The 58,092-nt window shown below is 42.1% G+C and overlaps 2 protein-coding genes across 3 annotated transcripts; one reads left to right on the top strand and one right to left on the bottom strand.

Annotated features, from left to right (window-relative positions):
• Positions 1–6,134: 6,134 nt before the first annotated feature.
• On the bottom strand, positions 6,135–14,905 carry dld (deltaD). Its single transcript, XM_053421803.1, has 12 exons — positions 14,359–14,905; positions 13,916–14,218; positions 13,061–13,121; positions 11,965–12,222; positions 10,539–10,599; positions 10,285–10,415; positions 10,009–10,178; positions 9,679–9,895; positions 9,385–9,558; positions 8,540–9,269; positions 7,826–8,345; positions 6,135–7,709 (listed from the first exon to the last, which is right to left on the bottom strand). Exons 1-12 carry the CDS (start codon positions 14,410–14,412, stop codon positions 7,704–7,706), a joined length of 2,685 nt encoding a protein of 894 aa, XP_053277778.1. The 5' UTR covers positions 14,413–14,905; the 3' UTR covers positions 6,135–7,703.
• An 8,271-nt stretch (positions 14,906–23,176) lies between these two features.
• fam120b (family with sequence similarity 120B) lies at positions 23,177–37,821 on the top strand. Of its 2 annotated transcripts, XM_053423775.1 has the most exons (15): positions 23,177–23,460; positions 23,545–23,674; positions 24,199–24,389; positions 24,666–24,799; positions 25,240–25,362; positions 25,648–25,839; positions 26,185–26,455; positions 26,574–26,751; positions 27,128–27,229; positions 27,514–27,686; positions 29,669–29,761; positions 32,748–32,954; positions 33,179–33,332; positions 36,518–36,806; positions 36,887–37,821. In XM_053423775.1, exons 2-15 carry the CDS (start codon positions 23,551–23,553, stop codon positions 36,915–36,917), a joined length of 2,262 nt encoding a protein of 753 aa, XP_053279750.1. In that variant the 5' UTR covers positions 23,177–23,460; positions 23,545–23,550; the 3' UTR covers positions 36,918–37,821. The 2 variants fall into 2 exon arrangements, with proteins under 2 accessions (XP_053279750.1, XP_053279751.1); XM_053423776.1 differs by lacking the exon at positions 36,887–37,821 and having other exon boundaries at positions 32,748–32,982; positions 36,518–36,657.
• The last annotated feature ends 20,271 nt before the right edge of the window (positions 37,822–58,092 follow it).

Here is a 58,092-nt window from a genome sequence, read left to right as displayed (position 1 = left end):
AAATATCACACACGATTTCAACAGAGACTCGACACCAGTAGATGAATGAGAAAGTTTGACAAAGCTGCTGTTATCTGGACTACAGCCTATCGAACAAAGCAGCAGAAGCAGGTAAAACTGTCTTCTCTTCTCACCTGATGGTAAAGAGTTTAGTACAAATCAAGATAGAGAGAAAGACAGATAGAGACAGAGAAAGAGAGAGAGAGAGAGAGAGAGAGAGAGAGAGAGAGAGAGAGAGAGAGAGAGACATCTGCCATCTCTGTGTCACTCTCTCTCTCTCTTTCTCTCTCCCCTCCACGCTTGTCCTCTGTAGCAACATCTGCTTCCTCCTCAGCTCTTTCCCATCGTGTGGTGGGCGTGTCCTTTGTGTTAGCCCCCCAGTTTCATTGTTCTAGCCAATCATTGTCCTCGCCAAGCTGTTCCCACCATGCACCAGTAATGACCAGAAGGCACTGATGGGAGCTGGTGTCTCTGAAGGAATGGCTCTCTTTGCAAGTGCTATAACCCCCAGGGAGAAATGACAAAAAGCTAAATAAAAACAAAAACAATGCTCTCGAGGAGGAATGAGAAATATGGCTTGCTTTAACACCTTTGACTTGGAAACGCCATCCCCCGAAGTGGGGATTCAATCAGCCAGTATGTGTGCAATATCCATAGAAATGGCAAAAAAAATTGATAGAGTCATGTTTTTCATATTAACTGAGTCAGAAAAAAGGGACAATCAAAGAGAGAGAAAAGCCAGAGGGGCGAGAAGGAGTAAGTGAAAGAGAGAGATGGAGCACTGGGAAAAGATCTGAGCCAGGTCCCTGGGGAGCTGCGACAGATGAAGTAGCTGAATAAGCTGTCTGTCATTGTGCGACTCGGGCTGCTGTGGTCACGTCGTTTGTTCAAACTCAACAATGGAGGATGGCTGAGAGAGAAACCTGTGTTTTCCCACAAGATTCAGCCCCAAAAAAATCCCTCGTCACTAATGACCTGTTTGTGCGTGTGGGTATTAGTCCCACTGACAAATTGAAATGCTAATAAAGGACAGAGTTGAGAGAATAAAGTCAGTGAGTCTCTGTTATGATGCTGTTTGTTTTGCTCTGAATGAAACTCAACAAGAAGTCATGGAGACAATAAAGGCTTCAAATGTATCATCTGTAACCACACAAGCGACTTATTTTTTGGGGAACTTTACATAATGAGTTGTCAAGTGGCATTAAATTCAGTTTAAACATCAGTTGATAAAACTGAATTTAAATCATTTATTCAGAAACAGAAGAGTCTGTCTAGATGTTCAAAATCAAGTTTCCCACAGTAAAAAGGGGGCAGATAAGTAAAAAGAGCTCAAATGCATTTGTGCTTTTTATTGTGTTACATGTCTTAATCAAGATGACTTACTTGACATTTTTAGCAGTAGCTGCTGAGTCGTCACCCCGGCTGATGACGACTCTTCTCTAGTGTGATTTTTGCTTCTTTAATTATGCAACTGCTGTGGGTCCAGATGCAACAGGGTCCAGAACTGGGGGGAAAATGGTGGTGAAGTGAAAAAAACTTACAGGAAAGGTCCCCAGTTCAGCTCAAACCAGAGTCCTTGATCTACATGTCAACATGTTGTTTACAAAGTCGTCCCTATTTCCTCAGTCTTATAGGGGAACACATTTTCAACTTTAATCCTCCTTGGCCCTACTTCACCTTTGCAGGAAAAATGTGGAAAATGTCTTCATTTAGTTTGAAGCATGCAGTGCGTTTAAATTCGTTTAGATTAAATTGAATACATTTTTGTTAAGACCCCACATCTGTGTCCCAAATAAATCTGTGTTCATCATAAAGGTAAAGGTTACTGTTTGGAAAGCTGAGGTTAGTTTTGGAGTTGGATACATCTCCATGAGTTTGTGTGTGTATGTGCATGACTTTCTATAGATTTGAGGTCCAATTTCGACCGATTTATGAACATTTTGGTCCCTCCACACAAATTCAAATGGCCTTTTGAGCGTTAAGACTTGTTTTAGGGTTAGGATTAGTTTAGATTTAGAGTCCTCACAACTATAGGAAAGAAGAATGTGTGTGCATGTGTGTGTGTGTGTGTGTGTGTGTGTGACAGGTGACCATAGTATAGACAATACAAGGGTCACTGGCCAAGTGTGAGCTCCTTTCTTACCCTCTTGTTCTCCTTTTCCAAGCAGCCTCTTTCATAAACGCACACACACAGACACACACACACGGACACTGACATGCATGCTCACGCACATGATCACGCTGACACTCACACATACATTCAGACAGATCAGTGAGAGGAGGGTGTGAATGGACAGATTAATCAGATTATAGCAGAGACACACTTAAACAGCCTGTTCTCTGGATTAGATATGGTCCTGCCCACTCCCTGTCAGAATAAAACGTGTGTGTGAGGAGAGAGGGCGAGCGTGAAGGAGACAATATATCATCATTATATCCAACACATATTCTTATATTTGGGTGCCGATCTAGATCACGAGCAAGATGAAAGAATTATTTTTGTAAGATTTCGAGATAGGGAAGTTTTTCTACATTTTCTTCCTTTTTCATAGCATAATTTATGGATTTAGACTTTAAATCAGCCGTATTTAAAAGATTGATATCTATAATTGAACTTTGATGCAGCTTGATGGAATTTAAGCGGAATTTGGGATTGGAGATATGCGATCTGCTGGCTGCCATTCTAGTTTTTATTTGTATTTGTGACCCTATATTCATCATCCTAAACCTGTGTCAGTAGTAAATGGTGATGGTGCAAAACTTAAAAAGTGAACAACATGGAAACAAAATGTTGAATACTAGAGTGAAGCTAATCGTGGACACTCCCCTGTATAGTTTACCATGAAAAAGGTTTGATTCCCCCCCTCAGAAGTTCAAAGAGTGCTGTTCCTTATGGGCAACAGGGCAGCATATGGCAGCCAGTGTCCAGGGCTTTGTCTGACTATTGACACCAGAGAGATGCCGAGAGGGAGGATGCGAGAGTGAGCGACTGTTCAGTGGTCGGAGGACAGCCTAACAACAACAAAAGACCAGCTTTAAGCCTGTCTCCTGTGATTTTCCAACTCAGCGAAAAGCTATTGTGGCCCTGAAAAAAAGTTAAGTTAAAAAGCTTAGCATGGTATGCGCTAACAACTGCCCGCTGCTTGCGTAATACAAACAAATCGTTTCTGAGCAGTCACAGTTGCAGTCGTTGAAAGGGCAACTGTGCCTGTGTGTCCAACCAACGGGCAGGTCACGGCTACGATCTGTTGCTCTGCGAAGTCCGTTGAAATGTGGAGGAGACCTCATTGACTCAGTGTGCATCAAGTGGCAGTAGACCAAGTGTAGAGCGCATGCCACAGACACAGCCCGTGCTTCAAGCCTCCTTGAATTCAGTCAAGCTGTACAAGACTCCACACACTAAGAGATAGCACTCCAATTAATATGAATGATTTGCTCATGAATTGTTCGTTGGAAAATTGGAAAATATGTAAAAAAAAAGGCCCCATCTCACAATGTACTCACAATGAATATATGATCTTCACTTCACTTCTTTCCCTTTCCCCTCTGATCATGTGACCAACTTCAGTCTGTGTAGCCATGACCTGTGTGTGTGTGTGTGAGTGTGTTGCTACTGTGCTCAATGTTGACACTTAATGTACTTTTTCCTCTGTAATTGTCGTTAATTTCTTATCATCATTCATTCAATCTCACCATCTTTGGTGTGTTTATAGAGACTGTGAACCAGATGATTTTCTTTGATGACTATTTCTACACTCCCAGTGGTCACCAAATGACACAGACACACACACACAGACACGCACGCATGCACACATGCACACACGCACACACACACACACACACAAACACACACACACACACACAGAGTAGTCAGGCAGGGGCAACCGGGACTAAATCCAGACTGGTGGTTTCTCTCCCTAGCTATAAATACCCCTCTGCTTAAAAGAAGATCACACACACACACACAGACACACAGACACACACACACACACAGACACACACACACACACACACACACACACACACACACACACACACACACAAACACTTACACATACACACACAAACACACACTCACACACACAGGGAAAGGATAGAGAAAGAGAGAGGGAGAGTGAAAGAGAGAGAGAGAGGAATATACGATACGTTACAAGAAAAAAACATATCAAACAAGACACAGTAATACACTTGTATGTAGCCTTGCACATCTCTCTCTCTCTCTCACTCTCTCTCTCTCTCTCTCTCTCTCTCTCTCTCACTCAAACACACACACACAAAGAGATGGCTATGGCCTCAGAGCAGGCTAGCTAAGCAGTCTATGATTATGGGGTGTGTCTTTGTCTCATTTAGTGGTTCCACAAGGAGACAGTCTTCTGCTGTGTCAGACAAACTTACATACACACACGGGCATACACACACTCTCACACACATGCATGCACATATGCAAATACCAACACTCACTTATCGACAACAAATCGCTCAGCTTGGATTGTTAAATTGCCTTTTAGAGGAACTGCAAATGTAAAAATGGCCGTATAGAGATTATTTTGCCTAGCCATCTCTTGAGATGATGATGCAAACCTCGCTCTGTTTTTCCTAAATATAGCCAAAGCAATAGTTTTGCACACCAGATATAAATGAAGTTAGCTAGTTAACTTAGGTTCAGGAGCAGATTCAGGCCCCAACCCCACCTCTAATCACCTGTCAACATACCTGATCAACCCATCAAACTCTAATCTATGTACCTAATCAATCCATCACGCTCTGATCTATATCTGATCAATCCATCACACTCTGATCTATACCTGATCAACCCATCACGCTTTGATCTATACCTGATCAGCCCATCACATTCTGATCTATGTACCTGATCGATCCATCACGTTCTGATCTATACCTGATCAATCCATCACACTCTGATCTATACCTGATCAACCCATCATGCTTTGATCTATACCTGATCAATCCATCACACTGTGATTTATACCAGATCAACCCATCATGCTTTGATCTATGTACCTGATCAACCCATCACGCGTTGTTCTATACCTGATCAACCCATCATGCTTTGATCTATACCAGATCAACCCATCATGCTTTGATCTATGTACCGGATCAACCCATCACGCTTTGATCTATACCTGATCAACCCATCACGCTTTGATCTATACCTGATCAACCCATCACACTCTGATCTATACCTGATCAACCCATCATGCTTTGATCTATACCTGATCAATCCATCACACTGTGATCTATACCTGATCAAACCATCACGCTATGATTTATACCAGATCAACCCATCATGCTTTGATCTATGTACCTGATCAACCCATCACGCGTTGATCTATACCTGATCAACCCATCACGCTTTGATCTATACCAGATCAACTCATCATGCTTTGATCTATGTACCGGATCAACCCATCACGCTATGATCTGTACCTGATCAACCATCACGCTTTGATCTATACCTGATCAACCCATCACGCTTTGATCTATACCTGATCAACCCATCACACTCTGTTCTATACCTGATCAACCCATCACACTCTGATCTATACCCAGTCACCCATCACACTTTGATCTATACCCAGTCAACCCATCACACTCTGATCTATACCCAGTCAACCCATCCTTTCCCTTCCCTTCATCCATTAACCCTTACCTCATCCCTATCAACATCCCTTTATCTTCTTCTCCCTCATCCCTTCTTATTCAGTTGGGTGAACATCTCTCTCTTCATTGTAGGGGCCTACTGGGGGGGCCGTAAACAGCTCGGGTGCAATGATCCTGAGATGGAACCCACAAACTTAGTTTCCCTCCACCCAGTCATCAGTACACTCTCCCCGCACTTACACCGCTACCTCAACATCCATTCATCTATCCTCTACATCAACTCCAGTAACCACCTGTAAACTACAAATTGTTATGTTGTGGTGCTTGCTACTAAAACTCCCATTACTGTGAGATGAAGCCACTGCACAGAAGGAAATTGTAAAAACTTAATTTTCATGATTTGTCTACTTCTAATGTGCATGAGATGATAATTAAAACATGATCATATTTAAACAGTCAACAGCAGATGTTCTATATTTCATTCCTCTTTTATTTTGGAAAAATATTGCGTTGTTTTCCAGTAATAAAAATGACAGGCTCTGTACATACGACTTTTATCTTAAATACAACACAGTCACAGTGGTCTCAAGTGCCTAACACATACATGCATACATACAAACTTACATACATACATTATCTGCCAAAGAAAAACTGTCCAACTTAAATTATAAGAGATTTAACAAAAAACATCACAACAAAATGAAACACAAATAATTACATTATTAAATTAAAAGAATACGCCTTTCTTTAGATAACAAATAAAATAAAACAATTGATCCTAACCAATGGCAGGCAGGGTGATGGTGTCCTTCAATTGGCTAATAGTGGAAGACTGGGGGTGAGGGGAGCGGGATTGGGCAGTGCACACACCTGACACCAAACAAATGACATCACCTCCTCTGTACACACACTCATACACACACACCTCCATAGTGCAATGAGGTCTTGGCAGTTAAGATTAGTCCATCATAGCTCACTTGGAAACAGGACAGCATCATCAGAGGTCGGGACAATTATTACATTTTTAACAGTGAAACAATAATTTCACTTTATCCAGGATTTTTTGTAGCAGAACTGAAATAACAAATTAATTCATAACAAATTTTTGTTTGTTTTGCCTGATTTATTTCTCTTTGTTTGTCCTCCAATACTGAAAGTGTTTCCTGAGTCACTCTGCCCGAAACATTGCCCTGTGTATTAAAACCTTCAGGGGTCAGAGGCCAGTATGGCCCAACAGGATCCATGTTGGATCGATCTGCAGTCACTACTGGAATCTTCAGTTCGCTTATTTCTGCTGAGAACCAGCTCAGCCTACATCGTCTCTGTCAGTGCTGCAGAGTTAAAGATGTAAAGCTGGAGTTGCTGTTTAAAAAATGTTTTAATTCCAATTACATTTTTTTCATGAATTCTTAGCAGCTACAATTTGAAAACTTCTAATGTTGCTATAACTCCACCCTCAACTCTGCAGCACTGCACAGAACCGGAACTGTTCAATATCCACGACAGCTTTTACACTGAATTGTAAAACCACAACACATAACAGTACTACAAAAGTACTTCAAAAGTTCTGAGTACTCCAAAGGTACTAAACTGTTCAATCAGTACTCCACAGTACTACAATATTATTTGTCAAAATCCAAATCAATACTTCGCTGTTGACCAGCAGAGAGTGGTTCATCTTGGTACGAGCAGTAAATCATCCAGTACTGCAACAAGACATCAAACAAGCTCTTCATCAGTTCTCCAGCAGTTATCATTCAAACTGCATGATTACATGTTCAGAACGGTTTCTGTACAAAGTTTGTACAACTGCTAGCACTGTCTTTTAGTACTTTGTCCATAGTACTGTGTCAGCTTCCATCAAGGGTCAAAATTGTCTTGGATTCACACGTAGCACTAAAGTACTTAGGCCTTGATGAATACACTGCTGGCTCAGCAGCACCATGGCTCAAAAGTCCTCCGGAAAAATCCCAGGGAACAGCAGCAAACAGCAGGAGTAGAACCTCCCGGAGACAAGATGAGCTGTACTGCTCAGGGCTGGTGATTGTGTGGATCAACCACAACCAGAGGAAACTGGTCCGGTATCATACCTGTAATACAGAAAAAAAAACATCAGTGTCTTGTTTCTTTCTACAGACCGTGTTGAGGGGGATTGCATTAATATCATACAATTGCCAGGAGGATAAATATATTTCTGTGTCCTCACCTCTGTAGCGATGATACATTCATCCTTCTGGTCCGACATGACGTAAACAGACTGGTATTTGGTGTCAGTGGTACACTGGTATCTGCTGTCACTGGGACAGTGGTATTCAGCATCACTTGTTGATGGGTACATGACGTCACTGGTTGCAGGGTACTTGACATCAGTGGTTGACTGGTATTTGACGTCACTGGTTGATGGGTACTTGACATCACTGGTTGATGGGTACTTGACATCACTGGTTGATGGGTACTTGACGTCACTGGTTGATGGGTACTTGACATCACTGGTTGATGGGTACTTGACGTCACTGGTTGATGGGTACTTGACGTCACTGGTTGATCGGTACTTGACGTCACTGGTTGATGGGTACTTGACGTCACTGGTTGACTGGTATTTGACGTCGCTGGTTGACTGATATTTAAGATCACTTGCTGCATGATAGTTCAGTTCACTCGAGGACTGATAATTTGCTTCGTTGCAACTTGGTGACTCTTCATCGTATTTCTTTTCTGATGCCTCGCTGTGGGAAAGGAACGATAACAGTTTACAAACAGATTCAGAGATGCCACCCTCCAAACAACAAATGCTAAAGTCATTGAATAGACGATGTACATTTTAATACTCAAATTTTTAACAAGCTTAGTTTGAGGAATGCATGATTCTAAGTTTCAAAAGACTTTACCTATTTAAGTGTATATTTTGAAAATAACGTACCTCTTTTGTCTCTTCCTGTATCTTTCCTCTGAGTCAAACTCATCCAGCATTTCACAGTTGACCTCTGGCTCATCGTGCTCCTCATCTTTACACAGCAGCAGCTCCTCCTGCCGGACCTCATGCACCAGGTTGTACTCCACACTGGTATAGCGAGTCTTAAGGCCGTTCTTCTCTGATCCATTGAGCCCGCTGATTCCACTAAGACCACCCTGCGACCCAGCAAGGTCTGAACGGTAATCCACCTTCTTGTTGGTGTTTTTAATGGACGCCGTCATCAAAGCACCCACTTCCTTGTCAGTGCGGAGACAATTGTTCGTGGTCGTCAGGTTGTTCATGGTCTCGTGGCTGTCACTGTGGACACTGTCACTGTGGTGGCTTGGCCGATCTTGCAGTTTGACACGAATGTAGACAACCATCACTGAGCAGCCAATCAGGATTACCAGAACGAGGAAGACACCGGCACACACGGCCGTCCATGGGAATCCGCTATCGTCATCCTCCTCATATTCAACATTTCCTTTTTCCGGTGAAGAATATCGCCGATCCGGTCCGTCCACCACCGGCTGACCTTTAGGAACCTCTGGTAAGAGGAACTGGCAGTTGTGACCACCATAGCCGGGCACACAAGCACACACATAACGCCCGCCACGCTCGTGGCAGGTAGCTCCATTGTGGCAGGGGTTGTGAGAGCAGCGGGAGAGGGGGGAGCTGCAGTTTTTGCCAGTATAGCCTGTGGAAGAAATCAGAGATTATTAGTCTAGAACAAAACTAATCTAAAACTGTATAAAAAAGACAAAGTACATCAACATAATCCATCAAGAGAGATCTGTTTGAAGCTGCCATACCTGGCGGGCAGGTACAGGTGTAGCCGTTCACTCCCTCTTGACACGTCCCACCATTCTGACAGGGGAAGGATAGACAGTGTCCAGAGATGCTGCCGCTGTCCTCACAGTTAGGACCAGAAAATCCCTCAGGACACTGACAGTGGTAGGAGTTCACCAGATCCACACATTCTGCACCTGCAGAGGGGACAGGGATTGAGACAAAGACTGAATGTTAGTCCCAAAACATTAAGTTCCTGGTGTAGGTTTAATTGTAGGTTATTTATAGTTGATGTAAAAACATAGAAGACAAATTACCATTCAAACAAGGGTTGGAGGAGCAGTGGTCGATTTTCTTCTCGCAGTTGAAGCCGGCTTGTCCGAACGGGCACTGACAGAAGTAGCCCCCTTCAGGGTTGTTGACACAATGTCCGCCATTGAAGCAAGGCCCATCTGCACAGGTACTGGCACTCAACTCGCAGTTGTTTCCGTAGAAACCAGGCGGACAGGTGCACTTGTAGCCATTGTCGTTATCCTATGTTGGGAAGAATGTTAACAGTGGTTACATTAAGGCTTGTTGCCAGAATATATATATATATATATATATATATATATTTATTTTTTTTGTCTTCCTCTCGGGATACTCACAGTGCAGCTGCCTCCGTTGCGACAGGGGTTTCCAGAACATTCATTAACCTGGACCTCACAGCTGGCGCCCGAGAATCCAGGTGGACAGGAGCAAGTGTAGCTGCCCTGGCCAGTGTTGGTACAGGTGGCTCCATTAAGGCAGGGCTTATGGTGCGTACAGTAGTTCAGATCTGGAATCATCAACAATAAACAACATTAATGCACAGCACATTGTAAATTTGAAGGGGAAAAAATTGAGGGATTTTAACAAAGTAGTTAATCTTTCAGTGAACTCACCCTGGTTGCAGAAGAGCCCGCCCCATCCCTCCTGGCAGTTACATTGCCAGGGTTGTTGGCAGGTGCCATGGAGGCAGCCTGGGTAACGGATACAGTCATCACAGTAACGTCCACTGAAGCCCACACGACACCTGTTAACACACAACATTCAGTCAGTATTGCCCATAACAGAAGCAAGGATAATGATGATAATCTAAAATGTTACATTTAAATCCGGTGGGAAAAAATACTATATCCAGGGTTTCTGTACTTACTTGCACTCTCCTGGTTTTTCACAGAACCCATGTTCTTCATCACAGCCGGGAAGACAGATTGCTGCAGAGGGGAAAGAAAAGATGACAAGTGAATTATGGGAAATATGTTCGCCCTCCATAGGCGTTTTCAAACTGGGGCCTGTCAGGTTGTTGCCCCGACCTTCTGATCTGTTTGAGCCAGTATGTTTACATGCCCCATCTGTCTACTGCTACACTGCAACAGAGGCTTATGAAAACTTGTTTGGTGATTCACGTCACTTTGTAGCTGGAAGAGTATAAAATATTGAGGGTAATCGGGGTCATCGGGTCACTTCTGATTGCAGGCTCACACACTTTGGTTTCTTAAATTTTGAAAAACTTATATAAAACGTTGCCCCACAGCTATAGCATCCTTTGGGGGGCTTCAAGAGCTTTTGGTCACCAAAGTGGGGAACCAGCCAACAAGCCCCTTATTTAACATGGTTGCTCTCCGACACAAAAGCGGTGCACACAAAGCCTCCTTTCTCCCCTTGACTGTGGGTCAGAAGTCCCTTTTCTCACCCTTGCCACCCCCATCTCACCCCACCCTACCATCCCTCCTCCTTCTGATCCTCCTCTCTTCCTCTTCCATTCACCTATCCCCTCTCTTCTACTCCTCTCCTCTTGCTCTCCTTCCCCTCTTCTGCTCCTCCCGTCTCTCCTCACACTCCTCCTCCTCCCCCCCAAGGGCCAGCTGGTCTGTGTGGAGCTAACCACCAGACAGCTGCTCCATTGTCTCCTCTCACCGAGCAGCTGCCCCCTCCACAACAATACACAACCCTGCTTGGCCAATCAACAGCCCGGGCCGCAACAATGCAGGACCCCCACTTGGCCAATCGGGGAGGAGGTTTGGGGCAAAGGAGGCCGCAGTGGTCTAATGGAAGGCACGCGGCGTGTGAATTACTGAGGAGCCAGTGCGGCTCATTAGAATGGAGGCCTCTGGTGCTATGGGATAACTAACTGACGCCTGTTGCACACGGGCCCCGCATTAGGAGGTGGAATAAGTCCCTAAACAATAACGATCGGCAAGGGACCGTTGGGGGAAATTAACTTTGAAAAGTAGCTTAAGAAACTCTGTAGAAATTAAAAAGCACTCAAAGTTTTTACCTCATCACTGTCGATTTAGGGCTCTTTACAGTTTTGATGGTGAAATGTCTTTTTCTAACCTCATCATCCAGTTTAAGTCTAAATGTATAATTATTCCTTATGTACTGAGGAAGCATTCAGGGATCATACGCTCTATGGAAACATCAACATTGAGTGCTAATCACTGTGCTGCTCCTGAATCTCATCTCTCCCACTAGCATCTGTTAGTGAATTCAAAAATCACAACAACTGTTTCCTCTCAATATGTTGCACAAACCCCGTGAAAGACATACTTCTGGATTAATAAATCTAACCCACTTACGTTCAGTGCAGTAATGTCCCTTCCAGCCAGAGTTGCATATGATCTCCCCACGCTCGCCACAGGTGAAGTGGCCAAAGGCATCGTCTCGGGGCCGGCAGAAGACAGAACAGCCGTCGCCGTAGTAGTGCTCGTCACACAGGAAGCGATAGGAGTAACGTAGCTCCGTCCCGCCGGATGTCTGTATGTCCTTGAACCACTCATCTCCCACGGTGAGGTGACGCTGGGTGGTGACCCTGCTGATCAGATGCTCTGGGTTGTCTGCAGAAGAGAAGCGTGCAGCCTGTTATTGATCATATCTTGTTACTGCTGGATAAGTTATGAGTTATATTTCTTATTTTAATTTGCTAAACAATGCTTACATTTGTGAACTGTGCATTCTAATGAAAAAAACCTGGCTGATTAAAGTGAAAACTTAGGGCTCCACAGGGTATTTACATTTCTATCTTCACCACCCATACTCCCCCTGTCTTGTGCTGCTAGTTACTCATCATTAGTACAGTGATAAGCACAGGAGATAAAAGATAACAGCGGCAAATACCTCACCACTGGAACAAATCACAGCTAAAACTATGGGAGGCCTTTGCCGTGCATGTGTGATGTTAAACAAACCTGGTGCTTTAAAAAATAGAGGCTGTGTTTAAAACTACATATCATCATGGCCCACTGATCTACATTAGAAAATCAAGTAAGTTGTAACATAAGCAGGTTTTATTCACTAAGTGGATATTTACTTCCGGTTTTTTAGCATTTCACAGATGTTCAGTCAGAAATATCATCTAGATTATGCTTTAATATGTATAACTATTAGTCCTATCAGGATATAGCACAACTAAGTAGGCAAGGTAGATAATCTAACACATCATCTGTTTCTAAAGGAGGACCTGCATGTAGAAATTGAAGCACATAAGTGTCTCAAAAGCATAATAGGCCTAAAATAAAACAAAACCTACAACATTTATCAGACTTAGTGTGTCCTACTTATCACCAATGACTGAGCATTATGTGAAAAAAAGTGCTACTGAGAGAAACCAGGCCACTATCAGCCTTCTGGCACTGTCTTTGAGTTACAGTGCTGCCTTCTCTGGCTGCCACCCACCTGTTGCCAGGTCGTCCAGGGAGTCAGTGTGCAGGGCTTCAATGATCAGTGAAAACGTCCCCTGAGGAGAGACAGAGACACAGAGAGAGAGTCAACAGCTGCGGGGCCTGGAGGCCTCCCTCCCACAGCAGAGGGCCATTAGAGGAGGCCTCCCAATAAACTTCACAGCCTAATTCGCGTGTTGATTAGGGGCCTAATAAGGGCCACTACCTGCTCCCCTTTTCACACCCTGCCACTATCACACTCGCTCGCCGCCGTAAAACCAAACGAGGCGGAATTTCACGCTGCGCTGCCAATGATGTGCCAACTCAGAGGATGTTAAATTTCCCACCACGCCTGCATGCGTGGTCGGAGGAGAGAGGGAGCGTTTGGTGAAAACCCTCCCTCCGCTCCCCCCACCACACACACACACACACACACACACACACACACTCTCTCCTCCCCTCCCACCAAAGAGCACAGGAACACTACAATAGCCCCTCTCACACACTGCTGACAAAGACCCTCACAAGTGTTGAGTTTGGGAGCATCTGTTGCGTTTTGCACTCTTCAAAGCTAATGTGTCCCACTGGAATACGACCATAACAACTTCACTGTCTGTCTGCGCATGATTTTCATTGCTACTGCAAAATGTGACTCATGGTAATACAGTCATTCTGCATGTCAGAAATATTAGTGTTTAAATTAAATGCATATAGGGTTAATATGGAATATTACAGGGGATGGTGTTTTCTTTATGGTATAATGCCCAAAAAGTTATACATTACTTATGATCAATAAGTGTTGGGGAAGATGGATTAATACGGTGGCATAAATCATAAGCCACCCCTCGTCCATTGTCATTGAAACACTCACCGGCCATGTGAAGGCGAAGGGAAAGTGCACCGGGTTGGTGAAGCTGTCCGCATTGGTCTCCGGCACCTGGAAGGAATTGGAGCCAAGTACCGGAGTTACAGCCCCGCCGTAGGTGCAGGGAGGCTCGGGGGACACGTTGGTCTGGTAGTGCTTCAGACAGATCCGAAAGAAAGTCTTGCACTCGCAGTGCTGGTGTCCCTGCGGATGCGCGGAGCCTCCAGCGCAGCAGTTCGCGTTCCCCGTTATCCCTTTCTTGTTGAGGAACTCCTGCAGCTTCAGCTCAAACACCCCGGAACATGAAACCTATACACAAGCGGCAACACACACAAACACACATGTCAGCCCGGTGCGTTCCACAGAGTGTGGGAAATATGCGCATTTAAAATGTGAAAATCAGTGCAGAGATAAGAGAGAGTTGGATAATTCATCGTCAGTGGACCTACCTGGCAGGTGAGAAAGGACAGAGTGACAACCAGGAGCAGAGACAGACGTCCCATTGTGTTGACTGCCCTCAAACAAGCGGTGAAAGCTCCACAGGGTCCGAGCAGCCAAACTCAAACACACATGGAGAAAGTTTTCACTCACAGTCAAGGTGAAGCCTTGACGCACGGGAGGGAGGATGAGGAGAAAGTTTGTCCTGTGGCGCGCCTGTTCCCACAACGAGCCAGAAAAAGTTTTACAGAGTAAAAGTAATCCTCAGCGAAAAACGATGAAGAAGGATCCTCTCGGTGAATGAAATCCCCGTTGGAAATAGAAGAGAGTTAATTCCAGTCAACCCAGAGGCAGCTCTCGATGTGATGATGGCCTTGTTTATTTTCCCACTTGCTTCATAATGATATGCTGATCCTGAAACGCAGAAAACGAGTTTCTCTGTCTCTCTCGGTTTAAAAGTGTGTTTGTCTGATGGCTCTCCTGCCCCTGCACAGGGTTTTATACCGGGGCCAGCAGGCGATGGGTAATAAGATGCAAATGAGCCTCTCTGCTCCTCTTCTTCCCTCCCTCCATCCCACCACCACCGCCACCACAAGTCCGCCCCGGGGCCATCACAAAGAAAGAGCAGGGAGGAGGGGGGGCACACACACACACACACACACACACACACACACACACACACACACACACACACACACACACACACACACACACACACACACGCATACACACAACTTCTCTAAAAACCCGCCCCCACTCCTCTCTCTTTCTCTCAAAGGGGACAGACCAAATGGCTACTGAGCTGTTAAATGTGCAACAACCCCTCGCTTCCCCTGATGCCTCCCCCCTCCCTCCTCCACACTTACATTTACATTCCGATAAATTCTCCAACCTCTGCACGAAGTCCTGCACATCACACCATCAAGTGATTTATACATTTATAGAGGGCGGAGGGGGCAGGGTGCCAGGGTATGACTCCTCATATCTGGGTTTATGGTAAAGCCTCTATGCCCTGACCTGTTCCAGCCAGCCAGCCGTCCCAACTGCGTTACAACGACCATCTGCTCCGCCGCATTCCTATGGTGTTACCCCTGCAGTGGTCCTCGCATGTTCACACCCCCCATACAAGTCGATCTGTTCTTATTATCTTATCTTTAATGATTGGCTATACATGTCCTATACATCTCCACGTGCGCACTCACTAGACAGCTGCTCTTTTCCTCACGTATCCTGCATTATTTATGACTGCGGAGTCTTAATAATGAAACTCAATTTCCATTGGCCAGCACTTATACAAACAAGTTGAAAAGTATTTTATAAAAAATAAAAAAAAGTTTAAAACGTTTTGTTAGTGTAACCAACTGATTCAAATGCAATAAATAAAAATATCATAGAGGGCATTTGATCAGTGCTATTTCTCCACATAACCTATCATCTTAATGCCACATTTACAATTAGACCATCCCGTCCCAATTCACCCAATTCAATTTATTCCTAATGATATATGTTTAAAAACATTAAGCACGAAGGAAATTAGCCTCCTTGAAGGCGCAAGAAAATTTAAGCCACGCACACAAGAGTGGCTATACGGCAGCACGCCTTCTTCTTCCTCACTTCACCGCATGCCTGTGTATTTCCCCCTTACTTGCTTGGCTTTTTTTTGGTACATGCAGTAAAAAGAGACTTGGTAGCGTGTCACTCGCGTGGCTGTCATTAAGAGACTTTGTGAGGAGAAGGAGGGGGGGGGGGGCAGGAATGAGGGGCAGAAGGAGGGGAGGCATGGAGGGAGTAAAGTTTTTTTTTTCTTTGTGCTTTCAGCTGTATGGTAATTGGGCCGGCAGCACCTGCTCTCCCACAATAACACATCACCACCAGAGAGAGAGAGAGAGAGAGAGAGAGAGAGAGACAGAGAGAGAGAGAGAGAGAGAGAGAGAGAGAGAGAGAGAGAGAGAGAGAGAGAGAGAGAATGAGAAGAAAAGAGAAGAGAGAGAGAGAGCATAAACAATCATCTTACAATATGTTTGACAGTAAATTATCCCCTTTTCCTGAACGTGAGATACAACACTACACAGTATACCCTGTGTTTTATGTGACATAACACTGACTGTGTTATTAACATGTGGGTGTGTAAGCAGAAACATGTGGGGGAGAGCTGACCCTTGTCAACACGATAATGTTATTATGATCTATCTATCTATCTATCTATCTATATGTATATATATATTTATCTATCTATCTATCTATCTATCTATCTATCTATCTATCTATCTATCTATCTATCTATCTATCTATCTATCTATCTATCTATCTATCCATCCATCCATCCACCCATCCATCCATCCATCCATCCATCCATCCATCCATCAAAATAATGAAATGGGGGGAGCTGCTGATTGGGGTTTCCCTGTCACACTTATCCTTCAGCTCATTCTGCACAACACAGCAGCACAACAAAGATCCAGAGCGGGGCCTCCATCTCACTGACTGCTCTATTAATGTGTTATAGCAGGTAGTGATGCCCTGTATGAAGAGCAGGTTGTACAGAGCACTATATGATGTTTACACACACAAACACATGATGAACGACAGCTCAGACTGCTGCACCCTCTGTGTTTTCATCTGCTGCTGTCCCCATCATTAGGACCTTCCTGTCAACACATACAGTGCTGACGTCTTGTCCTTGTGTTGTAGAGGAGCTGGTGGTGTGTTATCACTGCATACTTGTGATGACCCGACGTGGCTATAATTCCCTCTGGGTCAGTGTACAGATGAATGAGAGGCCTGTGTATAATGTGTCCATGATATGCTCTTTTTCACTCCTCCATGCTGATTGAAGGGCCTTTAACCTTAAGCGTTAACACTATTATCTTTGGCTGCCACCGTCTTCCCCTTATACCCGTATGTGTGTTTAGCTATAGGACGCTGCTCATTTCATTTTACCACTTGATTTTCAGCCCCCTCCTCAATGGCCTACAATGCTGCTATGTGGCGTGGCGTAAAATCCCCCTGCTAAAGCCTTTTATTTACACTCATCCCGACTTTCAGAGGTCCACGGTGCTCTTTCTCTCCCTCCCTGTATTAGGCCAATATATACCATCAGTCATTCATCACCATGACGTGGCACACATTTTCCGATTAGGCCAGCAAACCATGACTGAAAGGCATGGTGAGATGGAAAGTGACCCCCCCGCCCCCCCCCCCCCCCGGTTTACCAACAGCAAGATGACATTTTCCCCTAAAACACAATTTATGCCAGGAGACTTTCTAATGGTGTTTTAAGGAAACTGCAGGAACTCCTCCCCTCTGATCTGTGTGTGCGTGTGAGTCCACGTGCATGTGGATGCGTGTAGGTGTTTGTGTGCCTGTGTTTGAGTTTGTGTGTGTGTGCACGTGCGTGTGGATGCGTGTAAGTATTATTGTGGATGTGAGTAGATGTTTTTCGTGTGTGTTTTTGTGTGTTTTTGTGAGGTTAAAAAATTGTAAAACGTAAAAGTGCTTTTGTATTGACTATGCATATTCTTGTAACTACGTGTGTGCGCGTGTGTGTTTGTGTGCATATGCGCGTGTTGTGTGTGTTTTGTGTGTGCGTGTGCGAGGTTAAAAATTGTTTAACTGGGGGTTGATTGTTTAACTGAAGTGCTTTCCTATTGTTTATGTGTACGTGTCACTACGTGTGTGCGCGCGCGTGGGTCCGTGTGTGTGTGCGTTTGTGCGTGTGTGCGTGTGTGTGACCAGGAGCTCTGTGACACGCAGGGGGACAACAAAGGAAGAGGTCTCGCGCCCCGCCGCCCATTCATCCCTTTCTCTCGCGCAGTAATTCCCATTGATTCTTATTGAAGGCCGAGTCGCGAGCCCCTCGGGGGAGAACCGTGTGATTTGTGAAGGGTCGCGAGGACAGGACACGCCCCTCCTCGAGCCTGGCCATCTGCTCACCAAACACCACAACACCAACCAACCACCCTCACCTCCATCTCTCTGTAGAGTCTCTCCATCCCTTATCTTCTTCCTCTTTGCCAACCTCTTCCTCCCATCTCTCACTCATCCCCCCATCCCTCACTCCATTTCTCTCTCTCCATCCTCTCATTTACAGGCCACATGCCTCTGTATGTGAAGCTATGCTGTGGGTCCATGGGCCAAAGCACAGTGGAGGCATGCAATGGGTATGCTGTGGCCATATGGCCTGTGTGTGTTTGTGTGTGTGTGTGTGCCAAGAAATGGATGGATGGCCGTCGTGGGAACCTCCACATCATCACCATCACACCGAACACCACACACACACACACACACACACACACACACACACACACACACACACACACACACACACACACACACACAGACACACACACAGTTGCACATAGCATGGCAGGCTTTGGTCTGGTTAGATATAGAAAGCTCACAGGGACGCCGGTTCCTTCAATTTGAGCAAGAACAAATGTCACAGCTACTAAAACCACTGCACACTGACATGTTTAATTTGTACACAGGCTAAACAAGTTCATAAAACCGCAGAACGGAGACAAATTTTCAATTTGACAAATGCTTTAAATCATTGGAGTGCTGTTATTGCATTATTCTATGTATTGTATCCATCATGTATTTGTGTCAGCATTACTGAAGAAACACCTGAAATGGATTTGGCCGAGTCTCCATCACGATTACATCAGGGCAAGTACTTTCACTGTTGTGGTACTTTTTTATTTTACTTGAGTACATGTTGTGAGTACTTCCCTCATCACTACAGGCAGACCGACAGACAGACAGGGGATCTTTCCTGTGCGGATTATAAGGATAACAGCAGAGTCGAGTGGCCAGGTCGGCTGTTGGTGCAATGGATAAGAATCCCCAGCAACAGCAACAGTTTGATGCCAGAAACCCGAGACCCTGCTGTCCCCTCCCCATCTGAGCCACAAAGACCTGAGGCTGCCTATACCTACCATCCCACTCAGGACTGTAGCAACTCATAACACCTGTTAGCCTCAGTGTGTGAATCAGACTGACACTTACTGATACGTTTTTTTATTTAAGTGAGTAAGTGCATTTAATGTAAAATTCCTATTTGGAGATTTTGTATTTTTTCGTTATTCTTTTTACGTTTCATCCCCAGTAGCTTCAGCGTTACATAAAGACATTTTTATCCCTCTGGTGTCACACGTCCTGTACGTCTGCTTGGTCCACTGCTTCCCTCAGTGAAAAGCTGAAGCAGTGGAGTCAGTTCATCAACTAGTTCATTGATAGATTTATTCTAGTGATCACTTAAATCAATTGATTTTTCAAGCTAAATTGCCAAGCACTGTTCTAGCATTTCAATCTGTGTTCTTTGTTATATTAAACTAAATAGTGTTGCATTTCTTCTTGGATTTAGAAAAAAGTTATTTCACCTTGTGTCACGTTGTGCTACCTCCCAGAAAAAGTAAAGTATGGACTTTCTAATTTTTAGTTTGATATTGGCACAACTAAACCTTATGGAAAACTTCTATATGTTTTGTACATCATTTCCTTGATATTTTGTAATTCATCATGAAAAAAATCCATTCTGAAGGTTTGAGCGGCTCTGGGGCAAAGTTACAACAATAAATCTACTTTTGATGATGTGGCAGATTTGTGCTGACGACGACCCAGCTGTTTGATTTGGACTTTAAAAAAAAAGCAAATAGGCAAGTAAGCAAAGAAAACAATGCATTTTGAACAAATCACACACTCCCTGCTCCCCGAGCTCCCTGTCCCGTGGCCCCCCTGGGGGTCCTTGGCCTTTGGTTTGAGAACCAGTGGCCTCCAGCAGCAGGATTAGCCAGACCAGCTGCCCAGAGAGACCCTGGGCCCTGGACGCTGACACCAGGCCTGACCCCAGGGTGGCTACTATCAGGGACACTGAAGGGATCTTGGCAGCCCATAGTGTGTATGTGTGTGTGTGTTGTTCATTCAGTTGGACAACTGTTGAGCCAGTACAGATCTGGGCAGCAGTGCTCTTTGTATGTGTGTGTGCGTGCTTGTATGGTCAATTCTTTCCGGGGGTTAACTGCTGATCCAGTACAAATGGGAGGTATTGGGGGGTAGGGCTGAGGGCAGTCGTGTGCTCCTGGAACATCTGCCTCTGTTTCTCCTGAGTCAAGCTTTGGTCAGGAGCAGGGAGGAGAGGGAGGCCACGGGGGGGGGGGGGGGGGGGGGGGGGGGGGGACTCAAAGAGGAGAAGGACGAGTCAGTGTTGGAGGAGGAGGAGGAAACTGAAAAGATCCAATGTGATTAGGCAACAGACCCAAACACTGAATGCTGCAGATGGGATGCAGGATTATGTAAGTCCTGTGTCAGGCCTGGTTATTGTGTTCACGTATAGAGACTATATGAATGTGCACTGTATACATGCATATGTGTGATCATCCAAGTGCTTTCAGGATGCAGAAACACTACGCTCGGTCAAGAGATCAAGCAAATATGGAGCTGAGTTTGATGATGTACAGCCAAACAAATAAAAACAAGCAAAAGGGCAATTTACTCTAAATTCATATCAAGACAATTTCCATGACCAGGAGTTACAAACCCTGGGCATATAATGAAAAGTCCTATGGTGCTCATACGTCCCATTTGTCCACATGTATTTCTTACTTTAATCTAGAGCTGCTATGATTGGACAAATAGCTGATCAATACATTCATAATCTGCAACAATTTTGATAATCGGACACAACAGCTGTAATATAAAGTTTAGAAATGGCCGAAATTTTGAGTTTGCTAATTCCCTTTTATCTCTTTTATGAGAGTTACGTGTGGGTTTTGGATTGTTGATGAATTCAAACAAGATAAATTAACACATACACCTCGAACTCTGGGAAGTCATGGCTGCCTTATTTTAACCTTGGTTTTACTTCTAACTAACTATTCTTATGTCATATATGTGGTATTGGTACGTTTGTGTCTGATTTTAACGTTTGATCTGATTTCATTATTTATGTTTATTTGTGATGTAAGGTTTCCTGGTGTGTCTAGAGAGGCATTGTGAAACAAACTGTATCATTATAATCCTTAATATTAGATAATTGAAGACTTAGTTAATTCATTTTGAATGAATATGAGAAACTTATCCAGAAATCCTTCATAACCCTCTTTGTCCAACCATCTCCCTCCTTAGTGACCTCCCTGCACTTCATATATCAGACTAACCCATTTCTAACAGGATTAGATAAGAAGATAAACTGATTATGGTTACTGATTACTCAAGACAACCAGCTACTGTCAGAGCCTGATTCACGATCATAATCAGCAGCCTTAATAAAAACATGACTTTATGACACACAACGTCCTCTGTACAATATAACAGTGTGTATATGTGTGTGTTTTGATAATATGATAATAAGGCAATTCATGGGGTAGGAGCAGGTATTAATTCAACATCTGCACATGCCCACCACCTTATTTCCCAAAAGCCCCCTTAGGAGATTACTAAGATTACTTTAGTTTGTATAATGTTAAACATATCAGCCATTGAAATTTGTGGGCCAAGTTGTTAGTCTATGCGAGTTTTCATGGGTTTGGTGGTCATAACTTTTTGTGCAATCCTTTGGTACAGATTTACAACCACAGCTCCTCCCTTCCTGAAGATCGGTTGAACGGGAGGGGTTAGAGTGTCTTCCCTGTCCATAAGAGCATCTGGCTAAGGAACGACAGATGCTGACAGCTGGACTGACAGCCAGCATATGTCCCTTTTCTTTAGTCCTGCTCTGCTCAGACAATGGAACTGAGGGGACGGGGGGTGCTTTGTGTTAAGAAGGTAGACCTAATAGCTTGTGACTCCCCATTCTCCAGGAGAGCTTGGAGAGCAATTAGCCCGTCTCTGATCCTAGCCTGAAGAGTTATAATGGGAAGACAGAGCCCACAAAAACCTCAACTGTCCATTCTCATTCATGATACGTTAGGATGTTTATACTTATACTACAGCTGTGTCACCCCTGTGATGATCTAAATCAGGTGTTCAAACTCCATCTCAAGTATACATTTCATTTTTATACCTGCATAGAACATTGTATTTATTGGAATCACCAGTGGTATAAAGGAAGTCAAGTACTGTACTTAACTCCAGTTACATGTTTTGGCGATAATTTATATGCCACATAATTTCTACCTTACTACTAAGAGATGCAGTTTCTAGTTACTGTTATTGTAAGATAGTACATAACATACCACGAGGGTTATGAAATACAATATAGAACTCTTTGTTAAAAGTTTTGTGTGGCTCCTTATCATGTTCAGATGTATATAAGTTGTATATAAGTAATTAGCAGTTCCACTAAAGAGACACTTCACCTTTAAGCTTCTCACAAAGGTAAATTTTTAACAGACTGAGGCCTGAAGAGGTACAGTAAAGCCAAATATCACAAAAAAGATAATATTCTTATGATTCCCCAACATTTATCTTGTGTCATTTAATGAGATTATCTTTATACAACTACCTGCAACTGCTCAGATATGGCAGTTTGCAACTAAGGCATGGATCTATCAATAATATTAATAATGCATGATAATGTATCGTCACAGAAACCAGGTACTTTAACTTAATTTGTATATATAAGTTGTATTATGTGATAATAAAGCACCTTGTAACTGTGTTTTGAAATTATTATTACCATTATTTTTAAGCTATTATTATTATGACTGACGTGCACCTCTGAAAGTAGTACATATACTTGTATGACGTGTTTTACACAGTATTTGGAGTGTTATTTAAGTTTCAGTAAGTTTGTTTCACCACTGTTCATGGGAGACCTGACTCCATGCGCTGAGCACGTGCGCTTTGTTTAGTAACGTGATGACGCCACGCGTGCACAACAGGAAGCAATTTGCATTTACATCAAAACACAACACGTTAGGTGCACCTCGTTTGTGTAGAACTATTTAAAAGTACTCATTGTCTTGTGTTTTAACGTAGTACCCGAGTGTAAAATGAGTTTACAGGTTTTACTTATGACGCGACAAGTTGGCTCGTGAGGACAGGAGACGCTGCTGCTTCTGACTGAATGAGATTAACTGTTGGAAGCTAAGCTAACCGTTAGCATCCAGCTCCATTCACTGAGCAGAGCCACTAGGCGAGGTGTAGGGTAGAGGACGTGGGATTATTCTGGGGTAATACACCTTCTTTTCTAAGTTACCTCTCCAGTTCCCAGTGAAACCAGTCTGACCGTGTGTGCTGCTGTGTGTTGCGTGTAGGGATCGATGGGTGTGAAGGGTCTGCAGAGCTTCATGCAGCGCTGCTGTCCAGAAGTGTGTGTGCCTGTGAACCTCAGAGAGATGGCCTCACAACATGTTGCCAGTAACACAGCCACAGCCCACAGCACAGGTAGAGTGATGTACAAGAATATATCTTATTAAACTCCAAATACATTTGAAAGCTCCTTTACCTCACATGCTCAACGTCCCCTTTACCGCACAAACTCAGCTGCAAGTCTGTTTTGTCAAGTTAACAGAATATAAAGCTACTAGGGCTCAAAGTACAAGGACAAATATATATTGGTGCTCAAAGAGTACATACGTCCACCAAGACCCTACAGTCCCCTGGAATTTAATCAAGCTGCACCTAATTTCACACACTCATAGTTACCATTTCCCTCCACCTGCCTGACTTTTCTCATCAAGATCCATGAATTTCCCCCTTGAAAATCAGTAAATCGTTGAAAAACAACCCAATTCACAATGTTAAAGATAAGATAAGTTTGGTGGAAATCTGTTTAGTTGTTTTTGTGCAATCTTGCGCTCAAACAAACAAAGCAAACAACAAACAAAAGGACAGGGGTGAGGACATATGGGGTTAGTGCGGACGTGCTGGCTCTCTCTGAGACACTCGTGTTTTCACTCTTCATCAAGGTCCCACACTCGTTGTGGATGGGATGGCTTGTCTCCGCAACTGGTACACGTGTGAGAACTGGGTCTGTGGGGGGCAGTGGAGGGAATACATGGAAGTCCTGAAGAGCTGGGTGGAGGTGTTCAATTCCACCGGCATCAGACTGGTCTTCTTCTTTGATGGAGTGGTGGAAGAGCAGAAGAGACGAGAGTGGGTGAGGAAAAGATACTGTAATCTGGAGCTGTTGAATATGAGTGAAATTGAGCTGTAGTGATTTCGCTGTAACTCTACATATCTTTAAATTGCACCGGCTGGAAGACTCTCAATTCACTTCTGTCTTTAGTTACAGATTTAATGAACAGATAATGTAGACATTAGCATTGAACTTCTGTCATCTCATCAAATCAGACTTTGCTGGGCTTGGAGTTTACTCAGTTGCTCTTCTGAGTTCATGCAGTCTCTGTATTCAAAGGTCCTCTCCTGTCTGTAGGTGAAGAGGAGACACAGAGTGAACGGGCAGATTTCAAAGATATTTCGGCACATCAAGGAACACGGAGAGCAGCCTGGGAGACAGCTCTTCTGTCTGCCCTCTGGTCTGGCAACATTCACATCCTTTGCTCTCAGGTTAACATTTATAAACTAGAATGGCAGAAGAGTGCATATCTCCACCAAGGCCCAACACCCTTTTTTTCATCAGCATCCATGAATTGTTCCCTGGGAAATCAGTTAAGATGTTGAGAAACACTCAATGTAAAAAAAAAAGTATTCTTCTCTGACCCAAATTGCATATATCCATCAAATGTTGTGGTAATCCATCCAGTAGTTATTGTGTAATCCTGCTAATTAACAGACAAACAACTAACGTGGATGAAAACATAACATCCTTGGTGGAGGTACAAAACAATTCTGCAGCCCTTTTTTGGGCTTTATACAGTGTATGATTTGATAATAAAGCTGGTTATGTATATTGAAAAAAATCTTACTTCATTACATGAAGTTTGATCTGATGAGAGTTAATGTTCCTGCTGTTAATGGAAGAATTACTGTTATCTGTTTTTTTCAAGGTCCTTGGGGCAGGAAGTGTTTTGCTCAGTGCAGGAGGCTGACTTTGAAATTGCCAGCTACGCTCGTCAGCATTGCTGCATGGGTATTCTGGGACAGGACTCAGACTTCATCATATACGACAGGTTTGTCAAAATGATCATGTATTATATTTAATAAATACCAGCTATTAGCACCATCAAAGATTCTTCCCACTTTAGAATCACAGCTTGCACTTCATAAGTTAAATCTTTACCTCAAACATGAGCTGTAAGATACTTTGCTGTTGTTGGATTAAAAAAATGCAAGGCAGAATTTCTTGTATCGCACTAAAAAGCAGAGTGTCATAGAATCTAGCACTTCATGTTATTGATAAGTCATTAAATCTAAATAAACTGTATGATCTGAACATGTGGTTTGGATTTTTTAAGTGCCCCCTACTTGTCGGTGGAAAAGCTGCATATAAACAGCTTCACCACCGTCCTGTACGACCAACAGAGGTTCTGCCGAGTCATCGGACTAGCTGTCAACCAGCTACCACTGCTGGCTTGTCTCCTTGGTAATGATGTGGTGGCAACGGAGCAGATGCAGCACATCAGGAACAACGCCATAGCAACATACAGGTGTCTCTTTACTTTGGTGTTTGCTCAGAACAACAGTTCCTCTACTACTGAATTTTAATTTAGTTTTTTATCCAATTCCAACAAATACCAACTATTTTTGGCTGAATCTGTTTAGTTATAAAAATATTGAGTTCAATTCAATTATTTTCGAAGCCGCTTTAGTCACATTTAGAAAACTATTTGACCTTGTTTTATATTCAGTTTTCTTAGTCAAGGTCAAGAGCAATTTTCAGTTGCAGACCAAAATGGACAAAAATCATCTTGTTAAGACGCTTGACAGTTCGTCAACTTAGTTGAACTTTAGATGAGGGCATTCAATTACAGCTTTGCCTCATTCGTTCCCAGGAAAAACAATCCTGCACCAGACCATGGTGCTCCACAGGTGGAAATGGTCCTAGCTGTATCCCAGTATGTGAGCTCTTTGTGGGGCGGAGAGGAGGAAGAGACTGGGCACATCCTTCAATGCATGAATCTGTCAGCTCCTCACAGAGAGCTACTGAAGAGAGGGATCTGCTCTTACTTAGTACCTGGACAGGAAGCCCTGCAGCGAGGTGACATCTCTTCAAGTCCCTCCGCCTGTGCCATGGAGAAATATGTTAGTCCAGAAACATTAAAAGTATGTAAAGTTTCATATACTGTACATGTTCCGTGTGTAACTTGTCGAAGTCATATTAGGTCTGACCATACTAAATGCCAGATTGTCTGTATAATGTTTTCTATGTGGTTTTCCCCAGGCATGCAGAGAGAAGCATGTAGCAACAGAGGGTTTTATGGTTTACCCTGTTTTGTATGAGGGGGTCGTCGAATGTAGCAACACTTTGGAGGATGAGGAGGACACTGAACTGTTGCCCCAGGCCCTCGTCTTCAAACCCTGCAGACAGCGCATCTATGGACTGCTGCTTGGTCATGATGGTAGGACAGTAAATCAATACCGATATTAACACTGATCAACACGTTATGATTTCAAATTTTTTTTCTTTTCAAATTTGTAAAATCTTACTTCATAGAAGGTATATGCACAACATGAATTCATTCAGCCCCTCCTGACTCCAGACTTCAGACACGTGGGAACTGGGTAGAAACATCATCATTTGGTCTTCATGAACACTAATGACTAATGTCATTATTTGCATATAGAGCAGGAAAGTGAGATCCGATCCAATGTGCTAACAGTAGACTCATTCAGGACTCACTTTAATAACAGATGTGAACAGGGCAATAGACACAACATACTAGAAATACAGGCTTAGCTGTGGAGCCTTGACTTTGTCTTCTTGTGTGTTTGTAGGCAGCACTGTTGACACTCCAGCGATCAGGGAATGGTTTGTCTTCCCCGGAAACCAATTGAAGAAACCAGACATGGTCCATCCTGTCCCAGTCAGCCTCCCAGGTGCTGCACCTGCTAGTTTCTTAATATCTATCTCTCTGTATTCCTGAGCTCAATTTAGGACTGAACATTAGTCAAGTTGAATTTTGTTCTCAGCGGGAGGATGGTACACTTTCAGCATTGTATATAAAGTATATACAATGCTGAAGATTTTTCTCGGAATAACGTTTCCATCGGTTGTCAGTTTTACTCTGCTTCTTGTTGGCTAATACCCTAACCTTAATACAAGTATATATTAAATGATTATATATATATTATTTATTAATACACTTCATCTACATTTGTAGGTGGTCTTCCCAGTTTGGACTTGTTGTGGTTCGGCATTGGTTCTGATGTTACTTCCCTTCGTCTGACGTCCTTTCTTACGATACTTGACTGCCAGGACTTCATTGAGTTGTACGGCACCATTGAAGTCTCTCTCCTGGCTGTACTCTGTCTGGTCACTTACATAGTCCTGCAGGTAATGTCAGATCTTTCTTTAGCATCAGATACTTTTAGGAGGGTGATGACAATACAACCATAGGAAAAATAAGAAAGAACTCATAATCTACTTAATGTTGAAAACAAAAGTCAAATTAACTAAAGTGGAAAAGATGGAAATACCTTGTCTAACTACATATAATTCTCCAGCTGATGGAACTAAACTTTGAAAGATAGATTTGTACATTACACACTCTCGTGATTTAATTATTGGACTGGATAACTGGCATATTTCATGATTCAGCCTCTATTTACATGTTTAGAAACAATTACAAATTGAAAATGTAATTCATTTTTATTTACTTCTAATTGGAAGTAAGTGATTTTATTCCACTTCTTCCTACTCATTTGATGAGACGTCATCAAATGATGACGTCTCCGCGGTGACTGATTTGTCTCTTGGTGTTCAGTGGCCAGGCTGCATGTTTGGCTTTGCCTTCAATGAACAAGTTAAGCTGTTAAATTAAACAGTTGTGTACTCAGTTTGTATTTGGGCGTTTCCACTGAGATAATGTTAGTATATGTGTTATACAGCTACACCTGATGATTTATGTAAACAGAGAACGAAAAGACCAATCGTATTTGGTGACAATTAAAACACACAAGTCAGCTTTTGAATTGGGATTTACATCTATAACACATATACAACAATTATTGTGCTCTTAATTCTAGGTGTGATGTGAAGTTAAACATGACTTGTTGACTGTGTTGTGTTGTTTTGGTCATGGCTTGGTGCGAGCCATTATCACCCACTGAGTGCCCAGTTTAGCCACAGACACAGGTCTGTGTAAATTAAGCTCTTGTGTCAACAAGAGGTCTGATAACCACTCAAGGGCTTTGAATATTCAAAGAGAAGCTTAATTTGCCTCAGTTCTTATTTTGTTTGTAAAATTTTAAGTATAAACATATGTGCTCTTTGTAATCCTGTTGAAAGAGAAATTTGAAAAGAATCAGAGGTTTTAGTTTTCTGTTTGTACATTTTACATTGACGTCAGCTGATGGAGCCGAGATCAGCGCAGTAGATTACCTGGATGAAGGAGCTTGCGTCATTTTGCAGATGATAAACAAATATTAATGTAGATTCATTAAAAAAGGTTCTGTTTACAAAAAAGAATCTCAAATATCACTTTCAAAATTGTCCATGTGGGAAAAATCTGTAAAGTGTTCCCTTCCACTGTACTATAAAATCTGATAAGTTCATTAAAGAGTCATTAAGATTTTGCTCAACAAAAGGAACTATGCTATTTAAATGAAAAAGAAAACAGTCAGATTCAAACATATGATTAGTACATTTTTAACAAACTAACTATTTAGGCCTCGCTAAAAGTGAGGGCTTTCTACAATTGGTAATAAATTGTGCTCTTCATAATTTTACCAATAACCGTTCTGTCATGCAGAGTTGAACACTTAAAAGCTCCTTTTACACAACCTGTTCATGTTCTGCTTTTGAGGAAATTGCAGAGCCAACATCACACATAGGGACATGTTTGGCTCAGCGTAAAGCTAAAATGGCAATATTATGAGATCTCTGTTTCAAAGGGCCTGAAGATGTAAAGATTTTGTCAGAGAGACGGACACTTGGATCCAGTCATTTAAATGGATATGAGACCAACAAACAGGCAGAGAAGCAGCTTGTTACATGGACCGTTAGACGAGTAGACGATCAAAGATGAGGCAGACAACAGTAGCTGTTGTTGTCTGATTCCTGCTGCATTCACATTCCCTCATCACTCTTCTGTTTAGATAGCTTCAGGGTTTGTTTGTTTTGAACACACAACTGGGCAGCCATGTTTCTGTATTCAGCATTGTTTCTTTTGCTTGAGTTGTCGCATAGAGAGCAGACAAAACAAACTGACCCATGCAGAACACACACTGGAATGTGATTGAATTGGCAGACCATATATTTTCCCTTGTGTGTGTGTGTGTGTGTGTGTGTGTGGGTTTGTGTGTCTGTTTTATCAGGTACCGGCTGTATCTCAAGAGGACGTTGATGCTTACCTTAGTCAGGGCGTCTGTCTGAGCATGAAATCTCCACAGGAGCTTCAATACATCAAGGTTAGTTAGAAGCAAAAAGACACAGATAGTGAATAATGTCCTGTTTTGTTTTTTTAAACTTTTCTCACTTTCAATAAAAATGTGGTTCAGGATAAACATAAATTTTAAGACTTTTGCTTAAATTGTATGTTTTGATTGAACCGAACTTGTGATGTTGTATTTCCTGCTGCAAGAAGTCAATGTTTTCTGCAGTTCACACTAAACTAAATCATCTTGTGGCAATCAGAGGTCAGAATATGTTTCCAGGTTTAGAAAGTGAAGAAAAAACAGACGGAACTACAAATAAACTGTTTTTTGAGAGTCTCCATCTTCTTACAACTTCCTAATAGAACCCAGAAGGTTTCCAGGTCTGTTATTGTTGTGAGTACTTTTTATATTGCCAGTGCCAGTGTAAAAAGCCATTCAAAGAGTTTCATTACAGATTAGGTTGTAATATGAGAATATCACTGAAACAGCAAACAGTTAAGGATCAAACAATAAGAAGTTCTGCCAAATAGGAGTGTTGTGTAAAATGATTATTTTCATATAATGTCATGGTTAATAGCTGATTAATCTTCTCCCGATGGACAACTTGTTGCACCTCTAGAGACAATTGGCATTTTATTCTGATAGATAAAACTTCGGTATGATCACCTTTTACACCACAGTGGGTTCATTGATTACTGGTGCTGTGTCTGCTGACGTTGGTAGAACATGGAGGCATGTTACTGAAACTTTTCCAGTTTCTGAAATGTGGGAATTTTTCTTGTAACTTGTGATAAGCTTTTTCTCGATCTTCAACTGAATGATTAAATAACTATTAGGTTATTTCATAATAATAATAATCATTAGTTGAATATAAGTGAGCTGGGTTGATGTGACTGAAACTAGAATCAGAACCCGCTGTGCTCCACCATTCTCCGAAAAAATAGCCATGCTGTTCACGGTGTTGTAGACCAATTTATATTTACTGCTTAATTACCATACTTATGTCTAGTAATTTGTATTTTTGCAGCTTGTCTGTTTTCTACACAATAGTTAGGGCTGGGCGTTGATTTGAATATGTTGTCTGGAAGAGGTTCAGAGCTGCAAGAGGGGGGGGGGGGGCTAACTGAGGGACAGCTGTTTGGATCAACTACACGCACACAACATGCACGAAAATACACTGTGATGTGGAAAAAAAATCTATTTTTGATTGTGCATTTGTATTTTCACATCAGTTTGTGTGCACATTTTACAGAAAGTTGCAGATTTGCACATCATCCTCCATTCAACACATAACTGCACAAAGTGAATATCATCCTCTTTTTCATAACAGCAAAATAATAAAAACAATAATAATGATAATTAAAAAAGAAATTGTTTATTCAAATGATAATTTATTAGAAAGAAGACTGTGTATTTAACTGAAAATAACAATCCCACCATGCGGGTGTTTAGAGGAAAAGGGGTAGTTGGTCGATTTTGGGATGCGTCGGTTTCAATGCAACATTCCTTCCCATGGGGCTTTGATTGTGTGTGTGTGTAAGTGTGTGTGTCACAGATAGAGTGTGCTGGCGACAGTTGCCGTTTGTCCTGGCTGACGTTCACCACATGGAGCTATTAACACACAAATTTGCACACTCTGCCCCAGTTGACACACACACACACACACACACTTGTGTTGTGTTCTCATGTTCTTCTAAATTTGACTCTCTCTTGTTTTGTCTCTCTTCATGTTGCTCTCTCTCTCTCTCTGTCTCTCTCTCTCTCTCTCTCTCTCTCTCCCCCCCCCCCCCCCCCCCCCCGCACTCCTTCTGGCTTTTATGTCTCTGTTCAGTTGTTCATTGTTTTCTGAAGGTGAAGCTCTGTTTGACTGGAAGCAGGTGGCAGGCAGGGCTGTGTGTGTGTGTTGTGTGTGTGTGTGTGTGTGTGCGTGTGTGTGCGTGTGTGCGTGTGTGCGTGTGCATACAGGTAATCCTTGTTATCAGTGCTATGTACCAGAGGACAGGTGATAGCTGAAAACACATGGAGAGCATCTGCCTGCTGTTATCATCGCTATCAGTCTCTCTGCCTCTCCATCATCCTTTCTTTCTTTATTGTCCTCCTCTGGTTTCTTTTTTCTTTTCATCTCTCCTTATTTGGTTTTTATCAATCTGTAATCAACAAAACCCTTCGATTTAATCATAATATATGAAGCCACTGTAAAAAAAATATAAACAATTGAATTACTTTAAGATGTATGGTACATAACCAGAGCATTAAGCATAGTGTAACAGTGTGTTTGTCTAGTTTACTTTGAGTGAAACTATGCAGAGACATTTCAGTGTCAGAAACACGTTAGATGCACAGATCCACAGATTGACACCTCACTGCAGTGGGCCATTGAACAGAGTGATGGAACATCAAAGTAGGTGGTCTAGGTCATATATAATTGTGTAATCCATGTGTCAGGATTGAACAGATAAGGTTTCGCAAATTGGGGTTGGAAACAGCAATTAGTTTAACAGTGGTGAGGGAAATTCTAAGGACTTTGGTCGGGGTGGCAAGTGAAGCATATTGAAGAAGCAGATGGTTCTTTACTGCAGGAGTGTGTGTATGATGCTGCATGTTTGTGAAGGTGTAATTGATTCCTCTGCCACTAAAGTCACAGTAAGTAGACTGAGGATAAAGAGTTTTCTGTCAAATGAAGACACATATTTTGTAATAATATTAATGGTTATTACAAGATTTATCAATCTCAAGACTAAATGAAAGAGCACGGACCCTCAGGCGAGTGACCAGCTGTGTGGTCTGGTGTTGATTGGGGTCGAGGATCCGTCAAGTGGTTTGTTAGACTTTGACCTGGAGGTATTTATTGCCCCATGTGGTGAAGTCAGTTGTGACCTGCTGGTGACTCAGAAAAGTCCCTGTTTCATTTGCAGATTCAAAGTACAAGTTTGTTGACAAAAGACTTACCAAACTATCCAGCAGTGTGATACAGATTAACTATCAGCCATAAAAAAAAGAATTCTTTCTTTGCTTTCAGCTGCCTTTCCTCTCCAGTCGTGCGGTACAGCTGGGATCTCTCTATGTCAGAGGACTGAGCCACCTGTTGGGTGCCAACTGTGCCAGCGGCTACCCGCTGCCCAACACTGCCCTGATGCCCTGGCACAGTTTTGATGGACAGCTGTTCCAGTCAAAGTACCTGCTGGCACATAGTGGGACAGAGACGACTGTGCTGCTGGATAGTGACGTGAGTGGAGATAGGAACATGGAAGGAGGTGGTATGGGTCAGGGGAGAGTTCATAGAATTTTGGAGAATTATTGGGAAACTATTATCTATGAATGTGTGAAAATGGTGCTATTGTAGTATTACAACAATGTTTATGTGGTTTATTTGACCAGCTTGATGTGTCTTTGTTTAAGCAGTATATGTATGTATATCTGACTAGTTGTGCTGTCTCCCTGTCTCTCCAGTCATCCTGTCTGTCCCTGTTTCTCCACCTGAGAGAGAAACTCATAGAAACCTGCAGGAAGCAAGACAGAGTCCTGCAGTCCAGACCAAGACCCAACGCACCAGATCTAAGTCGTAAAAGCACTTCAGCACGGGGATACAGAGAGACACATGCAGGTGAGAGGTCTGACTTACTAAATACCAAACCGTATTTTGTTTGACTTGCACCACCTTCTGACTGCTTCTGACAGATTTCTCTCAGTGCAAGAAGCCAATGTCTTTATCTTGTGACCAGAGTTTGTTTCTCAGCTAAGACCTAACAGTCCCCTTTCTCAGCTACACATTGGTGGCAGTCCCAAACCTTTCTCCATATTTGTTATCAGGCAGTGGCTGAACAAAGCCTAAACCCAAACCACATTTAAATCCCCTCATATCTCATCGATACATCCTTGGTTGAGGTATTTAAAGATTCCTGCTCCCTTTCAAAATTCATCTGGAATGACGGTAAACATGAACTCAATGCACTTTTTAAACGCTGAGATGGTTCTGTGTTTTAAAAGTGATGAAATTAAATGAATTCTTACTTCACTTTCCTCACTCTGACTCAACATTCCCTCTGTAATGTGTTTTCATGTGTCATAATGCTGCCGGGACTCCTTTTTTAAAACTCTCCTTGATGTTGAGACCATCCTGTTAAAAGTGTTTTGACCTGAATTAAGAATGTTATGGGGTTTCTCCTCCTTCAGCCTAGTGGTTTAGGTGCGTGCCATGTAACCACTATGTCCTCTGTTTAGAGCTGACTGTAGGACCTCTGTCACATGTCATATCCTTCTCTCACTCCCCATGTTGCCTCTCTGCTTACTTACCCACCAAGAGACAAAATCCCAAAAGACATGTTGTCAAAGTGTTAATATGATTTCTGTATTATAATTGATGCTCCAGTAGATTTTATGTTGTGATCTAGTCCATGTTTCTCCAAACTACGTGCACATAAAGAGGCTTCCACTGATCTGAGTGGCCAGAGCAAACTGGAGCTCATATGAAGAACTGATGAAAATATTCCTGGAGCTAAACCGAGAGGCAACATTATAATCTGATAGTTGATCTGTGGTTGTAGTTCCCTGGTGTCCCTCACAGAACCACATTACCCAGAGGGCTGTGCTGTAACAAGCTCCATGTGTGCTGTGGCCTTAATGCATACCATGGCGTGCACTCGCACACACACAAATGCTCACGTGCATGCTTGGGCCCAAGACTTGCTTTGTCAGTGCACTAGTAATAGTAGGTTTCTGTTTATAGGCTGGGAGAGCTCTATTTTAAGACACACAACAAGACGAACTGATTACAGGCTTCTCTCTTCTGTCTCCCCCTCCCTCCGCTCCCCTTACCCTCAGTTGTTCCCCTGTTTTACTCTTCAGCCAGTATTCTCTCTTCTCCTTCTCTCTGGTTCTTTCTCTCTGTTATCGCTGTCCGTCTCTTTCTGGTTCCCAGCTCTCTAACCTTTTCACCCTCTTGACATGAACTAGTTGGTTTTACAGAATGTGAACATCCTCTATAATGATTTTCACTGTAGTGTGCAGACTTACAGTAAGTCATGCTCCCTGTCGGTTCAAGGCAAGTCTGTAGATTTACACTCTCCGTCCGACTCTGTGATCAATCTCAGAAGACCACTCAGTGGTAGCCTATGAAATCCGAACCAGTTGTTCCGACTAATAAACCTTTTTGCGACCATTTTTCTGTTCGCCATGTCGATGGAGCGTCTCCGATTTGCACCAAACTGTCTGCTTTTGGCCCAAGTCTTGTGGGTCTCATGAGGATGTTTCTGGTTTTATAGATGGAAGGCTGCACTCTTTATACCTCAGTGTTTCATTTCTGCCAGACACAGACACCGATCATTACTACAGAACTGTGGGGATACGGAGTGTGTGTTTGAGAGAGAGAGACAGAGAGAGAGCATGTGTGTGCGTGAGAGCAGTGGTGGCGCTATGTGGTATCTTTGAGGGCCTGGTTTGGTTTTTGTTTGGAATCAGGCCTGATGTTTAGTCTCCTCAGCAAATATCTCCTCTGCCCGCCTGCCCTCACAATTACACTCCTGCAGTGAATCCAGTGTAGCTGCTCTCTTTTGACTTCTCAATATATTTCAATTCAAAATATACAAATGAAGTAAATAAAAACAACATCAGTTTCAGATTGAATCACCGTTTCTCTTAGACCACACTTGCTCTGGCTGTAGTGATGTACTTCTAATCTGTCTTCCAATCTGTCCAATAAACACATTTAAATCTCCTCTGATGTAGAAATAAAGTGCTGTGAACAAATCTTTCATCTTGCCCTAATTTTATTTGAGAGATCTTTTGGTTTTACTCTAAATCTAAATCAGGGAAACTTTCTGCAGACATAACAACCACTTAAACAGACGTTAAAACAGTTGTGATACTTGAGGTCTGTCTGACCCATTGTTCACCGATGTGCCTCATGCTTTCATGTGCTTATTTCCACACTTTCACACTCAGGCAGTAGATGGTGGGAGGATGGCGGCCTGCTTTGGCCTAACCAGCTACAACTCCAGCCTAAGTGGGACATGGATGTTTTATTTTCAGTGCTTTGTAATTCGCTTAAAATCTGCCACGTCCGTCAAAGTTCCATCAGAGAAAAGTGAGGATGAAAAAGAATGGTTGCATTAAACATTGAGCTTTGTGTTATTACGTTGATAATTGTTTTAATCCAGAACAGATCAAATGTTGACAACTGTGATGATCTTAAAAACTGTCATGAAAAGGAACATCATAAAAATCAGTTGAAGCTGTTCAAAAGTGGATCAGTGAGCTTTTTTTTTCTTTCTTTGAATACTTCAGTTTGTGTTTGTCAAATTTGATTATTGTTCAATCGTTCTGTGATTTAGACTTTTTTTCTTTTTTTTGTTGGTGGTGTTTTGTGGGAAGACTGGAAATAATTGTGGACAAATTTGAAAGGCAGATTACATGTGTTTGTCGCCTCTTTTCCTCCGAAATGGCCAAAATTTCACTATAACAGAATGGATGATGTATTTGGCTGTAATGTAAATTTTCTCATGACTAAAATAACTCTTAGAGCTGTTTCACTGAGACTGTGCTGTTCAACCAGCTTTAGTTTTCAGAGGCCAATTTTCACATCTACAGGAATACCTGCCAATCCCACTTTAACTTTTGAGCCTATTCAATTTCTCAAGTGAAACAATCACAGACAAAACACAGAATAGTCTCAGATGAAATTCATGTTACTCATCATCTAAAGCAGATTGAAAGAATGTGTTTTTCTGTGTTTCCTGCTACAGAAGTACAGCACACACTTGGTTCACTATGGCTTTGATTCCTCATCTTTAGGTTGGACCTCAGGTGGTGGTGAGGGCTGGAGGACGACAGGAGAGGTGAGAGGGGAGCTGCGATTTGAAGGTGGATGGAGTGAGAGAGGAGAGGAAAGAAGAGACCAACGTGAAAATGTCAACAGAGAGAGACTGGGGGAGAGAGGAGGACACGGAGGAGGAGGCCAACATTTTCATCCTCATTCTTATCCTGACCATCACAGTGGAGGTCGCCACAACATGAGCCATCTTCCTAGACAGTCCAGAGGTAGATCGTATCGCAGCAGAGGAAGATACCAACTGGCTCCCAGGTAACACCGACATGACACTAAAATCATTTATTCTACCTCTGTTCTCTAACGCCGGGTTTCCTCCTCTCCTCTGCTCTCAGATGGTCTCAGCCACCTGCACCAGGGACATGACTCGACCCTTAACAGAGAGCAGAGGATTAGTGGAGAGGGTTTGAGGAGTTAAGAGGATAGGAAAGTCGGGATGAAAGCAGAGAAGGAATCAGATTTCTGTGAACAAACTGATTAGTGAATTAGCCGTCAGGAATGTTTGTCTAAAGGATGCATTAGGTAGATAACTGGGTATTAAGAGGAGTCAGAGTGTAGAGATTGAGAAAAGTTTATATCATTCGCCAGTTTAAACTGAAATTGTCTTTTTGTTTTTCTTTAAAAATATCCTGTTGGGCTCCTTTACCTCAGGGAGATATTCTGTGTACTGGTACTCTGTGTTACTTTGAAGGAGAAATAACAGCACAAAGGAGAATTCGGCAAACAAACATAGAAATTCTTTGCAGTGAGAAGTGGATTAATGGTTAATCCTCAAGCCTGTTTTCACCTCTTATCTTTGACTATAAAAGGCCAAGGATCTTAAAAGCTATGTGTATCCAGCACCATAATCCTTTAAATAGTAATGGTTTGAAGAAGAAAAACAGGAGCTCTCGTATCGAATATCAGCTGAAACAGGACATTAGTGCTAGATATTTGTACACCTCTATAATCTGTTTCCAGGAACCTTTTGGGAGTCCAAAACAAAAATTGAGGCAACTACAGTTTCTTTTTTTTTATTCACAGGAGGATTTTGGCTGTTTGTTAGAGATACTAATAGATTTTAAACTGTAATGATTTTAATATCTTGATACTAAGCATTAGTGTCCAACCGATATATCAGTGACCCGATAATATCGACTAATTAGCCTTTCACAGACATGTCAGTATTCCTTTGTTTGCCTGTATGTGTACACATGAAAACTTTTATTTTACAGAATAAACAATTCAGATAAAATATTCATAAATAAATATTTACTTTGTTTAATTGCTATTCTTTTTATGTATTTGTTTTTTATTCTTTATTCAGACATTCATAATAAAGTTTATGGCCAATATCCAATTTTTTTCCTAGAAGTTAGAGAACTAAATTTCTATATTCGACCCCATCGACATCACATTTGAATCATTCCTGTGATGTGCAAGAAGCTTCAATTGTTCTCACGCTGACAGTATCGAGTGTGTGAAAATCACATTGCTGTGGAGTCTTAGTGTGTTTCCTGTTACACCATTAATGTCGTAAACACCACCAGAGTAAAAGGGGGAAGAGTGTGAGTGTGAGAGAAATGAACGGGGTTGATTCCGATTCGGGTGAGTTGGTTGATGAACTCGTCTCTGGATGACAGCACATTAACATGAACAGTGCTCGTGGGAGATTAATTGCCATTTTTATTTGGATGTTTTTCTAATTGTATGGACAGACTGAAATATATGTAAATTTAGCTTGTTATTTCAATTTAAAGCAAAGAGGACTATCAGTGGGTTTTACAGCTTTATAACTAGAATGGCACTTAGGAGAGCACATACAAAGACCCAACAGTCCCATTTAATTCAATTATGCTGCCCCAAACTGCATAAACTAGATATCAGTCCTCTAAATATACGTTTACGTTTTCCCATCAATATTCTTATATTATTCCATTGTAAAACAGTCAAAATGGGACAAAAAATACCCTGTCTGGCAATGTTAAAGAAAGTAATGGAAAAAAGATGGATCTGGCCTTTGATCCACATTCCCACCAAAGTTTTATGACCGATTCCACATCCTTCCACCAAGTATTGCTATAATCAGTCCAGTATAGTTTTTGTGTGATGCTGCTTAGAAACAAACATGCATCATTTTGAAAAGCAGCAGCTTTGGCTTTCCCGCTCTCCTGTAGAGACTTTTCACGAAACTTTACTATTTTGTATGATTGTTTTTAATACTCACCACAGTAACATCACCAGGAGCAAATGGAAGTTGAATGTTTTAGGCTGACATTGTACAGAACTATGTTTATGTATACAAACTCTTCTACGTCTGAGAAAATCATAACCTTGTGTGTGCTGTGTGTTTTAATTGAAGAAATATTTTTAGGCCTTGTTTAGAAAAAGTTACTTTTATGGAAATGTGACCTGAGGCCTTTTCAAACATGATGTTGCTATGAAGCAACGTCAGTTAGTTTATGAAGTATAGTGCAAGTGAAAAGGGGGCTTTTGATTTATTGGAAAACAGAAAACATTTCATCTTTGTGCCAGAGTTTTAGTGGGTTGCACAGGGGCAGGGGCATGAGGATCTGAGTCATGATTAAACCTTTTCTAGTGGGATGTGAATAAACCCTTCACTCCCTGTCTTTCTTTTCAGTCCAGAGGCAGCAGAAGAAACGAAGTGTGTGTGTGTGTGTGTGTGTGTTTAAGTAACTGTGGTGAGTGGAGTGGGTGTGGGTGAGTGTGGGGGGTGGGGGGATAAGGGTGGGGCGCGCAACGCACACACACATATCTTGGGTCCAGTCGCCCCATCGAGATAATAACAATAACAGGAGGAGGGATGTGTTTTCTGTGGTGAAGAGGAAGCGCGGGATGGAACGTTATAAAGGGAGGAAGAAGGAAAGAAGAAAATGGAAGAGGGAAATGAAGGAGTGTGAAGGAAAGAGGAGAAGTAAACACAGCGAGGAGGAAAGCAAGGAAGACGAAGGAAACGCCAGACGGGTGGTCGATGGAGAGGTGGACAGCTAAGAATAGAGAAAACAACAGGATGAGAGTGGAGAAAAGAGAGGAGGGGATTGAAAGGGGAAGACAGGAGAATTGAGAACTGTTTGAGTCTAGAGCCGGTAGTCCTGCCGCAACCACAGGAAACCCTGTTGGCTGCCCAACAAATCGGCTTCCTGTGTGTGTGTATGTGTGTGTGTGTGTGTGGTGGAGGTCTGGGTGTGGTCCCTCCAGCAGCAGGGAGACAAACAGAAAGACAGACACCCTTTCCAGACCTCCTCCCTGGGATTGGCTTTCCTCTCCAGTGGCTATCATTCAATAAGCTGTGTGCTCCACTTTGTCTAATACTCTGTTCCCGCGTCTTATCTCAACTTTCTTTCAGCCGAAGTCATCGAACCCGGCGCTCATTCGTGTAACTCGGCTGCATTAATTGGATTTGACTTAAACCCTTGCGGTGGCCGGCAGTGGCCACAGCGGGCAGCACCTATACTAATCCCACGGGGACCACAAAACCACACGAATAAACTTTATCCCGAGCAAATAGCCACTTCGAAGCAGGATAACATTTTCTGATTCCACTCTCTGGAGAGGTGTTAAAATGGTAACCCTGTGTTTACTAGTCACATGGCAGCTTTTTTTATACTAATGCCATGTCCGTTCTAAACATGCCTGTTTGTTTGGCTTGTGGTGATGACCTACAGCCAGTAAAGACCGACTGCTGCACTTCAGCCATTGTCGTGAATGTCAGGATTGACAACATTGCTAACGTTGATTGGACCCAGGCGCTGCTGTTACAGAGCGCTGGTCGCCTGCTGATTCAAAGTTTATCAATATTGATCACATGTCGAAATTATACCAAAGTTAACACTGGACTTCATTGGGCCATTAACAAAGCACATGCCAAGTGTGAAGCTGATAAGATGAACTTTTCTCATGATATGCCAACTAAAGAACTCAAAGGGCCAACAAAGATATAAATCCAAACACAAGTGAAACAATAGGTAAAAGTTCATAAACACAATGAATCCAACAAAATAACCCAAAAGATGAATCAAAAGTCCTTCAGAAGTTACAACACAGACCAGACAGCCTCAGCTTTTCAGTTACGTAAAATCCTGGCTCTTCCAACAGCTCAGCTCTGAAGATGTCAACGTCCGCCTGGTACCACTCAATGAGACAACAGCTAACGGACGAAGTTCAACTCAGTCATTCATTGTGAGGATGAAAACGTTCAAGACTGCATCCAGCCTCAGCTGTACTTTGGGTTTAGCACCAATTGGCATGCTGCGAAACCACACTAAAGATGGTCAACGGTACAGCTGCGAAACATCAGCACGTTAGCATTGTCATCGTGGGCCCGCTCACGTTAGCATTTAGCCGAAAGCACCACTTAGTATGTGATGAGAGACGGGTGACGCCCCCTTGTTTGTTCCAATGCAATTATAGCATTTTGGAGGAAAATGTGAGAGGAGACAACGATTTAACTCAACCACAACACCACTTGTTGACACATGAAGGAACTGCCAACAAACCAGCTGTTATAGAGGATAATGGTTATTATTACATGCTGTTGTTGTAATTTAACACGTACCTTCTGATACACTGTTGTTATGAAGTTCAGGAAAACAATTTAAAACATATTACACAGTAATCATGAAGTTCTTCATGGAAAACCATTTATGCAGTCGCCTTTTTCATGTTGTTGCATTCAGACAAACAAGCAAAAAAGGTAGCTAGTGTGTGTGTTTGTGTGTGTGTGTGTGTGTGTGTGTGTGTGTGTGTGTGTGTGTGTGTGTGTGTGACTGTGTGTCTGTGTTGTTGTGTATGTTTAGACTCTCAAAGGAAGGTCAGAGCATTTCTTGGCTCTGTTATTTTGTAGTTGTTTCAGTCAATTTCACAAAGGCATGAACCAAAGTGACACGGGCAACCAAAAATACACAGAGCCATAGTGACCAAATATAAACCTTCCGTATTTACTGCACGATATATAAATATAAACTGCTTTCTTTAGCCGGGGCCAAAATACAGAGGGAACAACTCCCAGACTGCTCTTTGTGTGTGTGTGTGTGTGTGTGTGTGTGTGTGTGTGTGTGTGTTTGTATGTGCACGCACGCTCCAGACTCCTGCCTAATAGCATGTAGTTAGTGGAATTGGACAGAGAGAGGGGAGGTGATTAAAAAAAGGAAGAAAGCAAAAATAAATCGAGAGAAAACAGAACAAACACCAGCTAAGAAGAGCGATTTATTACTGCGGTCGGAAGCCGATTAAAAAGTCTTAACTTTCAGACACCATGTTCCTAAGGTTTTTACTCAAAACGGATCAGACATGATTAAAAGTACTGCATTTTATATATTATGTATATTGTAATTTTATATATATATATATATATGGTGGTTTTATTTAGATAGATATATATTTAACTGGTAATTAGGTTTTAAAAGTCACGGTTGTTTACAGAGTGCTGCCTTGTGGGTTGTTTGTAGCTTGGCGAGCTCATGTTTTCAAGTCCCTTAGTAAAGGACTTTTGAGAGTGTGTCAGCTCTGAAACCGTTTGGTTTGTCCAGATTAACCCACAGAAGCTTTTTAAGGCTGGCGAAACGCATTTTGCTGCCATGAAGGAAATAATTCCTGACCCCTGATAATGACTCTGTGGTGTCTCCTGACGTCCTCAGTGTAGAAATAAACCAGAGGGAAAGAAGAGAAAGGTTTACATTTAGATCACTTTCTCTTCTGCAAGCTTTTTGTGAATTATTGATCATTCTGTCTTTTGCCTTCAGACAATTATTTAAAAAGAAACCATATGAGAAGTATACAATGGAACTTTATCTTTTTTGTATTGTACTGTACCGTACCCTGTCGTATCGTACCTGTATCATACCATATACTTTTGTATCGAATCGTACCATACGTATCGTACCATACCATACTATATCCAAACTTAACTACATCTGTGTAAATAGAGAATAAATACATAAATACAAAGTTATGAAGTAGAAAGTTGCAGAGAATAGATATACTCAAATACTGTACTGTTCAGTACAGTACAGTACGAGTGCTGGAGTGTGGACAGGAGGCAGAGTCTGTTTGTTTCACTGTGTGCTCATGTAAATGTTTTGTGATAACCACACCCACTGTTCATCAAACGTTTCATGAACTTGTGACCTGATCAGTAGATTTGTTTGAGGTGATAATGCAGATTCCCTGTTTATTATCATTGTTGGACTGGTTTTAATTCAGGAATGATGCCTGAATGTGGAGCAGTGAGGTTGTTTCTAACTGTTAGTCCTGTTCTTCAGCACCATGTCAACATCAGCACTCACAGCCATGTGTGTTTGCTTCCAGTGGTGGGCAGAGGCTCTCCCAATCCTCTCCCTCCTCTCTCCTCCCTCCTATCATCCTCCTTTATCTCTTTTCACCTCCATCCCTCCCTCGCTCGCTCTTTTTGCCTTTCGCGTAACTCCGCCCCCCCTTACTCCCCCCTCTCCTCTCACTGTCTTTCCTTGAATGAATGCTCTCTGACTAGTGGAACATATGCTGCTGGTTGTTCAATACCCTCCCTCTGAGCGGGGGCACATCCATGCATGTGTGTGAGTGTGTGTGTGTGTGTGTGTGTATGTGTGTGTGTGTGTTTGTGTGTGTGTTTGTGTGTGTGTGTGTGTGTGTGTGTGTGTATGCGTGAGAGAGAGAGACAGACAGAAAGTGTTGTGGGTCTATGTTTGTGTGTCTTTCCTCTTGGGTGTGTGTGTGTCTGTGTGTTTGGGTGTGTGTGCGCGTGTGTGTGTTTGTGTGTGTGTTCATTGAAACATATGCCTCCTGTTGCACCATCGGCCATCTGTTCCTTGAATGGACTGATGGAGTGCTGCTGTAACCATGGCAATGGGCCATTCTGTCAAATAGCCTGTCAAACAACCCCTGGCTGTGTGTGTGTGTGTGTGTGTGTGTGTGTGTGTGTGTGTGTGTGTGTGTGTGTGTGTGTGTGTGTGTGTGTGTGTGTATGTGTGTGTGTGTGTGTGTGTTTATGTTTAGGAATTGACTGGCAGAGTGGAGGAATTCCCACATGTTGATGAAATGAGGTTGACCCTTCAAGACGACCTGCTCCTACATTATCCCAGTTTTCCTTTGGTCTCCATTCACACTGATGTTTTTTATACTGTAGCCAACTGGGGACATTGTCTCCAGGAGACCTCCGAGCCCAGCCGACCATTCACAAACCAAGAAGAGAAAACCTTGTGCTATTTCATCAATGCACAATGATGGGAATATGTAAACAGTCTTTAGGGTGTGAAGGAGAGAGATGTACTGAGGAAAAACGATTCAATTTGGGACTTGAAACTTTAAATTACACAAAAACTGAGACTCAGATTTATTTTGATTGAATTTGGATTTTTAATTCTACACAATTTGGAGTAATAAAGTAGATATTAGTGTTGCATTTTAGATTTGATTTTCACATATTTACTCAGCGCTTCATGCTTGGAAACATGTAGTTCTGACAAAGTTCACCTGGTTTTTATGTCTCTTAAGTTGCTTGTTTCTTGCTCCTGTTATTTTGATCATTTTGGATATTTAAAATGTTTTAAGAACTATTTTGGACATTAATATAGACAGTTTGCTATTTGCTTTATTTATAATTGGCACAAACACAAAACAAGTATATATATCTGTGCCTACACACAGACAGAGAGAGAGAGAGAGAGAGAGAGAGAGAGAGAGCGAGAGAGAGAGAGAGAGAGAGAGAGAGAGAGACTCAAACAGCAGCAGGGTAACAGTGAAAATGAATATTGAGTTTCAACTGTCTCTAACCACTGGTCTATTCATCTGCACCCTCAGTCAGACCATTCAGCAACCCCACCCTCTCTCTCTCACACACACACACACACACACGCACACACCCTGCTCCACCCAGTGCAGTGGTCTGCTGGCCATATGTCAGCCCACCGACGCTGAGACACCTCTCGGGAGACCCCCACTTCTTTTGTAAAAGTGTGATTGTGCGTGCATGTGCAATCGTGTATGAGTGTGTGTTTTCTAATGTGTTTGCTATATCTTTTCACTCTCCCCGTCTCTCTCCACTGTATTGAGCTAAATTAAAACAAAGCGTGTTGGTGCAGCTGACCACACAATATCTGTGCAGAGTATGTTCTGCACTCTGGTGAAGACAACAACTCTTTATTTGTTGAGAGTTTCAGGAACAAAAAGCAGTGGATGTGTTTTCATTAGAATCTGCTGAAACCAGCGATGGGCTCCTGTGGCTCGTTTGCCTGCAGGGCATCAGTGACATTGATTTCCTGAGACATGACGTGGGACTCAGAAGTTTTCATGGTGGCGTCTGTCAGACTGTAGACACAATATGAACAAAAAAGAAACACAGCTTCGAAACTGTCTTCCCGCGAATTCTCACAAAGTTAAGCAGAGCAGTGTGGTCTGGTCCCAAATGACTTATTCTCAGATGTTGGGACAATCCCCTTGATGATGGCAGAATACCAGTTCTCAATTATTAAAAACTCTGCAGTTCGTGCCATGGTTTCAAACATGTTCCCAATGTCTTTTGTACAAGCCAGAGGAAGTCTGTCCCTTGTTGAACAACTTTAAAAGGCTTATGTCACTTTTAGAGTCATTGTTTACGAATATTTTATTTTGGTATATCATTTTACAGGATAGAGCTGGGATAATTCTATACTTTTAGTATTGTCTCCTAATTCTCAGAAAAACGAACAATGGATCCGTTCATCTCTCTCACTTTGCTTCTGTGGCTTTCAGCTCTATGCCCGATAAAAATACTTTTATAAATAAATAAAATAAATAAATATATATATAGCAAAAATATAGTTTCATTAAAAAAGGTTTCATAATTTCCTTAACCAGCTGAACACTTTTCTTTTACTAAACATGACTCAACTGTTGTGTGAATGACTGACTTTACAATACGACAGTTTCCATCTTCATCATTATAAAGCTTCAATGTAACTGTGTGAAAATAAAACTTACACTGCTGAGGATGATGTTTCTCCTTGAAAATTCTCCAACAAATCATTTTGTCTTCATCTTCTTCCCTTCTTTTTTTTTTGAACAGTCCCTATTCACAAATCACAAATGGCCTCACTGTGCTCATCAATTTCTGTCTTTATCCCCTCCACTATTGTCAGTAAATCTTTAAAAATAACTTTTAATAGTGTAAAAATGCAGAGAAGAGTCACAGGTGAGGGATCCCTCGCCCAGAATGGACAGAAGTGCAATTGGCTTCGAGTAGCAGACCACATGAACAAGAAAACAATATTTACAACATTCATAAGAAAAGACGGAGAGGTAAAACAATGTTTTTAGTTTTTATACAAAGAAAAAGTCTGACAGAGATGAAGGGAGCAGCAATGACAGTTGTAATGATGATTACTTGTATTGCCAGTAATGGTAATATATGTGAGTATAGGCAAATTGTATATCTAAGCAATGTAGCTCTAATCATTATCCATGAACACAATCCCCCATGTGGCCGCAGCCGTAACCCTAATGATAAAGCACAGGAACTCTAGGAAAAAGTCAAGTCAGTACCATGTATTGCTGAGACTTGATGAAGAGGGAGAGGAGGAGAGAGAAGCTCCATGTGTCATGTGTCCCCTCAACCTCTAGGCCTAAAGCAGTATAACTAAGAGCTGGTCCAAGACTTAGTCAATTGTTTGACTGGATCCAAAATGATATAATTAATGTAGTTTTTAAACTCAGCCAGAGAAGTGACATGAGGTGAGAGCCGGTGTCTGTGCAGGAGAAACCTTCAGGATCTCCCTCCACAACAACAGTAGAGGACTGACTGCAGCTTCCTGCTTCTTTGGCATCTGAAGCTCATTCCATGTTGTGGTAGTTTGTGTTTGAGCCCAAATTATGATCTTGGTTTAATGTCAACCACATAAAATCTTTCCCATTTTGTTGGTCTCTCACCACTGTCTCCACTATCTAGTGACTCAGACATGTCTTTAATATACTATTACATTTTCCATAAGTCAGATTTCTGTTGTTATTAATGTTAATGCTGATTGGTTGTCACAGAGGAAAGCCGTGCCGTGTTTTGCTCATCCCACAAGACAAGATACCAAAGACCGAGTCCACAGTCGTGTTGTCAACAGCAGAGTCACAATTAGATATTCTGAATGATCACATGTCCATGCCTGCCTTTCATCTCATCATCTGTGTGACTGTGTGTGTTTCTGTTTAAAACGTTTGTGACTTTGTGTCAGTGGATGATGAGACCTGAGGACGTCAGCTTACTCTGTGGCAAAAGTACACAACTCTTTTCATGCATGATTAAATAAGAATTTTACACATACCCTTATGCACACAGGATCATTGAACTCAGAGTGTGTGCTTGTGTGAGTGAGAGAGAAAGTGTGTGTGTTTTGTCTGTGTGTAGATGTTTTTGTTACCTCACCTTTTCCAGCATAAACACTGAGCACCAGTAGGCCTCAGTGGGACCAACAGCCAGGTATTGAGCATGGGTCTTATTTCATAGTTTTGGCCATCATTTCTAAACATTACATCACCACAGTCACCAACATAGGTCATTTCATACGCTAACCCATAACACAAATAAATATGTTTTAAAGGAATTCAATATAGACAAAGACAAATAGTAAAATTATCAATCAAAGTTCACAGACAACCTACCTTCCATTTTTGGTAGCATGCACACACATCACACTCTTTTCTCTCAGTCGAGCACATACCTCCGTGAAGGCTCAACAGTTTTCTTAATTTCAATCAAATCGCCTCAACGTTTACACACTCATAGATATCAGGGTTCTTTTCATTAAGATCCATGAATTAATACCCCCGGGAAAATTGTTTAAAATGTCAAACAAAGCCCCATCTTGCCAGTGAATCCTCCTGATCTGGATCCCAGCCAATGATTTATGGGTTTCTTACCTGATGCTTCCAGCAATTTCTGTGTCATCCAGCTAACAAGCAAACACAGATGAAAACATAATCTTCTTAATGGACAGAGGTAGTTTAGATAACCAGGCTGATGGATCCTTACACCACTTTGTTCTACAAAGGACCCCTGTCCTCCCAGGTCAATTACTTTGGTGAGCACAGTGTTATTGTAACTTTTAGACATGATGGCCAGTTCAATTCAAATGAGATCTGAGTTTTAATGAGGTCACATTATCAATCGAAAACTGAACTTTTCAAACACGCTGTATCTGCAGATCCTCTCCACAGTGAAAACATAATTGGGTCCATTGGGTCTGACTGTGAAGCTTCTGCTTATTGTTGCTTGTCTCTGATGAGCAGCTGTAAAGAATTGTCTCCTCTGACTGATGCAGAAAAACATGCACGATGATCACGGGCTGTAATTGTGCAACAACAAGTCAATCACAGAAAGTATCCAGCAAACAGCATCACTGACCACAGTATTGTCGACTAGTTCTGGTTGACCAAGACGTCTCTCTACATTCTGGATGTAAGCATGCAAACTAGAGCTGTGTTGCACATCTGGTTGTGTGTGAGTGGTTGGGCTGCAGACGCATGTAGCCCCAGACCACTTTCCAGCTTCACTGTCTGTTTTTTTTTTTTTTTACTTTTTCTCTTGATGTCTTTCTCTGTTTTGTTTGCTCTTTTTCTGAGATCACTCGCACCCCCCTTGTCTTTGTACTTCCCTACTTTAATCTTTCTCTGCTGTCTGAATTCAGCAGATCTGTGTGAGGTTTAGTGGAACTCAGCGCAGTTGTAGGATCCTGTCTCCAGCACGGAGACCTCCATCCTCCTGCCCTACGACTATAAATATTCACGTCTTTGGTTCTGCTCAGAGGTTTGGATAATTTATTCTCCACCGGGTCAAGGGCGGAATGTTTGTCTGTGTGTACCTGTCAATATATAATGTTGGTTGACCGAATCCTCCAGGTCTCAAACACACATGTTAAAATATTCAAACCCTGGGCTCACACACACACACACACACACACACACACACACACACACACACACACACACACGCACACACACCGCAGCAGTTCCACCTGTTTACTCTGTTTTTGTGAAATTCTTTTCACAATGTGCGTGTGCAGTGTGCATCGACACAGTGAGCGCTACCATCTGCAGCTATTTTGTGTACATCGTTTAGATGAAATTAACCTTTGTTGTGTTGCCTCTGACTGTGACACATATACAGATGGTTTTGCTGCCCCAGGTGTATTTTACGTTATATGTGAGTGACTATTGTAAGTGAAGTGCATAGCATAATTTGGCAAAAAAATGGAAACACTCAGTGTAGAATTAAGCATTGTATTCATCAATAAAAGTACGCTGATTTAACATGGAATAAGGTTTGATTGAATATTCAAGGTAGGTTTGTCCAGTCGTTGATCAATGAGCTAGTTGTTTGATTTGTATGTAAATCTGTATCCAGCAAAGTAACTCACAACCGCCTTAAATGGGCAAAGACGTGTATTTGAAATATTATGAAATGAAAGAAAAGTCTAACATGTAAGTTTAGAAAAAGAAAAACTATTTCCACACTTTTTCCAGTCTCTGTTCAGACCTGGTGTTACAGAAAAATCTGTCCTGACTGATCCATTGAGGACACATTTAATAGTCAATAACTCAGACCAAATTCGCAGGTGGTCTAGGACGCCTGGGGTCAAATTCTTTTAGCTCTGTGAATATCACATAGAGAAGCTATGTCTACCTGATATATTTAACATCTCTCTTGCACAAGAATATCAAACATTGCACCTCCACCTATACCTGTGAGTTTTCTTGGAGTGTTAATAATACGAACACTTACGGAAAAGCAGCACACATGGATTTGATTTCCCTCTCTTTAACTAGATCATCAGTTGCATGCTCGCTCTGTCTCCCCTGCTGCTGGAAACTACCGGGGCCTGTTCCACTTCTCAATGGCATTCCTGTGTTAATGTATGAATCATGACACTTTGCCTGTGCCTCTCTTTCTTCCTTTCCCTCCCTCTCATTCATATCTCCCTCCCCCCCCCCCCCCCCCCCCCCCCCCCCCCCCCCCTCGGTCTCCCTGTAACGGTTTAACCCTCCGCAGATGACTTGCTGCCGGGACTTCCTCTGAAGTGCTGACGGGTCACGCGCATGACGACCAGGTTAACAAGCAGGCAGGTTCGGGAGGCTGGGGGAGAGAGGGTCGCGGTCGAAGGTCAGGATAACAGGGAAATCCCAGAGCTCAATGCAGTGACACTCATCCTCCTGGGGCACGATGAATTCAGAGATCTGCTTTTGACAACTTAAAAGACTTTTTCCCCAACACGTGACAAACAACTGTTGCTTTTTGGCTGTTAGCTCTCCTGTCCACTGGTTCATTTCAGACCACGGTTACAGTTTATGTGTATATGTGTACATCCCGTGCAAGCCAACTGTCCATCCTGCCTTCATGTGTGTAGTACTGTGCCATGTGCAACACATTGATGTGTCGGCAAAGACACATTTATAAATGCACTTTGAATAATTGTTTGTGTATTGTAGATTTCCTTTATCAAAGCAGAAATCCTATACCCATTTGAGAATGCACAATTTTAAAAGGAACGATATGAAAAAGCAGTGGTTTTCGCTGATGTTTAAAGTGCTGTCACACTGCGGAGCCATCTTCCTCGGGTTAAATCACAGTCGCCTGTAAAATTCCTGGAAACACTTTGATCACTGAGGAAAAATGAGCGAGAGAGAGAGAGAGAGAGAGAGAGAGAGAGAGAGAGAGAGAGAGAGGAGTGAACTCCAGGTGTTGCCAGGTCATCTCTTTCCAACTGGACACATGGGCACCACACAAGTCTTTCCAACAACACCGTCAGTCACAGGGTTACCATGTTGACCCCCCCGTTGTCTCTGTGTGGTGGGCCTGGATTAGCCCAGTAAAGAAGCTGATAGCTCTTCAGCAGGTACATGTCACCTCATCCTGCTCTTTGATAAGCACAGACACTTCCCTTTAGCATGGGACTGACAAACACACACACACACACACACACACACACACACACACACATGACCACCCTGTTTTCCACTGTCACAGTTCACCTCTGTGGCTGTGTCGGAACAAACCAAATCCTGAAAATTCATCACGTTGATCACTAGCGCAAAGAAATGACTTCTTACTGTTGTGAACAGGTAAAGTTTGATCAATCTTCCTCTGTCGGGGATTACACAAAAACAATCTTAACGAAAACATCAGTCCCTAAATGTGCCTGATGTTTTCGTTAAGATTGTTTTTGTGTAATCTTGCTTAAAAATAAAAGTTTGCCCTTGGTGCAGGCATGTGTGCTGCTAAGTGCATTTCTGATTAATGAGGCTGACATGAAATGAAATGGTTCAACAGAGGATGCCGTGAAAAATAGAGAAACTGTGTCTGTTAAAAAGATTGATGACAGAAGCAGAAGGATTCACTATATTCACACCCAGAGGAGGAGTGAGATGCGGAGCAAAGCAGACGAAAGGAAGAAAGAAGTCTGACAGAAGCCTTAAATAGTACAAATGAGTCACAGTCGCTCTTTAGCATGTAGTCGTCAAAGTAACAGGACGTGTGTTGTGTGTGTGTGTGTGTGTGTGTGTGTGTGTGCTGAGATCAAACACGCACATAAGTTTCCTCATTTGATTGAGAGACGTCTCAAACAATAGCGAAGCAAGGCACCATTAAACCAGTTGACTGAAAACAGACCAGTAGTCATTTAAAATGTGAGTCTGTTTTTAAGAGAAAGTCACATTTCTACAGCAGGGATCCAGTTTGACAGAGTAATGGCTGTCACGACAGGGAAAGCATCATTCCAGTGGTTTTTCATGTTTGAGCCCATTTGACATGAATCTCGTGCAGTTTGACGGCGGAACATTTCCCAAACCATACCATGAGTCTCAGACAGATTTCAAGGCAGCCATTAATTCAATTTAAAACAATCGACCAGATTGTTTTTGAGGATATTTTCAACCAGCTCTAATAATGGTGATCAATCACAGAGACTATTGGTCCTGTTGTGTATTCACTTGTAAAACTTACATCATCTTTGCCGGGTCACGCAGCTGCATGAAGGCGATTTGTTTTTCCTGTCGGTACATTTAAGGACAGATTCTGGTAAATACATGTTCAAAACTGCATTCTCATTTAATGAAAAAGTCATTTCAGCTAAGGTGAAATGAGATAAGAGAAACTCGACTGTCAGTTTATTGTTCATATCAATAGAACTGTTCTGCAGACGGAGCTTCTAACAGCGATGAATGGAAAATAGTGGCTGCAGATGTGAAAATGTCTGATGTGTTTGGAAAATGGTTGCGAGTCATGTGATGTATAATTAAATGCAACATGCAAAGTCACCACTGTGTCCACAGATCCCCAGTGTGTGTGTGTGTGTGTGTGTGAGAGTGGTTGTGTGTGCGTGTGAGAGTGGTTATGTGCATGTATTAAGTTAGTTACAGGATCATCTCCTACTGTCAATGAGGTGTGAACTCCAGGCTGCCCCACCAACACCCCCTTTACACCAGCCCAGGTGTCAAAGCCCCCACTGGGGTGACACTTATCACTGGTCTGGGAAAGAGCTGCTCTGCAACAATACACACACAGACACACACACAGACAGATATCAGAGGGCAAACTGGTTGGAAAATGTCTCTCCTTCTCAGCAGATATTCAGCTCTATAGATTGTCGGCTCTAGAGAACATTGATAAAAACAACTGTCTCAGCTCTGTGTTAAACTGCCTGCTTCAAACATATACCCTCTGTGCTGATACACAATATTGGGCTCACTAGCCGGCCCCCCAGCCTGCTGGCCATCGTCTGAAATACCAACACAGACACACAACAGATTTATCAACGACTAACTTACTGCTGTCTGTATTTAGGCTGTGTATCTAGTACCGTTCTCCCTCCTCCTTTCCTACAATGATAAATATGTCACTCACACTACAGAGGATATGTGTGTGTGTGGTAAAGAGAGAAAGTGTGTGTGTGTGCCAACAAGTTGTGATGTTGAGTCACCCTGCACTATCGGGCAGATAACTCAGCAGACAGACAAACACATCAGCAGTATGAACCTCAAACCCTTCATTTATCTCAACATTAAGGCAGAATGAGTAATTTATTATTATAGATGTTATTACAGTCGCTGCTGTGAAAAGTGCTTCATCATCATAAACTCAAAGGAAACGTGTGTTTTACAGGTTCACTATGTGGCAGCATACTTCAACAGGACCAACATGGAAACAGCAGAGAACAGAATATAAACATTTGTGGAGGACAGTAGCCAAATGGTTGCAGAAGTGTCCCAGTGACCAGAGGGTCAGCGGTTCACATTCCTGCCTCTCTGTGAGGGGAAAGCAGCTGAGGCACAACAGCTTCCATCAGGATGCCCTAGAACAACAGTGGAGTGCAACGGTTCAGTTAACACAAGTGGCAAACTGGAAGAATCTGTTTCAACAGTCTCTCTGCTGCAGCACACGCTAAAGCTGTCGGTCACTGGAACAAGGTGCCGATCGAACGGCCGCAGCATCAAATGAGGATTGTGGGAAAACTGTTGAAGAACATCGGACATATTGTAGATAGAAAATAGAAGTTTCCACATATTGAGAATGTCCCTTAGTGGAGACCCTTTGATGAGGTCGGACATACTGTTTGAATCAACTCTTTACAAAAAAACAATGAATTACTTTTAAAAGTGCATAATTTTGGTGTTTCTCAGTCGTGTTGCTGCTTGCAGTTTCTCTGTTTGTCCTCAAAGCGCCATGTTAGATGTCACGAGCACACTGACAACTGAGTCACCTCACTGTCTGCCAAATTAGAGCGTTCATCCGGGTGCCTCGTCCCATCAACACTGATCGGAGCTGGAGCTGAATAAAACGGGCGTCTACTGCAGAGGGATCTGACCCAGGAGTGAATGCAGATTGTATCTATTACTATTGCAGACAAAAGTCAGATGTTGGTGGGTTTTAAATGGGGTTTTGACCAGTGGAAGAAGGACTTCAGAGAAAAAAATTGTGTTTAGTCAAACTTTTAATGTTGGGTTTAATAACCTCTTTGATTGTCAACCCATTTTCAGTCCAGTAGTGATCTCTCAATCACTTACTTGTGCTCTGGGGGGGTCACAGGAGAAGCTGGAGCCAAACCCAGCTGACTATGGGCACAAGGCGGGGGACACCCAGCCCAGGTCACCAGCGATTTGTGAGACATTCAAGATTCAAGAACTTTATTGTCATTGTGCAAACACAATGAAATAATCCAAAGTGTCTAACCCTAAATTCATATCATACCTGTTATAAAGATTTACAAAGAAAAATATACAAATATCAAAACATAAGCAAGTAAATACAATCAAATATAAATAAGCAAATATGTATAAAATGTTATATAAGTAAACACAAGTTGACATACAGCCGTTCACGCTAACATTCACAATTAACCTAAACCCAATCTGCATGTGTTTAGAAACCAGAGAACCAGCAGAAGACCCACACAGACACAAGGAGAACATGTAAAGTCCACACAGTAACACTCTGGTCATGCTGGGATTCGCACCGGGAACAATCTGGCTGTGAGGCGACATTGATCCCCACTGCACCACCGTGCCACTCTTATTTTTAATCAGACAGTTTACTAAACATCTTGTTACATCAGCAGACATCTCCAATGACTCTGTCTGCATATAAAGCATGACAACTCTAAGCCACAATATAATGTACTGTGTATTTAACCCGTCTGAACATATTGCTCTATCAGCAATAACTGACTGATAATAATAACCCTTCATGTATATCAGCAGAATTGGAATAAAGCTGGTGAGTATCTCTTGTGCTGTCTATATAATCAGTGTTGTCCCTTTAAATGAAGGTGTCTTGACTTTTTAGATCCCAGTAAAAACAGGTTGCCATGTCTTGTTGAACCTGAGTAGGTAACCCAGACATGTTATTATCAGTGTAACAGGGTGTGCAATCGCATGTCACATCCCTATGATAATAGCTGTTGCAGTCATAATTGGTGTTATCCCTGTAATCTGTAATGTCCTACATCGTCCAGGTGACACGTCCAGCAGAGACCATGCTTGAAGTGTCCCAGGTCGGCATCGAGGCCTTCACATGTTAATGAAATCCGATGCGTTGAGTATTCATCACACCTGCCCGGAGTCTTTACCATATTCAAAACTGGAAAATCATCCTTCTTTGACATTCTGGCCTTTGAAGATCATGCATTATCCCTAAAGATCAAAACCGTAGAGTAAAGAGCTGCATAACAATATAACATGTTTTGCATAAACTTGACCTACACACACTCCACTCCAATGATTTATTATGATGTGTTGGCGAGCGACTGCATTTTTTCTAAAGGATATTTTTTCTTTCTGTATCGAAAACGTCCACTTAAAAAGCCGTCAACCCCCCGATAGCAATTATGTTAATTATGAAGTGTGTGCCATAAGCAGCACTTCTAGTGTTTGTTTACCACGTCCATGTTTCAGTAGCAGACATGAAAATATTTTCAAACCCAAAAAGACGCACAGCCAGGGACGAGAAAGAATCAACTACCAAAATCTCCAAAAATATATCGACAATGGCAACTCAACACACATTATGTCTAAACCCATTTACTTCCCAGAGGAGAAGCTTGTTATAATTACCTCTATGTCTTTAAAGTGTGTCCCCAGGGCTACATATTGAACCATCAACTATTCTCTGAGCCGCTGCTGCTCCACTGTGGGAGGAAGCTGTAGCAGCACTGGAGCTGTAGTTTGTGACTTTGTGTTTCAGTGGAGATGAAGCGGCACATGATGAGTCTATGGAACCATAATGGAGCACAGGGTTCAGCATCTGTCCCACTGGCCTGCAGGACTGCAGCACTGGGTTTTTTATGTGTAGGCAACAGGAGGGACATGTAGATTTGACACAGCTAAATGTACAAACTGCTTCTAGGTTATAGAAGTATGAGGCTGTATTTAAGCCACTTTAGACACATCATGCAACCATCACTCTTCAACCACAGCACTGCCCCCAACGTTTTATCCATCCATGTTTATCCAGCCAGGAAATATCTAGAGACAACAGTTCTCTTTGAGTTTTGCTTCTTTAGTTGAATATTGTGGTAAAAGTGTTGACTGCTTCCAGGTAAATTCATCAGATACGATTACATCACCCTTTATCCGTCCTACTGTGTGAGGACCCTTGCCACGACCATGGTCTGTACAGAGATGATGTGAGGTTTTTGCTAAACTACATTTGCTTTGTGTAAAGACTGTACAGATCTATTGGCAGCTTGTCCAACAAAAGGCTCAAACTATCTTTCACCTGTGTTGTAATCGTTCTTGTAAATAAAGGATCTGTTATACTTCAAGTACCACTCAGATATTTGTAATTCTGAATGTGTCAGTGTCTGTTGCCAGTCTGATAGTATCTGCAACATGACAGTTTTTGAACAAATGTTACTCTTCAGCGTGAGTTCATGACTCTGATGGGTTTTACTGCTAGATTGATAATGATGAATTGAAAACAATGGCTTGAAAATGGTGAATTGAAAAAGATGTGTGTGTCACATGTTGCTGCAAAGTTACAGTACATTGAATCCAGAGTGAAGGAGTTGGTTGAGCAGAAATCTGCTCCTGGGAACAAGGTAGATATCTCCACCTGCTGGTGTGACACCTGTAGAAGATCTGTTTAAGATGAAGACCAGAGAGTAAAGCTTTGGTCTGTGATTCTGTTTGAACCTTTGTGTTCCAAATCATCTTTTGTTGTCACTAAAACTGTGTTTATGAGTAAATAGTAGGATATTGATTTGTATTTACTTGGTTTAAAATTACAGGGACAATGCTCAGTAATAAACATTTGTGCAAATGAGCCAGTTTAACCATCTTGGCATGTTCTTGCTGTAAATTCTCTGCAGAAGTAAATCAAATGTGTTTGTTTTAAAACATGTTACGTTTCTTCTTTCTCTGTCAGAGGGGTTCTCCCTGTTTCGCCTGTATGACTCCGCAGTGGGTTGTAAGATGGCTTGGAGATGTTCTTTCAGACTACAACTCCCATCATACACCAGGAGCACAAGCCACTGAGTTGGTGATGAAGAGTGGCTGTTGGGGAATATGTGTGTGTGCGTGTGTATGTGTGTCTGTGTGTGTGTTTTTGTTTTTGTGTGTGTGTTTGAACAGTCTTTGTATTCATATGTAAATATCTATCTTAAATAAAGGAAACTGATAACTTGTACTCAAGTAAACTGTAAGTATACCGCTACTTTACACAAATAGAAGTAAAAAAAATTGTAGTGTAATATAGTAAATAATAAGTCAGCTGAATGTTTCTTCGTTCATTTTAAAAGGATGAAGGAAAGATGTGAAAAAGGTTAAAGGTTATAATGGATATTGAAAAACTTTCCATAAAAATGTGGAGATGTAACACAAACTCAGTGGTTGTTTGTAGCAGGCTAAACTCTCAAAGTTGTTGATGCTTTCAGTGAATAACAACAATCAGTTGTTCTTAACTATTTCTTATTTATCATTGCCTGTAGTGTAATTTCATGTAATTTAATCTGATGTAATGTGTGATCTCTTAAACCTAGAACAGACCAAATAGTGTTATCCAGAGTTACTGAGACCTCTTGTGGTCAAATCCCTGCAGTACAGTTCATTACTTCTGATTGTTATCCATCTGGCTTTTAGTGTGTCTGGTGTATTTACTGTATGAACCACACCTATGGGTTTCTATAGAAGCAAGACATGGTTCTTGACCTTGATGACATGTTGACGTTGACCTTGTCACAATAACTGCAATTTTAAAAACTCATCCATGTCTGGTCTGGTCAGACTTGTTTAAAATAAGAACAGCACTTCAACTGTCGCTCCATTAACATGACAGAAACACATTGAAATGCATATCTTACACATTATCACAATAAAAGCATCCAGCTGGCTTGTGAGTAGAAAGCTTTTAATGTGAAGCAACAGGGAAGGTGCTGATGGTTTCAACTGGAGCTGAAAGTGATCAGTGACCAGTGAAATAAAGACGATACCTTAGAGTACTAACATTGAGGCTGTAAAAGGTTGTGACTGTTCTCACTCCTTTTACTCTTTAAACTGAAATGAAAAATGTTTTATTAATGAAAATACAATTTCCTTACATATAAAATACTTAGACATAAATCAGTGAGCGTCTCCATTTTCCTCTGAAAGGCCCAGTTGTTAGACTCTCATTCACTCAATAGAGATTTACTACAACCCATAGAATGACCCTCTTGCATTTTAACAAATCATTACACTTTCCTGTAGAACCAGGAGATAGCGCTGCTGGTATTGTGCTCAGCTGCTGCAGGCTGCTTCAGCTCTGCTGGACTGGTGCTGCAGTCACTCACCTGGTGTCCAGATGTCTGACAGTCTGGGAGAGGAGGCTTCTGATTTTTGAGCTTCAAATAAACTGATTTGCTGTGGCTTTTATTTTTATCCCTCCACTCAGTCAAATGGTAACAATCTCCCCTCTGCTCTCGAGTTATGGCTACAAATAAATCGTTTTTCAGAACATTATGATATGAGACGGACATTGACTTTATTTTTTGGATAGAAAAATGTATTAATTATTATATAATCTTTATAATTATTATTCTTTCATTATAATTAGCAC

The sequence above is a fragment of the Pleuronectes platessa genome, chromosome 1 (genome assembly GCF_947347685.1).
Source record: "Pleuronectes platessa chromosome 1, fPlePla1.1, whole genome shotgun sequence".
NCBI lineage: Eukaryota > Metazoa > Chordata > Actinopteri > Pleuronectiformes > Pleuronectidae > Pleuronectes > Pleuronectes platessa.
This window is presented reverse-complemented; position numbering and strand designations above follow the sequence as displayed.

What these genes read in the sequence shown, in the direction of transcription:
- dld (XM_053421803.1), bottom strand. Translation starts at nt 14,412, where the DNA reads ATGGGACGTCTGTCTCTGCTCCTGGTTGTCACTCTGTCCTTTCTCACC. An exon ending in CCTGGACGACCTGGCAACAG is followed by an intron (nt 12,223 to 13,060) that starts GTGGGTGGCAGC and finishes TCTCTTCTGCAG; the next exon opens with ACAACCCAGAGCATCTGATC. An exon ending in CGGGCTCTTCTGCAACCAGG is followed by an intron (nt 10,179 to 10,284) that starts GTGAGTTCACTG and finishes TGATGATTCCAG; the next exon opens with ATCTGAACTACTGTACGCAC.
- fam120b (XM_053423775.1), top strand. Translation starts at nt 23,551, where the DNA reads ATGGGTGTGAAGGGTCTGCAGAGCTTCATGCAGCGCTGCTGTCCAGAA. An exon ending in TTCACATCCTTTGCTCTCAG is followed by an intron (nt 24,800 to 25,239) that starts GTTAACATTTAT and finishes GTTTTTTTCAAG; the next exon opens with GTCCTTGGGGCAGGAAGTGT. An exon ending in TTAGTCCAGAAACATTAAAA is followed by an intron (nt 26,456 to 26,573) that starts GTATGTAAAGTT and finishes GGTTTTCCCCAG; the next exon opens with GCATGCAGAGAGAAGCATGT.